The 60,948-nt window shown below is 38.4% G+C and overlaps 1 protein-coding gene across 1 annotated transcript; it reads right to left on the bottom strand.

Moving 5' to 3' along the window:
- Window positions 1-3,020: 3,020 nt before the first annotated feature.
- Window positions 3,021-58,371, bottom strand: SEC63 (SEC63 homolog, protein translocation regulator). The gene is made up of 21 exons (XM_054280065.1): window positions 58,236-58,371; window positions 44,722-44,821; window positions 43,809-43,923; window positions 40,195-40,307; window positions 37,407-37,468; window positions 33,075-33,133; window positions 32,327-32,377; window positions 29,731-29,839; window positions 27,186-27,280; window positions 24,432-24,564; window positions 23,169-23,261; window positions 18,359-18,513; window positions 16,517-16,664; window positions 14,678-14,760; window positions 13,009-13,068; window positions 12,626-12,784; window positions 11,588-11,746; window positions 10,673-10,774; window positions 6,720-6,818; window positions 5,752-5,856; window positions 3,021-5,180 (listed from the first exon to the last, which is right to left on the bottom strand). The coding sequence occupies exons 1-21, from the start codon at window positions 58,357-58,359 to the stop codon at window positions 5,037-5,039; spliced, it is 2,268 nt and encodes a 755-aa protein (XP_054136040.1). The 5' UTR covers window positions 58,360-58,371; the 3' UTR covers window positions 3,021-5,036.
- Between the last annotated feature and the right edge of the window lie 2,577 nt (window positions 58,372-60,948).

Raw genomic sequence — 60,948 nt, 5'->3', positions numbered from 1 at the left:
CTTGGATGTGGAAGGCAAAGTCTCACTGCCACTGCTATCACATTTCCCAGCTGCAGGAAGCATCACCCTGGCACGTTGGTGAGTATGGCTCATTCTGATCCCTGCTCACGTGTGGGTGTGTTTCCATCAGAGGAGGCAGAGTGAGTTGATGGAGCTCAGGGTGTAAGGGCTACAAGAGATGCTGTGTCTGTGGCATACACATTAACAACTCCAGTGAAGGAGAGCCATGCCTAAAAACCAGGACAGTCTTTCACAGCAAAGGCAGCATTGCATTTTCAGCTACCTTAAGTTAAAGGTGGCCTCATCCCAGCCTGGGCTTTGGAGCACCTACACTAACACACCCCAGCAAAGCCAAAAGCAGTGCCTGGCTGATCCTCACTGGCCCATGAGGGGCCAGGAATGCCCCAGAGGAACTGGGGCTCTTCCAGCCCAGGGACTACCCTGCAGGAGGTACCTACAAGATGTCCAGCTCTTCCAGGGTCTCTCCCCTGAATGCCTCCATGCCATGAAGCATCTATCTATGTTGCTTTCATAAAAAGGAAAGTACTCACTCCTTACTTTAAAGTACGGGTGGATGAATTAAAAACAGTTGCTCAAGGTGGTCCATGCAGCTTCCTTTGTGCTGTTAAATTCCACCCATACAATGTAAATGTAATGTCTTCCCTGTTTAATGATTAGAGCATGTATAGGGAAGGCTTACACACAGTGAAAGGTTGAAAATTATTCAGTGCTTCCTGATTCAGCACACATTAGAAATCAAATTCTAGGTAGAGTGTATGCAATTTGGCTTTAAAATATTATTGTTAGCTTTACAATCCATTGTGCTAATTAGATTTATTAATAGGTTTCATTACCAGTGATAGTTCTGTTATTGAACTGAATGAAAAATATAAACAATTTTGGCACAAGATTATTTCTACCAACTCAATAATGTCTGCTGGCTCAAACTGCATCTTGAAACAAAAGATCATCCCATGAAAGAAATTAGGTGCAACCATGAATATCAACAGATGTATTGTGAACAAATTTGATATCACAGCTAGAGTTCAATAGTGAACATGAGCCACCCAGTTCCCTCTTCTCTGCATTCCAAACAAGCTCCTGCTTTTATCCAGCACCTGGGTGCTCTGCCAAGCCCTCAACAAACCCTAAGAAAAGAGATTTTAAAGATGCTGCCAGGGGCATTCTTACATGTTTCCCTGCACATCACTGAAAACTTGAGCGATCACAGCATGCTGTGGGTGCCCACAAGGCACCCCAGGTACCGCAAAATTCAGCTCCTCAGGGTAGGGGCGCCCCCATGGTGGAACCACCTCCTGTACCTCCCTTTGCAGGGCTTCAAACACAGCTGAAGTGCAGATACCTTCACAACGATCATCTTCTGCACACACTTTAACAAAAACTAACACAAAGCAATGTTTAAAGCTCAAAATGGACTCATTAACACCCCAATTACCACTAAGAAAGGAAGCTCTGCCTTCCTCATTGTTTTTATTTTAAAATAAATTCAAGAATACACTAATCCCAATATTAAAATGGGTCACCTTCATCAGGTTTTAAGTGCTCAGCAAGGGGGTTGGGGGAAAACAAATCACAGAAAAACATATAGAAATCAGTAGTTTCTTGAAAAGAAAAAAAATAGCTCCAAGAAACTTCTACCTAAGCCCTCTTCCCCTCCAGAAAGGGGGAGCACAAAACTAAACCTACAGCTCTAATACAATAGTACCCGCCGGAAAAATCCGAGGGTTTCCTGAAGAAATCCATGGCCCTGCCTCCCCCTGCTGAGCGCGGCCGGGAACTGCGCCCGCTCCTTGAGAAAAGCGCCTTCTCCTCCACTACAGGTCAGTGGTTCTCCCACTCACGGGCACTTGCCAGTCATTAAACTACTTGATTCAATATTAATCGAGCATTGTCAACGCTTGGTGGGAGGAGGAGGCAGAAGTTTAAATCACATCACACAAAACACCCAAGAGAAAACATCACTTTTATGACTCCTTTCTTTTAGCTACACTTACCTACTTCAACAAGCAGCACCCAGCAGCCTAAATCCAACTCACGGTGGTGCCCTCTGCACTAACTGCAGTCACAGCAGCCTGCACACATCCTTGAGATGGAGCAGGGCCAGTTGCACGGCATCACTCTCTTCCTGTCCCAGCCAAGTCCCATTTTTAGCCCTAGAAGTGCCACAAGCCCTGAAGGTATTTGCAGCACCTCTGATCGAGAGCACAGTCAGGCTCTGCACAGTTGCCTCCTCTGGCCTAGAACAAGGGGCTACACAAAACAGCACGACAGCAATAGGGCAGAAACAAACCTGTTCAGGCTAAAAAAACAGTAGCTGCTTCCCAGTTATGCTTCAGTCACCATTGCCCAAGGAGTGCAGCAGGAAAGCAGATTTTATTTCCTGAACTTTTTTTTTCTTCAGTTACTAGCCCAGAGTTTCAGAACACTTACATAGAAAATTGACTAGATTGATTCCTAAACCCTACCAAAAGGGGAGATATATACAACAGTGAATGCAAAATGCTGCTTGTTCCTGTAGTTTTACCCATTCTGGTAACTGCTGTGCAGGAAAGAGCTGATCAATGCTTGAATGACAACTCATATTGTTAATAAAAATAGTTATTAATAGACACACCACACAACAGAAGACCAACAACTCAATAATGCTGGGCAGCTGCAGTCGGGTGGTTTTGATTGTGTGAAGCTCTTCAATACCTCCTTGGTCTCCTTCTGTCTCTTTCTTGGGAGATGTGGTAAAACCATGCACAACTACATAGCTGGTACTTCCATGAGGAAAAGCATCAGCGTGCCTTTCTCACGTTATCAAGACTTCCAACACCATCACAATTTTTCTCCTTACATTTTTGACTAAATTACCTTGACTACACAAGAGACACCCCTTTGAAGTATTAGATTTAGCCTTTATTGGCTCAACAGAATTTTCCCCAGTTGGTAGACTTAAAGGGTTATCCCAGCTGTCACCTTCAATCTTCAAGAAACCAGTTCAGTATTCAGACCACAGACATGATTCTTTCTTTTTTTCTTTCTTTTAAAAATCATTTTAATGCATTCACATCTATATACCTTGACCGTTAGTAGCAAAATTTAGGGATCAGTGGTCAGAGCGCAGCCCAACCCATCCAGAATGCTCTTATTATCAACTCTACCTCCCAACTCACCCCTCTCCTACCTTTAACAACTGCAGACTTCCACTAGGAGTTGTTCAGTCATCTTAGCATCCATCTTGCCTATTTGCTTGAGGAAGAGTCATTAGACTCTTTCCTGTCTTTTCTCTCACCAGTGCACTATTTGGCTCAAAAGCCTATGGACTACACAACTAGAGCTTTTGTGTTGCTATTTCTCTGCAGTATTTTGCAAGTTAGAACTGGAGTTACAAGCCCTTTAATTTAAACCTAGCCTTCATTCTTGAGTTTGAACATCTGACACTGCTTATGGTTTACAAGTTAACAATGTGCACTTCAGAAGTACTTTGAAAAATACCATAATCTCATTAGAACATCTTCAAATTTTATTTGCATCTATTGTAATTACAAAGAATATAACAATATAAATTTTCATTTGAAGTGACAACCCTTTCTAACAAACAAGGTCGCAAATTAGTGTGCACCTATTCTGACTTTGGGCAATTTTTATAGGATGGAAATTTTCCTGCATGAGAATTTGTCACATTTTACAGCATTGTATTTTCATAGTTCAATACACAGGAACAGAAATACATCTATTCCTACTTGCAGAACACTCTTAAGTATTTCTGAAGTATAGAAATGCAACATTTAATTTGTTTTATTCAGAGGAAGAAAAGGAGGAATCCACTCACGGCTTTTATCAAGTCTCATAGAATACACTAATAGCCCTGATGCTCTCCTCCCTGAATTTATTCTCTAATTAGGTTTGATTTTTTTTTTTCTTTAAAAGGTGTAGAAACAAAATCACTATCTTGTTTACAACCTTGCAGAAGACTAGGGTAGGAAAAAAAAAACCAAAACAACAAACCAACAACCTCAGACAAAGATGCACACTATTACAAATGCAAACAGCCATCAAATTATCCAGTTTATTGATGGGAATTCAAAACTGATACAAAACATGCCCTCTCTGCATGTTGTATTTTACCCTTAAAATGTTTCTGACGGTGTCAGGAAGATTGAGAATTACGAATATACTTCGGCTTTCAGCATGTACCTTTTATAAAGGTATTACACAAAAGCCACTAGCTTACATAACATGTGGTCCCAAAATTACTTACAGACATTCTGTTTATCAAAAGACTCAGATCTCCTGTTGATCTGATGAAATAAGGGCTTAAAAATGTTTTAAGCCATTAATAAGTATCCTATGGCAGAGTCAAGAAAGTTTATGATTTCCATTATAATCTCGGGCATAAAAAGGCAACAGTCCTAAAAAAAGCAGCCCTCTGGAATATATGGAATGTGGCAATGGATATGATGCCAATTTGTAATGATCAAGTTAAGTAAAACAGATTCTTAAAGCTATGAATGATGTGAGCAGTATCACAGCAAAATAGTTAATGAATACCACAGAACCAATCAAGTTTGAAAGTTGAGCAAATGTTGCTTCAATCAACAGATATTTGTAATGTCAAATATACCAAAACATTTTCTAAAATAAATTCCTAATGCAGAAAAATTGATTGAAAGTTTGCTCCTAGCTAACAGTACCTTTTATTTAAATTGGACCCTAAACTGATCAGACAATACATAGCCCACACTTTTGGACATTTATAATAAAAAAGCTTTTATTTTCAATTGAAACAAATGCACCATCCTGCACTTTGAAGGCTATGAGCCATAAGCATATTCCAAGGTGTATCAATGGCAACAGATTTGTTTCACCTCCACTGAGAAGTTACATAATGCACTCTTAATTGGTAAAGAAAATTTAAACTCAGCCTTCTCAAAGCTTCTGTACTGTGTTTCTTGGTTAATTGTACAAGTTCCACAGCCAGACCAAGAGCTTGCACTGTGCGCAGATATTGTAGTCAATCAACAGTATGTTTAATCGTCATCTTCCTCTTCTTCCTCTTCCTCCTCAAAACTGTCTTCAAAGCCCTCACTGTCTTCCTGGTCCTCATCACCTTCTATTGCTGTATCCCATTGTGGGTGATTTTCTGGCACTGGTTTTGCTTCGTGAACTTCCAGCTGTAATTGGATGAGGAAAGAGAAGAGAGGGGAAAAAAGGTTACAGACAATAAGCAGCAATTTGGGAAAACAAACAAATTCACACAACAAAACAAACAAGCAACCCACAAAAGAACAGTTAAAAAAACCTAACTAAATAACAAAACAAATCCCATGCCACTCCCCAAACCAAAACCAAGAACTGCTTCCAGAAGTAAGGCATGCCAGATTTTTCCCATTAACTGAATGAATCTAGGACTAAGGAAGGGCAGGGAAATGGCATGGCAAACCTCAAGGTATAAAAAGCCACAGCCAACCACACTGCAGAAACTGAATAAACATTAGAAAAACATGAATTAAAGCACACATGCATGGGAAAGTATCTCAAATTTTAGTCCCATTTAATCCATCATAAAATTACCACTGCACATTAGGCAGAAACCATTTCTAAGTCCATCCTTCCCACTTGTTTTAAAATTAGGACAGGTTGAATTCTTATCAACAGGACTTCTAATCCTGTTAATTATGGTTTTAATGACCATAAGAAGTAGCTTTCAATGTAACACAAGCATATAACAGAGTCAAACATCACCTTCAATGGTTTAATCTGGTCCAATCCCATATATGAATCCGATCTTAAATAAACTGTGTACTGATAGTTTCCAGGCTTGCCTGGTGCTGGGAACTTCAGCTCTACCTACAAAAGAGATTGCATACCATAAAGTTCTTACTGCTTTCAAATGACACATTGAAACAAGTACCTGAGTCCTCCAATGAACAATGAACACTACTACAGAAAAATAGAAAGTTTTAGTTTCTTACTACGGACACTTCTTTGAATATCTGTATGTAATAAAACACCTGCAAAAAAGAACAGCAATACCCAAACACAATACCCGCCATGAAAGCTGAAAAATCATTGAGTCACTCAATCAATGACTTTTTTTTCTGAATTAGGCCAAGTAACTACATTAAGTACACAATTTCACCCTGCTGTATGCTAAGCCTCAAAAACCCAAACAGGTTAAAATATTTAGTCTGCTGAAAGTTTTATCTTAACTCTCCTGTTATTTGAAATTGAATGTAACATCTAATTTGGAAGAACAAACACATTAGGTCTTCATTTTTCAGACAAGTGGCACGAAGAACACTGCCAAAGGTTACAGGTTCAGCAAAGTTTATATGAGCCAAAGCTAATTAATTTGTCACAGTCTCTGCTGTACAGAAAGAGAACACTTAATGTTTCTAATAATTTGAATAAATTTAGGAATTTCACTGCGTAAGAATACTGTTTTTCATGATCTTTTGATATCAAGAAAAAAATAAACCCAACATATTCCAGAAGAAACTTCAAAGTTGTTCTTAAATTACTTTTTCTTTCTCCACTATCAATTTTCATAGTTAAAAGGCACTTTTCTCTTTTTATCAAGAGAGTGAAATTTGTTTTCCATCTTAAGAGATAAGTATTAAAAAAATTAAAATCTACATGTATTTGCATACCAGAGACACTTCAACAGAGTTTTGTAATATCCCAGAAAGAAAACTCTCCAAGTACTTTACCTCTTCTTTATCTTTTAGTGTACAAACGTGGTATGGCATACATATCAACATCTGCTCCTTCCGATCTGCAATATACAGCCACCACCATTCTTGTTTTTCCTTTCATAAAGGGGTAAAAAACAACAGTAAAAAACCACAAGCATTAAAGAAGTCATAGAACAAGATGCCCCTACACTTTTTAACAGTCAATTAGGATTCACTGGTCTTTGTAATACAGACAGAAAGTTTGTGTCTGGTGGCTTTTTTAAACTCTTGGATGTGCATGAATAAAATACATGGTGTACACTGCACACTGAAAGCAAACAGGTTATGACAAGTAACTGCTGGGTCTCCAAAGGCTTCATTCCATGTATTCAACTTCAGCCACCACGTGGGACATGGAACCACCCCCAAGAATTGTGTCCACTGAGGATTCACAAGCAACTTCATGCAATATAAAACAACATTAGGTCCTTCAAGAGAAATCCAACCTGGATAAAAAGCTGAGCAAGATTTAAAGCAAGGAAAGTGTAAAAACAGATAAAGAACTCTTTGCAGGAAAGTCTTTTGTCAGGCAAGTGTGCTCTGTCCCACTGTTTCCCCCTCCAAAAAGTGAAATGACATTTGAACACACTGAGATTTCACTTCAAGGAAATGACTCAGTACCAATCAACTGACTGGTACTGATGTATATTTGTAAAGGATGCCCAATAACTGCTCCCTATCACATACAGGCAACTTCTGAATTCCACACTTGGGAAGCAAATGCTGTTAATATGTAGAATTTGAAGAATTTTTGTCTCTACCAGAGTAGTTAAAAGTTCAGTAGTTTTAGATTTTTTTAACACTTCAGAAGCCAGGTTTTGGTGAGCTGAGATTTAAATCATGCATGGTGAAAAATTACAAAAGCCAAATTAACTCTTTTTTCTTTTCAAGTGACTAATTGTCATACTAAATATCACAATCTCACTGAAAAATTCAACCATTTACAACAGCAAGACACTCACACCAACAACTAAAAACACCGATTAGCACTCCTGAGTCCCAGAACAGAGAAATGTAAAATTAACTCAACATGCTAAATACCCATTTTGAAGTGTATAAAAGCAAAAGCATCACACTGAAGCATCAGCATTCCCTCATGTTCTTGGAACAGGCACAGAGAATAGGACAAAAACCTATTTGTATGCTATTTAATGCCAGAATGTGTAGAATTCTAAATCCTTCTTACAACTATTCCAAGTGATTTTCTTTAGGAAAAACCACCCCATGCGATTACAAGGCATAAGTTATTTTATCTGTAAGTTTCAACAGTAAATATATTGTCAATCTTCTTGACAGCTGTAGCAAAGAAGACTCTTAGGCAGTCAAAGTGTTTATTTCCTAGCCAAGAGGCCTCTAAGAATAGAAAGATGAACAGTATAAATAGCACAGATGAACAAGAGCTACAGAAGCAAGATCTATTACAGAAATGGCTAATCCATTTTGGGCCTATGAGGACTGTGACCATAACAAAAAGGACCTGCAGTTGTATCAATATTATTTCTGATTTTACCAAAACATTGTGCTGACTTACTATACATTGCTCTTCAAAAAAAAAAAATTTCTTGCCATTAAGAGTGATGGAAAGAGACAAAGATCAAAATCATCAAATGGCTTTTCACAAAACCTAGTAACAAGAACAGCCAAGTGGGGGAAAAATACCAGTGCAAATGACAACTGTTGATGTAAAGTTCAAAGGACTCTATATTTTTTGGAAATTACAGGAGTGTTCCTGACCCTGAAATGCCATCACTGTTTTACAGAAAGGACAATTGTGCAGGACTGTGATTTTCCTCTTGCTTATTGGGTGGAATTTAATGTTTATGCCTGTGAGAATCTGGCAAACTAACAGGCAAGTGGGCAAAACGCCCTTTAACAGATGGGTGCAAGGTTTGGCATGCCAGGGAACCAGTATGTTCATGAAATTGGAACACCAAGGCCAGTTTCTACCTAAAAAATGTCAAAACTACAATCTGTGCAGTTTCTGGACCTATGGATGCAGGAGCAGAAGATAATTCTTTAGGAACCTGCATAGATTAAAGACACATCTCTGGCAGAGTAATCAACTGTCCCAGAACTTGGATGAAACAGCATTAAGGCTGCCTCCTGAGAACAAGTATTATTATGCTCAGCTACTACTCAAACATCTTTAAAATCTGGAACACAGCATTTTATCTCTAATTTTTTATCTCTGAACTGGCCATGACCACAGTACAAATAATACTCTAAATAACAGATGAGGAAAAAAACCAAACCAGACTATGGTGGTTTTTGTTCTTCCGATGTTGCAGATCAACTCTATCTGAACCTGCTCCCACTGCAGCTACAGCACAAAGTACAGCTGCATTCAACTTTCATGAAATCAGTGAAGAGAAGTTGGAAAATTTACAACTGCAGTACCATGAGAGGATATGTGTGTATCTTTTAAGTTAAGCATTCAGATGAGCCCTAGATTTCTTTTCAGCAGCAAGCTGTATTTAGGTTTTTTATCACAAAACCCATATGTAACTCAGTTACACACAGCTGAAGCTTATGCAGCTCTCTACAGAGTAAGTATAAGCAAAGTCTCTGAAAGGACCCTCACTTCAGTAAAAGAGAAATACAAATATTCAGCATCCCTGAGGTACTGGGCATGGCACTTACTGTCTGTGAGCTTCAACTGATGACCAAAGCCAGCTGCCTTCACAGCAAGGAGGTATTAAGACTCTGCAGCACATTTGACATACCTAAGGCAGCCAGAAGAGCAGAATGCCAGCACACCTTTTTACACTATGCTGGTGTACTGGTGGAAGCTGTACTGAGAGATGGGAGTGCACCCAACTGTCAGGAAAATACAGCTTCAAGTTCAGCCATTACAAAACTAGATGTCAGCTAAGGCCTTCAGGATGACAATTTATTTCCCTTTTTGGAGATAGCACAACAACAGAGAAGAGATCCTAGATTAGTTCCTTAGTCAGGCTGCAAGGAAGGAAAGGAGCTGATTAGCCATTTCTTGAAGCACTGGCCAAGAAAGAAAATGTGGCCAAATACTACTCCCTCCTGGTTCCAATCAGGTCACCCCAAGGACCTAACTTATCTGCTCAGAACACAAACCCTCCATTTGGAAAAATCTCCTCTTTTTCAAGGTTCCACTGCTGTTAAGGGCTTCTCAGACAAATGAGTGGCTGGCTGTTAGTGCAAGTAACAACTGATATATCAGGTAATACTTTCAACACCAAAGGCTGCTGTAAACACCTCAGCCTATATTGAGTCAAATATAAAAAAGTCTCAAATATATAATTTCCTCTGACACTCATCCAGAGCAGAACTTGTACTTTTGAACTCTATAGAAAAGACTGTTCCACAGTTGGCTTCTGCCACTTCCACACTACACTGTGGTGAAAAGAGACAGCTTTGCCAAGCAACCCCATCTTCCATAGCTGCACACTGTGCTGCCATCACATTGCTGCACTGAGACTTGAAGTCAATGAGTAATCCAAAACTACCTGCTGATCCAAATGATCCCCAAACTCTCCAGTGATTACATAGGAGGGGTCAGGACCTCTCCCAGCCACAGGCACTTGCAATTAGATGGTCACACCTCACAGCAGCCATTTGAGAAAAATATATTTCATGGCTGCACTGGCACTGTGCCAGGGCTAACCCAAGACAGATGAAGAGTTAAAAACATCCACATATTTCACCTTAAGTTTTACAGGTTTGCAAGTCTCTGGGAACTGAGTAGAAAGAATATCGAAGAAAAAGGTTTTAGAAAAGTATCTGAAAGTGTTTAATTTTTAAGTTAAGACTTTGTAAAATTAATACTATTTTTTCCCAGACAATAAGGTTTTTCAACAGCCCAATATTTACAGTAAAAAAATATAAATGGATCAATTAATTTATATTATTATTCATTTTCATGTTTCACAGCTGTAATGTTTTTTATTACTGACCTCAGGAAAAAAAAGACTGTAAACAGGATGTGTTATCTTTGACTTCGTTTCAAGAAGGGCTCGCTCCTTTCTCTGTATACTTTGCTGTAATTCTTGCCACTCCTGTCAAAGATAAGGTTAAAGAATTACTGTGCACTAACCATCTTTTGCATTAAAAAGACAGAAAATGGTCCATGAAAATGGTACATGTGACTAGTTCTCGTGCAATACTAAACATTATAAAGAGAAAAAGCAGATCTGCGGGGTTTGCACACATTCTTCAAAATTCAGTTCTACAACACTACCTCTAAACACTCTCTACCTCAGCCATAGGAGTCTTGATTACAAGTTTGATGATTCCTTTCCTATCAGAAGCCTAATCTCACCCTGCACAGGTCATTCAGCTGTCACTCAAGTCTTTTATTGTAAGACTTGTGGTGCAGAAATCATCTGCCACCATCATGTTTCACTCTCTGTTACACTATTAAGTTTCGGACAGATAACCTGACAGTTACTAGCGTTTAGTAAGCACCTGTACAAGTTTGCTCAACAACTGCATGCTCAGTATGTACTGTGCAGCATGCAACAGCCACTGCCTGTAAAGAACACATTTCAAAGAAGAGACTAAGTCACAAATCTGCAGCAGACAGTAATCAAATTAAGCTGAAAGAAATATTTTTTCTCCTGAAGTTTAGCCATTTTCTCACGTCATTTCTAAATTTTCTGACCACGCTGAAAAGACTCTCTGCTACTCAGTCTGGAACAAACTTGCAATGACAAAGCTCTTACACCAGAATGAGGTCTGAAAACCTCGGGAGAACCAGTATTACTCCTTCATCCTAGTGTTGACTAGCCTGAGGGGATGCTAGAGGATTAAAATGCATTTTCTCTCAACCCCAGAGGCAACATTACCCTTCAAGAAAAAGTAAGGCTTACAGCTTCATCATCTTTGTTTTGCTTCTCGTCTTGTTCTCTGTCAGAGTCTCTGTCACTTCCATCATCTTTTTCACTTTGAGAGTCTCTGTTTGTTTCTTCTTCTTCAGATTCACTTCCTTTATCAGAGACCTCCTCCTCCTCTTCCTTCACGACAACTTCCTAATGGGAAAGAAAAACAAGCACCCAACACCTCTAACTTAGTTTGTCTGCATTACTGTAGTACACAGAATTCACAGTGCCTGCCTTACGCTTGGGCTGCACGAGCTATGCGCTTCTTGTGTCAGAGTTATGTCTACAGTGAACATTAATCCTTTCCACCTCATCCACTAAGAGGAGGACAGAAGGCATTTTCCTTCTCCATATGGCTCTCCCAACAGGAATAGGAAAAACCAATATTTGATTTCCAGACTGGATGTCCCATCTCTGCAAGTGCCCAAGGCCAGACTGGGTGGGGCCCTGGGCAAACTCATCTAGTGAGTGGCACCCCTGCCCACGGCGAGGGGTTGGAGCTAAAGGCTCTTTAAGGCAAATGATCTTTCAACCCAAACCATTCTGTGACTCCGAGACTGCATTTCATAAAGCCTTAAGAAAATTTACAGACAACTTAAAAAAGTACCTACAACATACCCCAAGAGGTGGGGAAAACACCATGCAGCGGGAGCATAAAGTTACTAAAGCTACTTAATTTGCCAGAACAAAGTCTCATTTCAGTTTTCATCTTTAAAGAAAAAGTAGAAGTTACAGAACAATTCACCTCCAAGAAGGCAGCATAACAAGAACAAAGAGTAAGAAGAGACTATGGAGCCACATTTTTAAAATATTTGAGCAGAACTTTCAGTGGCCACTGTAAACATTACCATGGTGGTTCCCTGATGACTTCACTAGTAACTGTTAAATGCAGAGAAAACAAATGCTATTTTAGAAGACACACTTCACAAAAGCATAAACTGAAATGGAAGAGACAGATACAAAACCCTCCATCAGATTACAAGTGACAAACTGAATAAAATTATAAATATCATTGAATCCATGAGCTACCCCATTAGCTTGTTTTTGCTTCTGCTGTTTCTGTGGTGGCAATGAAGGTGGCACAGGTTTCTTTTTCAATGGCTTCTTTTTCTTTGATTTTGAAGCTTTCTTGGTTCCTTTATTCTTTTGTTGCCATCCTTTGCTCTTAGATTTGCTGGCATCTCCTTGCTGCAGGAAAGCAGTATTAAAATATTTATTCTGTTCATAAAATTTCAGTCATTCAACTGTACTTTAAGCGTTTTAAGCTGAGAACCAAAATTACAATGCACAGCTCGAAGGACACTTCAGTAGGCATTTCTGGAAAAAATGCTTGAGAAGTGCACAATTAGCAATTCAAGATCTGAAAGAAAGTTCTCTTTAATTAGCAAAAGGAATATTCACTCTTCACTTACCCCATCTTCTGCTGGTTGCTCTTCTGCTGCACATATAGACTGTTCCTTTTCAAACACTTCCTGGTTAGAGAAAAATGTGAAAACTACTAATGCCTCTCTGTACCAAGAACAAATTATTATTTCATATTTGAACTTAAACTAAATCACCTTAATCAGGTCTGAATATTTTACTCATGGCAAATTCTTTTATCAGTGACAGACACAACAGGGGATTAACAGATCAAAATTAAATACTAGTTCAAACATTTGGTCTCAGATTTTTCCATCACTTGTATTATAAAGAAATTTAATAGCAACATGTCACCTTGTTCCAAAGAATCTACTTGTTTTATAAAGCACAGAAATCCTAGATCACAAAAGCAAGCAGTAGTAAAATGCTAATTCTGCTCCAGTTGTCAGAGCATTAAAAACTTCAACAGCTGCTCTGCTACTCAGGGACACAGAACAACAAATCAAACCAGAAATGTGAAATGTTAAGACACAACACAATGTCAGTATACTGTAGACTGAGACACCTCTCTGTAAATGGATTTAATGGTGTTTCTTTCTTCAAAATATAATATATGCCATTAAAAAAAACCCACCCAAACAAAATAGTCACAAGGAGCTGTTGTATATAAAGATGGCAAATAGGAAATACCACCACAAAAAACATGCATCATACAAAAGGCTAGCTCCTCTTTTACAGTCATGTGTTTCTACACCAGACTGCCTAGTGGAGGTCACACAGGAAGCATCTTAAATTAATCTCCTATATGCTGTTAGAAATTTTCGTTTCTAAGCACAGTTCAATATCCTCATAATCTTCAGTTTCCTTTGCCATTTCCTTTTTGCAATTCCAGCATAGTGATACAGTGCTTTTACTTTCTACCTACTGCACCCATAGCATAAGCACATGGATCTCATATATACAGATTTTCTGCTGAACTGGCTTCAATAGTCTGATCTCACCTGCAATACTCAGGCTTGTGTAACTTAGAGGTATAACTCAGACCTTCTGTTTACTTAGACAACTACATCATTTGTACAGATGCAAAAATTGACATTGTAGTCTTTGATGTGTCAAAGCTTGTTTAGGTTCTGTGTATTAAACTTTTTTGTTCAAAGAAAGCCATTAATGCATTTTAAGCTTGAAAATAGGCACAAGTCACAAGTTTAACTGCTAGGGTATAGTATTGTTTTGATTATGCCACACTGTTCACGTGACACTGGTGTACCCCCTTTATATTAAGTTACACATATTCTGCATTCTGCTGGACTGCATTTCTTTCTAAAACACCCAAGAAATGTAACCCAAGATTTGTAACATTATGAGCCCACATAAAGCAAAATCAAACACTGTCCTGAGGACTTAAGTGAATATTTTATTTTAGTTCAAGAACCAAGTTTCTGAATGCCTCTTTTCCTGTTGTTTACAAACCTCAGAGCAGTATCACTGGCTGTATTCTTTTACCGTTCCCTAGACAACTGCAATGGGTCAGACTGAACTTTGATTTTATTCCAGGAAAACTTTCTTATTCAGAAACAAGACCATAAGGACGGATTAAGAGCGCAAGTTCTCAATTTCAAATCTTAACCTCACAGTTATGTTTACAAAACAACCAGAAATGCCTTTTTACTAGTGCACACCCACAGCTACCATGAAAGGACAAGTATTCTTAATACTTACTGCCATGGTTTGCCTTGTTAGTGTGACCAGAACAGTGACAAGAGAGCCTACTGTGATGTTGTTGCTGTCTTCATCATCCAAAACTAGAGCAAAAAGAAAAACAATACATCTATTAGACTTCCTTAAAGACTTTTTCTCCATTAAACATTGCTTCTGCTACTTCTAAATGTAAGCATTCAAATTCCAGAATTTTTAACAAAAAATATCTTAAAAGTATTATTTAATAAGTCTCTTACAGCTTCAACTATTCTATCAGAATGAGAGCTGGTAATTCAGCAACCTATAAAACTGCAACAATGAGTTTGAAATTTTAATTGCATGAAAGTTGGAAAATTCAAAGTTATGGCTGCTGTGGGAACCATAACCCTGTAATACTGTGCATTATATATTAAAGCATAAAACTTCAGAAACATGAAATATCACACATGACCAGAGGGACCCTGTTATATTTGTTCTGGGAATCATAATTTTCATTTTCCTGACTTTCATATTATTAACAACTCAATTTCAATGCCACATTAACTATCATGCATTTAATTATTTTTTAAGGAGAAGGCAAAGGAAAATAAAGGAACAGCAATGATTAGTTTAACTGAAACATTAAACAAACCCCACAGGGGAGCCACTGAGGAGTTTATACCTCCAACCTATAAAATGGAGAATGTCTCAGGTAGGAGAGGAATAGAGTTTTATTCCAATGTAGACATTTTATTTATTCCCCTCTAGTCCCTCCCTGTGAAAGCAGTTTTACTATTCAGTTGTCTCAGATATATATTTCATATAATGGCAATACTGAGCTAAACAGAAAAGCATCTGCACAGTTTAATCCTTCACACCACACTTGAGTGCAGCTGTGTGACAAATGAAAACTACAGGCAGGAAAACATTGGTCAAAATATGGGGAGGTACTTCAAGATTGAATATTAAGCAGATTAACAAGACTGTATACAAACCTAAGCTACTATAACATACCATTTTCTGTTTGTTTGTTAAAAAAATAAACAACACAAATAACATTCAGAAACACCAAAATAAGCAGACATTTGCTTCCTTAACAGATACCTCTTCTAACATTTGCTTCTCAGAGAGGACTACACATAAGCCAAATTACAGTCAGGCTCCCCAAACAAAGCATATCACATTTTGAATGCAATCATTGCTATCACAATGAAAATATAAACCAGAGACAAGAATTAGAACAGACTTTCAAATATCACACATTTACTAGCACTGATCTTCTACAAAGAAAAGGAGACTGCAGAACCCATTCAGTTCCCACCGCAAAGTCTGTCTAACAGGAATTGCTTACAATATCCCAAATCTTCAGAGAGGAGAACATTATACATTCACTGAAATAGTGCACACAAAACGTAGCTAAGCATAGCTTGGACAAATTCTGCCAGATATAAAAACCAGGATTATCACAAAGGAACCCCAGAGGAACCTCACAAATGCTGAGGAAAGGAACCTGTTTGCTGAGGAAAGCTGAGCATAAATTCTGGAATAACTGTAACTGTTTAAGATAGCTAATAAAAGTGGTATTTCAACCAAAATTCCACATCGCTCATGAAATATTAAAACTGAAAGACAAAATTTCAGCTAAGCTCCTGTATGAGAAACTACTGCTGGCTTGGGAATACATGGAATGTTTCAATGTATTTTATCTCCTCAGACTGTAACTCCCATGTACAAGAACCCATACTCCAAAGAAGTATGTAATTTCCAGGTCACATCGATAGCAGTGAGTTGTGTTTCAGCATACTCCAAAAGCTTACTGCCAGCAGACTATCAAAATGTCAGAAGATTGACATACACAGAACAAAGGGACCTCCCACTCACCCTGTGGTTTTATATCCATAGTGACATATGGAAAGCTGCCAAGGACAGCCATAACTTCTTCATATTTCTTATCTTCTAGAAAGTGCAGTAAATTGCGACGATCTGAGCCTTTCAAACTCACCAAATCCTGAATACTTTTGATTTTATACTGAAAAAAAGAAGAAAGGAAGTCCCATGGTAGTACAGAACACAGCCCACAAATCAGCTCTTCATAATACACGACTGTCCCCACATTACTAATACATGCACACCATTACATTTGTTCTTATAAAAAACCCTACACTTTGGAAACTAGCAAGCATATGTTTCAAGAAACAATAAACCCAAGAGGTTGCACTCAAACCTACTAAACAGAATTGCTTTGAACACTGGTGTGTTCCTCAGTATGTCACCCCTTAGAAATGGTCCATTATAGTTTCTTATAAAATTGTTGCTTCATCCAGGTTTTTCAGATACTTGAGCTAAGAAATCTCACTAATAGGGGTTTTTATTTAGGTAGAATACCTCAGTGCTTTCAGATTTACATTAGCAGAATCAACCAAATACAAGTTTAGGGGTTTTTTTGTACTGAACTGCCAACAAATCTAAACCCACTCCTTCTAAGATTTGCAGAGCAGAGCTAAAAGGCTAAAACAAACACAAATTATTACCTCACCATTATAAATGCATGTACTTTACTAAAAACAATTTCATGCATCCAGGTAGACGGATCATACTGCCAATCTAGAGCAGTGTATTTTTGAAGAACTCAACGCATGTGATCCTGTGAAACTAGCCTAAAAAACTGGGATTTCCCCCCTCTTTCACAGCAAACAGAGGTGGGATTATAACATAGTCAAATTATTTGTTTTTCACTTAGCTACAATGCACATGTCAAAAAATACATCTATAATTGCTTATTTCCTCATCTGTTCCCTGTAGTTTAAGACTGGATTTAAAAAGTAAGTCTTTAATGATACCTGTAAGAGAATCTTTTACTTCATCCAAAGGATATGACTACTTGAATATTTCATGAACAAGCATCTTCAGAGAGGTTTAAAAAAATGCAATACCTAAGAATTCTTAGTCTTGACACTAACACAGAAGCATTTAAACACCCCCTAAGGCTGTAGTTAAAGTGAAACAAAAATTCCATCAGATAAAAAGAATATTTTCAAGATTAATCCAAATTAACCACAGTGATAAAACTATCAGAAAAGTCAAGATTCTATTAGAAGAAAGGGGCTGTTTCTAACTGTTACTGGCATTACCAGAAGATACACTAGACTCAAGCAGGTTGAAATGCAGAGACAATTGGTGAAACAGAGTGAAGAAACACACGCAGATATTGAGACAAGACTATTCTTTTTCATCCCTAAATTCTACTTACCCAACTACATTATGTAGCAAAAGCTTTATAAGACACACTTTTTCACATAAAGGGTCACAAAACCTGAAATGCCTCCCACAGTAAATTATTTTTTTTTCTTTTATGAACTCCTCTGTGTAAGCTTCCAAATATATTTTCTACCAAAGTACATTAAGAACAATGTAAAGTCAAACAAGCCCCCTCCCCCACAGAAAAAAACGTCCCAGTAGGATATTCCAGACACATTCTGGAAGAGCATTAAATAGATATTAACAGATCTCTGATCCTAATTCCCACCTCCTAATTGAGATGGACTTTTGAAAAACCAAAAGCAGACAGAACATCAAGGAAGGATTGTATTGAGTTCCTTAAAAATAAATTCTATTTTTACTCTCTTAGTTAATTCATGGCCTTGCTTCCTTAGCCACAAATAGGTAAAAGAAGTAGCATATAGCATCTTAAGAGGTTACCAAGTATCATTTGTATTTTTATACCTTTTTATGATTGGAAACTCTTCTCAGATTGTCCTCTTCAATGTGAGGCAGCTGTAAAAGGGGAGACTTGAACTGCTGAAGTCCCTGGACTGTCATCTGGGAAAGCTTCATACAATTTTCCAAAGATCCCAAAGATGGAGCACGGAACTCCCTTTCTTGGGGAGAATGAAACAAACAACAAAATTTTTAATTTTTTTTCTTCTTATACTTTTCTAATGTATACTTGTATTACAGAAAACCTTACTTCCAGTCCTCCAAGCAAAAGAAAGAGACATCTTAAAATGTTCAGTATAATTAACTAGGCAGACTTTTTACTCTCACTCCAGCCACACAGAACAGCAGACATTTTCCTCCCTCTATTTAGGATGTCACAGCTGAACAGTAACATTGTCTGAGGGAACAACTGCACAATGTATCTATGTAATTACTACAGACAAAAATTTCACCAATTCAGTTTTAAAAAATGCAGCATCAAAACAAACTTATTTTATATTTGTATGTTTTATGTATGTGTGTGTATAACATGTTTAGTGTATCATTTATTATAATTTATCATGAAATATTAATCTTTTACAATACATTATTTATAATATTTCCATCTTGAGAAACAAGAATATAGGTAGCAGCCTATCACATGCAAGAAGAAAACTATATTTATAATTTAAGCTAAGCAGAGTGTATTTTATTATGTTAGAAGGCAGTAAGGAGAGCTGTAAAAACATCAAATGCATGACTTTTTTATAAACAAACTTATTGGTTAAAAGGGGTGTCTATTTGACTTTTCTTATAGAAATTACCTATAATTTTTTTCATATTTTAATGTACAAAAAGACCTACACTCATAATTAAAATTATAATAAAGTAGACAAGGAGAAATAAGTCTTAACCAGAACAGAGCAAAAGAAAACAAAAAAAACAAAACAACCCACTTAGCAATTATTAATACTAAACACATCTGCAAAGAAATGAAAAAGCAAAGCAGACACAAACTGCAATATAACTTTGTATGACAACCATTCATTCATAAGTAAAACTTCTCATAAACCCTGTTTAGAGAACTCATTTCAGATCACTTCTTATCTTGCTGCAGATTTCCAAGCAGCTATGAGGGCATAGTAACTGCACATGGTAGATCACTGCTCCCTCTGCTTCAGCTGCCCCTCTGCTCTTCAAATTGTCTTTCTTCACTAATTATACCTAGCTACAAATTACACCAAGCTATAAATATCATCAGCTGTCAAATCAAATTACATGGAAGGACGTGTGACAATTATATGCAATGCAAAGAGAAATATAACATAAAAATGGAACTACCTGGCTACACACAGAGGTAGCTAAGAAAGATGTAACTCTGACCTTTAAAAAGAAATAGTAATGGAAAGATTAATGTCCCAACCAAGTAACACTACATTTACTTTCCATCTTACTCAGCTTCCACTTCCCCTGTAATTTTTTTGGCTGCTGCTGCTAAGGAAAGTCACAGGATTTTTTTTTTTTAAGTTAAAAAAACACACTGCAAACCAAGTCAATAAAAGAATCCTAAATAATCTCTGACAAACTGTCTTTTGCAGGAAATTCACCTAGAGCTTTGAGACTACAGAGCACTAGTCAGAGTAGAAAATATTCTCTTTTTTAAAGGATTGACTCATCATTCATATGACAGTAGAAAAATATTTTAAAGTTGGAAAGTATGATCTTGGTTTCCTGAGAAGAACACAGGTCTTTATGTTCCCCGAGAGTGGACTTGAGGACACCATAGCTTTTAACATCCCCCAAATGCTCCTACCATAAAATTAATGCCATTGCTGTACCTGACAGCTTCTGATTGTTAAATTGCACAGTGCAAGATGACCTTTAATGTAAGGTTATTGAATTGACCAAAAATAATGAATCATAGAACAATTTGCATTAACCTCAAATATCATCTAGTTCCAACCCTCTGCCTTGGGTAGGGACACTTTCCACTAGACCAAGTTGCTCAAAGTCTCATCCCAACTAGCCCTGAACACTTCCAAGGATGGGGCATCCAAAGCTTCTCTGCCTCCCCACCCTCACAAGCAGTGTTTCTTATCCAAAACCACCCTCTTTCTGTTTCAACCCACCATATGACATTGAAGTAGTCAATCCCAAATGCAAATGCATATTTTAGTTGCTTGGCAAGGACTGGCATACAACTGGGTTAAGCCACAACCTCTTCATTACACTGCACCTTCCAACCTGAATTAAGGAATGTGCTTTGACTGGACAGCTGAACACATGCCTAACTTCTGCAGACACTGGAGCACATCCCATGTTTTTGGCAGCAAACACCTCACTTGGCAAGGCAGCTATCTACTAATCATAGTTAAGGATGATCTCAAGGAAGCCATGAAAATAATTTACACCTGCTGGTTCTCAGGTATCAGCTAAATAGCCACAGAACAATGGATGCAAGCAATGGATGCCACAAAGCAAAGTGCCAAGATCGAGAAGATTCCAATCAAGGTCTTTCTCCAAAAGACCTGATTACAAGGTAGGCATAAATTGCTGCAGACATTTTTGAGCTCCTAACAGTAACAAAAACATTTCAGAATATTTGAAAGACAGGAATGCAGCACAAAATGAGACTTCAAATGCCACTATCAATTCAGGTTTCACAAAGTATGATTCGTCTCCAAAATATTTCTTTAGATAGTATTAACACATGTCATTGCCTTTTTACATTCATAGAGCCAGGACTGCTGAAAATCTATGACTAATTGGAGCATGTGATCCTTTTATGTACTGTGTCAAGTTAGATCTAAGTGAAAATTAGAACTAGCCCCAAAACCAACTGCAGTTAAGTTTTAAGTCACTTAAAATTATGGTGACAAATATAAACTCAAGCAAAGCAGTTTCTTAAAAAATTCAGTAATACCTAAGTTCAATTTTATTCATCTTAAAAAAACACAACACAAAACCAAACCAATGCCACCTTTACATTCTCCAGTTGTTTCCCAGGGCAACACAGTTCTCTCTACAGGCACAGTCATCAAAAACAGGGTCAATGCATTAGATTTGCTAAATAAATAGTAAGTTGTAAAAGCAGTGACTTCACTTTAGACCAAAGACTGTTGGGTACCACCTTCTCTTTAACACCATGTGCTGAGAGCACTGGCATGGAAGCACGAGGAAATGTTTGATTGTTTGGCACAAATTTCTGGCTACCACCACTTTCAAACTTTGGAAATAATTTTAAGAAAAGCTGTTAGAGAAACACCAGACAAGTCCTCAACTATACCTATGATACATACCTACTTTTTTCCTAAATCTAGGGAAATAATTTCTACTGTACATAATGATAGATATAAATTCTCTTCAGCTTTCACAAACTGATTGAGGCCGGAAGAGATAATGATAATCCCTGGAAATTAGTGGGAGAGGTTGTTCAGATTTGGTTTATAAATAACCATTTCACGTGCTAATAGAAAATTAGTTTACACCACTGTATTATAAAATACTGTCTACTTTTATTTTAATTTAAGTTAGAATCTAAAGTTCTGGGAAATTGAAAGCAACTTATTAAGAACAATGCATCTATAAATATTTATTTTACTGTCAAATTAAGAAAGTATCTCTGTGTATATTCAGAACTACAGGAAAAGAATACAGCTACCTGAAGGTCATTTAGGTTGCAAAGTATATAATGCACTCTGTTCAGTATCTTATTTCAGCTTTTACAAGAAGAACTATAAGTGTTTCTCATTTTTCAAAGACTTCCAGTTCTGTTGCATAAAAAAAGCTTCTGCCTGTGTTATTTTGGTTTCATTTTGCACAAGAGAAAACAACTATTTGTGAGTTGACTAATATATACATAGGCCATCTAAAAATGTGTATTTCAGAGCTTTGAAGTACTTTACAGTACCACAGAGGTTCAGGTATTTTTTATCAAACACTATCCAAATTTAAAGAAAAAATAATCTAAGCTGGCACACAACATCCTTATTTGCTCACATCCCCTTTGTTATGGAGCACAATTTTCAGCACCACTTGCAATAGTTCTGGGAAATATCTTTCCCAAAACCATTCTTACTAGGAGGCTATCAATGCTCACTAAAGGAGTTTTTGGTCTAGTGAAGATCAACCAGTAATTATTGTTTGATAGCAAAAAAGCAGTGACCAGTTTGACATTAAAAAATGCCTTGATTATGTTTGGTGCAAAAAAGTAATGATATCCAAGTCTTTGCTTCCTTACACTGCAAGGAAACATCTACTGAGAGTAACTGCCTGTTTACAGTGGAAAAAAATGCTTAAATATTACATTTCAATTAAATTATAATTTCTATGGCAAGACATACAGCTAAGCACCTGCCCCTACAACTTCAGAATAAAACTACATAGCAGGCTAAAGAACATAGAATTGTGATATGGAGAAATATGAGCAAAATACAAAGAAATAATGGCAAAGAAATGATCTAAAAAACAAGAGGCACTCATAACAGGAGAGAAAAAATTGTAGAAGTGCAAATGGAAAGAACACAAGTCTTACACTAAATGCTTTGCTACTGAAAATGAACCACATCTCCAAGAAAAGGTTTTCAATTGCAGTTAAGGAGAAACTTTAATTGCAAAAATTACAGGCAGGACACAGATTCAGGATTTCAGAGCAGGGCTTGGCAGCAGCATTTAAATCCTCAAAATAGAGAACTCTCTCATTACAAAAAGAGCAGCAGTGCATTTAGGCATTTCTAAATATCACAGGTTAAGTCTCCCACAAGAACCAAAGACTTCATGAAGTATCACAGTGAAGAAACATATTTACTGGTTTTAATTATTCGGTTTCTTTTCTTACCTTCCCTGCTTCGAGCCATTATTATTAGTTGGCAGATCACATTAATCATTTCTTGAAGTAGTGCAGGACTCTTCTTAAGGATAAACTGCTGATCTGCAAGATACAACTGGCTGCAACTATGCTGTACTACTTTTAGGATAAACAATCAGTTTACATGAACTGGACCATTTAAGGGCATGGTCTTCACTGCCATTCCTTCTTGTATTACGAAAAAATGCCACTTTATTCTCACTGACATATTTTAAAAAACTAGGAAAATGAAAGTGCTAAGAGGAAACAAATTTTGTATACCAGCTCCCACACCAAATGAAACAGAATTTATTAGATCCATCTAAAAAGAAGTAACAGGATGACATAGACAATTTACCAGTCATATTAAAAATCACATTATTTAGGTAATCACAGGTTAAAACCACGATTTTTAATTTTAAGTGAAACACCAGTTTTGCAAAAAACATTATTTGCAATGTATCAACTTTTTTTGAATGCAGTTCTGTGAAATTCTAAGTACAAACAGTAACTAAGGAAAAGAAAGATGATACATTTTTCACAACTTTTTTAAATTGATTATTTTTCTTCTAAAAGGAACTGAAAATTTGAAGCAAAGCATTTTCCCTGGTTTGTTGCTTTGTGTTTGTTTTTTTTTAATTTTCATTAAAATGTAGAACATCTGAACTTTGCCAGTCAGCCTAGAACTATGGCTTTCATGGATGAAACTTAAGAAATGCATTTAGAAACACTTTGGTTTCAATATTTAAAAGTATTAAAAATTCCAAAACACACACCAAAGCTCATAGGTAACTGATATTTAAAGTTCTAATCTTGTCATCTTTACTTCATATAGTGGGCTAAAAAACTTTAAAAATAAATACACATGGAAATGCTATAGAGAGCAAGATTATGCTGATCTTGGATTTCTTTGCTCTGAAAAGCAAATATACTTCATGTTTAACTTTTTATTCTATTACAAAAATCAAAAAACAATTTCTCTAAGCTATATTTGCAGCCAAAAGCTTTTAAGAGTAAAATATCAGTATTGCAAGGCTGTCAGGAGAGTGAGGAAATGCTAAGTAAATGCTCAAAAGGCTCGTTAAAGTTGAAAAACTAAGCAGCTTGCATAGAGACTATTGAGCAGAGATCCACTCAACTCTTTAGAGGACAAGAATCAAAAGTACTGCAGCATTCAGCAATGCTTGCATCACAATAATAATGCAGCACCTTGCTCTGTTTCCAGTAAGATCCGATCAGGGGAGAAGCCATTACCTTCTTCAAGGACCTCAGGAACTTGCATCCGGGCAAGATGGGTCAACAGCAGAACTCTGGCTTTCAGACTGTAAGGGTAGGTGAGAGGAGGCTCATTCTTCTTTAAGTTTATGCCACCAATTTCTCTGATTAGCTAAAATAAAACAGGTAAACAGCTATTTTATTGCAAGATACAATAGCAATAAAATACAGCAAATACAGGAGAAGAGTTCACAAGGGGAAAAAAAGCATGCTCACAAAAGCAAGAGTTTAAGTAACTTTTCCTTGGAAATTTCTGTAGAGATGAACATTAGCCATTTTTATTCAAAACCCAGCTCAAAGTTTAAAAGTGTCTTTATAAATCTTTTTTCAGTGTGCAAAGGGGTGGTTGCAAAGATTTGCATGCAATAAACTTGTTTTATGTAGTATTAAGTAAATTTGTATTGACAGATAAATATTTCTAATATCTGATTTTATGGCCAAGGTTTACTAGATTCCACCATATTTCTAAGGCATTGAATTTAATATGCACCAGCAACAGCATCACCTTGAGACCTTTCCCCCATCTAAGACACAGCAAACTTCCCCAGGAATAATTTCAGGTAAAACAGAGAGGAGGTTTACAAGCCTGAAATCCCTGGTAGGCTGAAGATCAAGTACTTTAACTTCTTTATAAACCACACCATCTTGAAAAAAGCACAGTGTTCTTTCCTCAGGATGACCTTTCCTGTTCCCCACAGGACCAAGACCCTCAGCGCAAACAGGTCTGAGTAACAGTAGCTCAGATAAAGTAGCATTAGTACACGGCCCAGAAGCTTCACTTTTTAAGCTCAAAAATTCCAAAATCTCCAGACAAAAAGAGAACTTTGGGTATCAACAGCTAAGCTACACCAACCAGTCTTTCCCCACACTTGAAAAAAGTCTTTGACCAGTCTTTCCCCACACTTGAAAAAAAGATCTGACTCTGTGCTTATAAGAAACTTGTAAGAAGCTTCTTATGAGCACATCCTGGTGTAACCCTGGATCAAGAGCAGTAAAACTTAGAAAAGAGAATTTTGTGAAAAATGGGAACAATGATCATGGCCCCAAAAGCAGGATACACTAGCAGAAATTATTAGCAATACCCTTCTGTGTTGATGCTTCAGTGAATTGTTCTGCCATAAAGCCAGAAAAAAACACAGATGACACTGAGTACTGGATCTTTAGAAAGGGAACAAAATGTCATAAAATGCAAAGTCATGCACTTGCATGCTAACAAGAACAGCAGCTCGAAGATGGGAACCTGTTAGCTGGAAAACAAAGATGGGGAAATTCTGAAAACTTACTGATCCCCCTCTAGTTGTACTAAACCACCATATAAAACAGATGTGGAAAAGATTATGCTGAAAGTCATTCCCTGCAGAAATACAGGAACAGTAGTGCCACCAACTAAGCACTGTTAAGACTTAACATAGAATGCTGTGCACAATTCTAAGCAGATAAAAAATAATGTAAAATTCAGAAATCTATTAGCTGGGAACAGTACCCTGTTCAGTACACAGCAGGAGAAGCAAAATGAGCCTTTTGGGAAAAAAAAAGGAATGAAAGACAGCAGTTTTTCTAGTTTAGCAAAACAAAGACAAAAAGATGACCAATGGGCTATTGCTTGTGTCTACAGATGCATAAGGATATACACAACAAGAATAGTTCAGACTCCAGAATAGTGATGATAAAAACCAAGGATACAAATTGGTCACAAACAAGACTCCTAATCACTAGAACAGCAAGTTCTGGAACAGCTTCTCAGCAGGATATGGTTACAGAAGGCTTGACTGCTTTTTAAATAATGAATGATTAAATGTAAAAGGCCTTGCAGAATGCCAGTGCTGGCAACAGCACGGGTGAAGAACCACTGATCAAGGTCTTTTCCAGCCTTTTGCTCTCATTGCTGAAAACCCCACTTCACTGCAATTCCATCTTCTACTCAAAGTCCAAAACATGATAATGAATTTGTAAAAGAGACAAAGACAATTAAGTAAAAGAAAATAGACTGACTTTTACATTTAGGTCACATTTAAAACATGAAAACTCAACTGTGTGCAAGCAAAGATTAAATCTGTGAGACTATTTCCCCCTCTTTTTGCCGACTCAAAACATTTTCATTGAAGCATTTTGTATACTATGTTTTAAACTTCTTAAATCAAAGCGTTAGTTTCTGATAATAAGACTTTCTAATACTCTGCTGGTAAAAATTATTTGCCACAGTATGCATTTATGGCATCTCTGATGTCACTGGAAATACTGAATGGAAATGAATATAAAAGGCTATCAGAGGGGAACAGATATTCACGGAGGAATCTCCATGACATTTAAAGACATTACTAATTCAGACATCAGATAATAATTTTATTTTACTGGCAACACACTCAACCAGATTTGTGTTAACAATTTCGAAGAACATCAAATGGTGATCGCCTCTTTATGTCAATTCTCAAAATTTTTAAGGATAACACTCTAATTTCCTATTTACTTTACCTCTCCCTAAAAGTCCAATACAGCAGCCTATATACTAAACTAATGCAATTTAAAATAAGCATTAGCATCATTAATGCTACCTTTTCTTTTAAAAAAGTTTAAATCAAGTCTAGCTTCTAACTCCTATTTCTGAAGGAATACAGTTGCCTCACTACAAAGTTAATGCCTGAAGAACTTGAATTCTGTCAGCTGGTCCCCCAAAAGCATCACCTCCCTCTTCCCTTGAAGGGGTCAGTTAAAACACCTCTGGACATGACTGACCTGAGGTATCTGGATGTTGTCTGCTGGTCTGCTCGTCGCATCTTTGTTGTACTGAGGATCAAATTCAGATGCCCCTGCTAAAACCATGATAAGCCCTGAAAAGATAATTGGAGTCAGACAAAGAAAATGTCAACATCCTAAGCTACCAACTGATTTCTTCAGAACCTTCAGCCATAAAACTTATTTCTGTTCCTCCCCCAACAACCATGAATATCCATGTCCTCTACTTAATGGATCAGTTACTACTCCCACAGGGCAAGGAGGCAGGAATCAATGCCTGGCACAAAACAAAAGAGATGATTCAAGGCTCAGTTTTGCATGGTATGAAGTCCAGCATTTGACACTTAATGTCTTGAAAAGAACATAATTAGACTTCATTAGTTCTAGCGGACATCACTGCACAGCAGTTTGACTACTTCTGCATGCTCACAGAACCATTCCTCTCAGCAGCCCACGTGCCTGCAGCAGTACCACAATGTGTATGGAAGAGGGAGGCAGGAAGGATAAAATTTCAGCTCCATTTTCTGCTCAGTCAGCATTGAAAATTCACCAAAAAATTATTGTAATTATGAGAAAAGCAGTCCAATAAATAATCCTACAAACAAATTGCACAAAGATGATGGACTGCTCTATTCTTAATGTGATTAGGAAAAGTCCATGTTACCACAAAACATTCTGTAGTGTAATTAAAATGAAAGCCCTAGACAATTGGATATTTTAGTCCCATTGTGAGCTTCCTGCTCACAAACACACCAGACCCCTCAGACACAGACAACTAGAGAGAGCTCACACAATCATTTGCTCCAGTTAAAATAACTTTTTCAGTAGTAGTTACTCAAGCTTCCTTCCTATATTTTGAGCAAGTGCTCTTATGAGCAAGTCAAATTTATTTTTGCCTACCTGCAGTGCCCAGTGAATTCAGACTAGTAACAATGAGTCAAGTTCCCTGAGCATCAATTTTCATTTCCATGCTCAATTATCTATTCACTTTCTCAGCACAGCATATTGAAGACTTTCAGATGACTATAAATATCTTCCCATTATTTAAAATCAACAACTGCAAATCTCCAAGAAAGGAGATTCTGAAAGTTTGTTTGTCCTGAAGCTTGAAAAAATACCTTAAAACAAGGCAAGTCATGCAGATTTATCTCATCATTTTCCTAGCCTGGTTTGATTACATTTGCTGGCACTGATATACCACACTACAGTGGAATTCACAACCAAGCAAAAGCCTTACCTGGTCGCTGTGTGGTTTGCCTAAGCCACCTCAGCTGCACCCCAGTTTTCATTCAGACTGCACAACACATCTCAGTAGAAAAAACTGACCTGCCTCTGATCCTGGAACTACCTAAAAGTGTCAAGTCCTTAAATAAGGCCACTTAAACCTAGAGTTCACTTTTTAACCAATCTTTGGGAGGGACAAGGCAAGCCTCAAAGCTGAGTTCTGAGTGAGATTCAATATGAAACAAATTACTGTTAAAACAAGTCTGAAAAACGAAAGTGATCTCCCTAAACTTCTGAAGTCTCACCTACTCTCTCTTTTCTCACCTAGCTGGAGATAAGAAAAAGCATAAGACAAAATAGATATAAAACAGTCTGAACTAATTTCACACACAAACCCATGTGTCCTGTGAATAAAAGGGTAACATCTTTCCATACTCTTATTCCCTACACCATTTGGATGATCTGCAAAGCATTTCTGCTCTGTAGGACAAGAATGGATTAAGAGCAGATTTCAGCAATTTTCCAGCAAATTTAAAGCAAAAAACAGTGCAATTGAAAGGAGTAAGAAAATATATATTTATGAACCCTTTTTTAGAAGATTTTGGGGGTTCCTCTATTCTGTTTTTCAATTGCTCTGAGCATGCCATCTGGTTAAATTCAATCTAGAACTAAGTAGTACTGTGCCAATTCTTCAGGCTCATTCCAGCCCCCAAACTGTAAGATACAATTTTGCAGTAACAAAGTGCACCTACAGTTTTCCCCCAAAAAATGGTGGGGGGGAGTCCTTTAAAATCTGGGAATAGACAAAAAAAGGAAGTATACTGAAAGCTACAAACAAGTAACAACATAAAATTGATAGCAATTTTTAAACAGAAATTTAGCTGTCTATTCTAACATCTAAAAACAAGAAATACTGTTGCATTCTTTATGCATACAAAAATTTTACGAAGCTCCTAAAAATTCCAAAGCCTGTTTTTTCACACTAACAGAAGAAAACACACAGAGGTTGGTTCCTACTGGCCACTGAGGGCTACAGGCAGGTCAGCATGTTTTTCCCAATATACAATACCCCTTTTTCTTTCTTTTTTTTTTTTCATGTATAGATAGACATAAATATAGATCTATGCAATTCCCTCTCCCAGACATTCACTTTTTACAGAGTATTCTTCACCTGCAACAGAATTAAGTTTTAAAAACACTCTAAAGGAACCAGAAGCATTACTTTAAGCTAATTAAGGCCTATAAAATAGAAGTATTTTAATGTCAGCAGACTGACACTACCAGAGGAACATATCTACAGTTGAAGATGCCTTTCACTTACGTTTCATGTCCATGTTCCGGGTTTTATAGACAAAGTATGTATATATTTGAGTTGTCCGAATGAGAATCTGATCCCCGCTGTATCGTATTGATCGGTACCACCAGGAACCCTGAAATATTCAACAGGAACAGACTGATGTCAGCTACAAGGAAGCATCAAAACAGCCATACTGCATGACCTCGTGTCTGTCAACAACCAGGTAACTCAGCCCAACTTATATCACGTATGTTGAGCTGAACTGAATTTCAAAAAGGAGAGGGGAATAAAAATATATTTGCTGACACAAACTTTAAAAGCACACTGATAAATTCATCTGAGAAAATCAAATGTTAAACATTTTTAAATGACCTGTAGCCTAGAGACATTTTCCCCAGCACAACATCTGCACACATATACACTGCTTGGTTTATTTCTGGTGTTGTTTTAATAAATCCACTAAACAGAAAATTCACTCAATTTACCACTTGCTATATACGATGTGGTAACTCCTTACAGTGCAACTCAGCATTCAAATCTAGTTTAGGCAGGCCAAGACCAAACCCATAACAAAGAGATTTCTTTCACTATGAGAAAATTTGCAAAACTGTGATTTAAGTCACCTGACCACAAAATGCTTTTCAGAAGAGGAATCTGGAGGTGGCATGGGGCCCTCACTGTAAATTTTCAGAATTAAGCCATACACCTTCAGGCTGACAGAAGAAGATAAAGACTCTGATAATTCCCTAATTAGCATTACACCAGTGATTCAAATTACAGAACTCACTCTACAGTGGTTGTACTCTCTAATATATTTTCAGAAAAATGGTGTGCTGGGTTATAAACTGCAATCTGTTCATTAAACTCCTCCCTGTAAGCAAAGCTCATTTAACACAAGAACACATTGAAAATACTCCTCTATCTACTGTGAAATTTATTATCAGTGAAGAGCAACAAGCAGTAAAGTAGTTAAATGATGCTTACTACTATTAGTTTCATAATAGTGAATTCCCCCACTATGGAAAGAATTCTGCAATCTACTTTATTATTTGGGAAATACTCAAAGAGTGGCTCCAACAAATTTTTTAATAAATTAGGTTTGATTCATCTGTGAATAGATGAATGCTGGCACAGTATATTACACAGCTTTCTACAATGTTTTTCTGCATAAAAAATTAATTATAATCTCACAGCTATTAAATATTTGTACAAGTACAGGTATTGGAAGAAAAATGCACCTAGGCAGTCCAAATCTACATGAAAAAGGCTGCCCTAACTGTTTCTGCAGATACAGCTCCTGTCTCTTGCCTCATGTACAGGACATTATTTAGGTCAGAGGAAGTCTGGAAAGACCTACTTATCATTATTGTCCTTTTTCATTAATCTGGATTCAAAGGGTGGAAGTAGCCTTACTTTATTTTAGATGCCCATCAAACATAGGATGACTACACTGCAGTTAAGTTTGCCTTTTTTATTGATTCATGAAAGAGAAACAGGCCCATTAAAGGCATGAACTATCTTGTATGTCTACTTTCAAATGAAATAATAAAATAACATGCTCCATAAAAATGACTATTCCTCTTCACTACTTATAAAAGAAATTTACAGTGACAAGTCTGAACATACAAGACTACATCTGGTATGGGGCAAGAAGAGGCAGAAAATTTTTTCTGTGCTCAGAATATTTGTCTGCACCAACAGCAAGGTTATTTTCCTTTCACTTGAGCTATGATAAACCTGGTGTAAGTCACTAAAAGTATCTGTATACAAAAAAGAATCAAATGAATCCTAAAAGGAAAGGCATGAAAAAATTTTGCATCCTTGATTTTAGACTTTTTATTCAATCATTTGTTGAAATCAGCACATTTAATCTCCTAAACTAAATTTCCAATTGCACAGAAAGACTCAAAGGGAAGAAATAATGTCTCTCTCGAGTCTCTGCACACACTGATGCAAGCAGCTGCTAAGACCTCAGGACACTTTTTCAAATTAAAATCTTCTTTTCGAGAACACGAGGGCCTTTTGGTGTCAGTTTTCTAAGTCTTGCTTCATGCCACACCCCAAATGCACAATCACTGGGTAAAGAAAATTGTTTAAAAGCAATACTTTAGGGCAAACCCAAGCCCTGAAATAACACTCACCTACCAATTGATTCCTCACACAATGCAATGTCAAGGGCAGACATCTCATGGTGTACAGAACATCAATAAAAACTGAAGTTATTTAAACAAAGGCAGGCAGGAAAAACCAAATCAACCACCTGCTCCACTTGCAGTAATCATTCTAGAACCACCAGCTAGAGACATCTCAGTCTTTACTGTAACACCACTGAATACCCTCTTGAGCTCATCACCTCAATAATTTTCTTGAGAAAGAAGCTACAAGAAAATTACATAACTTAATAATTCTTGTGAAAGCCAATATTTTCCCTGGAGTCTCCTCTCTATCATGGCATTGCATTTTTCTGGAAACCCTACAGCAGCTACACTTTTTTCACAATAAAACACCACCTTTTACAAAACAGCTCACTTGCACTGTCTGTGAAAGGTAAGAATGAGAACTCTAAGACAGCCTGTTTTACAACTTGGTTACAGAGAACAGAATATCAGATACTACTTACCACAACAACTGGAAGAATAACCATAAATGCTAATCCATATACAAACAACACCTACAGAAAAAATACAAAACATACTGTATTAGATACTGTGCCTACTTAATACCACTCTTATTTAATCTTTATTTTAAAATAGTCAAGTACTACTACAAGCTTATTGCATAATAGTGCAATTATTTCTGAAGAGCAACTTACAAGTAATATAACTAGGTATGGCTTAAATAAGGAGTGTCAGTTTAATGTGATTCACATATGAATCAGTTTAAATGATTCACACACTGTCACAGGTCAGTTTCTTTAATAAATAAAAAGTTGGCAGCAAGACTATGATGCAGTGGACAGATGATCAAAAGAAGTGGTTAAGGAAAACACCTTGCAGCAACAAATACAACAAAAAGAACATTTAGATCCTAGTAAATCACTAGTAAATCAAATGGAACTAGAGAAATCCAGCACGCTGCTCTAACTGTGCTTCCTTGCAAGAGTGAACTCACACTTTGTAGCAAAGATGACCACAGTAGAACCTCTTTGTCATTGGAATGAGATCCCTCCAAACATACTCATACTTCACTCTCAAAGGTTAGATTTAAGCTACTCTAACACTCACAACTCCTGAAATTTGCCTCGAAGATGCGCACTTGGACCAAAGTATTAATGTGTTTCGACTGAAAATGTGCAGTATTAAGCTTTTTTTTTTTCAAAAACACTTGAAAGTACACCTTAAAATCTTGAGCTAAGTAAGCTGACTCACCAGAATTGAATTTTTCTGATCCACAATCCAAGCTGGCAAAGCTATACCGAAGCTTGTAGCTGTAGGATGAAAGAAAACAAGTTCACTATAAAATACTGAGAAACATTTTTGAAGTCACATTATGTCTAACAAAAAAAAACAAAAACCACCAACCCACAAAAAACCCACTCATGTTTATTACTTCAATAAGCAAAATTTTAACAAATACAGCAAAATCAAGCAACAAATTAGAAATATGCCAAGTATGCACTAACAAGACTTAAATCCAACACCTGAAATACCAAGTATTTTAGCTTAACATATTGCAGTGAAATAGATAGGCAAGATTTATTTATACATATATAAAAAATTGGAAGATTTGTGAGTTTTGCATTGCAGAGTTTTCAGCAGTTTAAATACATATAGTTAAGTAAGTCAATGAACTGCAAGAAAATGGTCTGAGCTAATTACTTCTATGGGTAGTTCTACTGGCTTGTCCCTCTAAGAAAATGTTCTAAACTGTAAACACAAACCCTCTGTCAGCTGAAATTTATGTGATTGGTAAGACAGTGTAGGGGGATACAGCATGGGTAAATGAAGGTGGTATAGAATGTAATCTTATTCCCTAAAGAGTTGCAGCTGAGCCAATTATTAAAGATTAGGAGCAGGCCAGATGTTAACAGGCCACAGCTGTAGCCAATCAGCAGGGTGTTATAAAGAGTGGATTGGTTGGTTGAGAGGAGCTGGAGTCAGTTGCTGCTGCAAGGACAAGGAAGAGTCAGTGCCTGGAGGAGCTGCCTACAAAAAGCATCACGGAGGTACAAAACTAGCAATATGGGACCCTTGCAATGTAATGACAATAGAACTCTTGCACTATAACGACAAAAAATGGTGACCTCGATGTGATTTGGGAAAGGGACTCAAATACTAAACTATATGACCCTGTGGATTCAGGGAAAAGGACTTGAATACTAAACTACTGGTAAAATATATCAATTGCAGCTACTAATGTTTGTTAAATATGAGTATAAAAGATTTTCAAGATAAATACTTTGTAAACTGAGAAAAGCTGCAAAATGGAACCAACATTCAAATATATATATATTTGTACTGTAATATGTTGTCTGAACATCTGTATAACTATTGGTTCTGAATTAAATATATGAATATGTCATAATATTAATTTATTTGAATATGTACTTCTAGAAATGCTGCAACTCTGTAATTAAAAGAAAAAGGGGGAATTGTAGGGAGATACAGTATGGGTAAATGAAGGTGGTATAGAATGTAATCTTATCCCCGAAGGAGTTGCAGCTGAGCCAATTACTAAAGATTAGGAGCAGGCCTGATGTTAACAGGCCGCAGCTGCAGCCAATCAGCAGAGTGTTATAAAAGAGTGGATTGGTTGGCTGAGGGGAACTGGAGTCAGTTGCTGCTGTGAGGACAAGGAAGAGTCAGTGCCTGGAGGAGCTGCCTACAAAAAAACATCAAGGAGGTGTGAAACTCTAGCAATATGGGACCCTTGCAATGTAGTGACAATAGAACTCTTGCACTATAATGACAACAAGAAAGAAAGAGGAATGCTCATCAATTCAAAAGAACTTGGGCTAAAGAAAACAGAAGATATGATTCTCTAACGTCTCCAGTATACAGATCTGAATAGAGAGTAGCACAAAAAAGCTTTTCAGACACAGGTGGTAATAAATTAAATTCTGCAAACATTATCTATCCCAATTCTAAGAGTTCCATGAAACCAGTGGGGGAAAGAAAAGAAAGTAGGACTTTATAGACTTCTAGAACCTGCTTAAAAGAAAAACATGTTTTCTTTAGTACTAGCAGTTATCCATGAGGAGCAATGCCTCGAATAAGGATGGGCTAGGATCTCTATGCAGTTAGGCACTACTGATGCCATCTCCAACAGACTGTGACAGCCATCACTTCAGATAAAGAGTTGTTACCCACAAGCCTAATGTGACCTCTCTAAGCTAAAAATTACTATTCCTTGAGTCTTCAATCAAACATCTGACAAGCCTGACCATACCTCAGCCTTTGGAGTTCAACCAGATGACACCCACTGAATTTACCACATTAAGTTACAGGAAATGCCTTGCCCTGGAGAAGGAAGATCTCCAGACTCTAATCTGTTAATGATTATGGATTTTTAGAAAAATCTACTAAAAATCTGTCTTTTACTGATGGAGTCAATTTCTGTTTACTACAATATTTTTGACCTTTAGGATTGTAGCCTTAAACTGTGCCAGGAACAGAAGCAGTTCAGTAAAAAGTTCTTTCTCTTCTGGTCTGAGAGTCTCCTTGCCCTCCACTCATGCCCACTGAGCTGAAGCACCAGCAAAGACCAGGGGGAAATAGGCTTTAATCATAAAGCACTTTTAGTAGACTGTCTTTGTACTCTTCAGATCTCCCTCACCTGCTTGTAAACACTCTTTGAGTGATTTTGCATTTACTTTTAGTAAAGCAGCAAGTCATGCAAACACAAAAAGCCCTTGTTTGCCTGCCTCTGGCCTCACACTGCCTCAACTGGATAGAGAGGAATGCTCTCCCTGGGATGTACCACATTGAACTTGGTTGGGCATGTCTAACCTCAGATGTGCTTCATCTCAGCCCAGAAAATCCCTCCATGAGGGACTGTATCCATCCTTTGTCTGTACAGAATGAGAAGACTAGAGTACATAGCTTGGGTACATGTTTTACACCACAGATGTAAATAAAAATAGAGAAGAAGAATTTAAGTAAATTAGAAAGTGTCTCACATTTTAATGTGGAACAAGGTTAGAGAATAAAGAGAGAAAAGTTCAGGGACTTCTCCCACTCTTCAGATGTCTCAAACAATAAACGAGAGGTCTAGAAATAAAGCAGAGAATTCTACTTCCACTGAAGCCTGAGGTAGAGTTTTCAGAAGAGCAGGAGGCTTAATGCTCACAGTACGAGCTGCTACCCTGCCAAAAAATCATTTCATTTTGCCCTCTGGGAATCCAAAGTCTCTTAGGTTTGTGAATACAATCACTAAGCCAACCAAGGATGTTTGTGCCTTCTCAAGTTTTGGCAGAGTTTTCTTTTGACGTCACAGCTTCAGGTCCATTTCAGGACACTGACACAACTGCCTAACTTCAAATCCTATGCCTTGTCAACACTAAGGGAGTAGCTTACGGATGTGAAAAACAATTTAGCATCCACAAAGGTCCTAGCAAAGCTATTAAAATTTATAGTACCATTTTGCTGATATTGTGACAGCATTTCTGAAGAAAGACTTTATCTGTATTTTGTAGCAAGAGGGATAGAGACCTCTTACTTGCCAAACAAAGGAAGTACTAGAAGCTGGGAGCTGATAGAAATCTGTTATGCTATAAAACACAGTGATTAAAGAAGGCAATCCACCTCCTTAGTCCATCAGAAATGCCTTTGTCAGACTGTGATATAGTTGGTAAAGATGTCTTTTTGAAGGAAGAGGAAGATTTTTATTTCTTTGAAACACCAGTTCAAGGGCTAGGGTTGGCTTTTTTAACTTATAAATTAATATCCTATGTTGGGTGAATATAATTCAGAAGAAGAATTTACAGCACAGATGACAGAGTACCCTCATAGCATCCTGTAACTTCAGAATTAAGTTACAAATTCCATTTATTATTTCCAATCTGGCCATAACTCATTCTACACAGATATGTTGAATAACTTGCCTTAACAAATGGCAGATTTCCATTTTGCCTGCAATGAGTATCAGCTAGAAATAGGCAACATGTTTCCTTAGTAGGCCACTTAAGCAATCAAGGTGTTTTACAAGCAATTCACACAACTGCAAATAGGGAAAAACTATTAAATTTCAGTCTTAAATCTATTTTGTTTGGATGACCTACTGTAAAACTTTAACACACCATCACCAGGATTATTTTCATGTAGAAACCTGCCCAGAAACAATAACCCCATGTACATCCTTTTAAAGTGTGTTTACTTCAAGTTGTTAATTTTTCAATACACATCTCTAGTATTTATGATTAAATACCAAGAAATGTTTAAAATCAACATGTTTCTGATAAGCAGTATTCTATTTTTTGCTTATACCTCTGTTAATATTGACAAGTCTCCCTAGATACTTTACTGAAGCTGACTAAAACAATTCTTCTCTTTTTACCATAATAAAAAGTTCAAGAAGTATAAAGCAAACTTTCTTGCCTTTCCCTGCCACCACCCCCAGAGCCAATTTCACAAATAATTGGTCAGATGTGTTGCTTTAATCACAGGAGAAAGTTTTTATATAAAGCTCTAACTGCTTCTTGACTGATCATATATTACACATCTCGATGTGATTACAGAACCTCTGTCATTCAGAATTGTTACCTTGTGGTCCATCTGGATTGCCAAATTCTTCCCAGTTTTTTCGTGACTCTTCATCAGTTAAGCTAGTTACAAGAAGAGATATTAAGTTAATACAGAAGACATTTCTCTAAACCATTAACAAACAGAAACTTTAAAATGTGGCAGTCACAGTATCCTTTAGAGGTGGTTTGGAAAGCTACAAAGCTTCTGGTATTTTTTTTTTGTATGAAATCTAATAGGAAACAACACTGCTGTATTCCTCCTTGATACACAAGCAAATTCTTTAAGAACTCTGACAGGAAATCAGACACAGAAGATGCCCATGCAGGAGATGGCACAATCACATCTCCCTTTCATGCCAGTGAGTGCATACCCATCAGCAAACAATATTTCTTGATGCCACATTACAGCACAGAAAATTCTGAAAGAAAGAGGTTGAAATTCATCTTATTTTTTGGAAGGAGGGTAAATAAAAAAGATTGATCAGAAGTAGTCCATATGGGCCTTTATCTTATTCTAGACCTTTAGCCTTTGACAGCCTGTGTTTCATTGTTGTTGGGTTTTTTCCCTGGAACTACCAAGTTTTATAATTTACTACTCTCTCATTAAATAAGACACCACCTGCTAAATGTTACTGTTTCTGTGTCTGTTCAGTAATGACAGTTTTTTTGGCAATTGTGACAGTTTTTTGGCAATTGACAGAATCCCTGTTACTAGAAGGAAGAACACTGCTTTATAAAACAGAGTAACTGGCTTTCACTGGATGAAAGATTTTATCTCATATTACAAAGCCAGTGAAGAAGTCAGGCCTCCCTCCCTGATCACTTCTAAGTCTCCCATTTGTTGCCAAGCAGACTCACCAAATGAGCAGCTTTTATAGTCTTTCAAGACATCATGGCTAAGGAACTTCCCCATCATTTACTTCACAATATACCTCTGCACAGCCCATGCACCAGTGTTTGAAGTATCAAACTGTAGCACCAGGTGTTTGAGGACTGGCTTGCAAAGCAAATAATTTACGTGTTTCAGGAGTTCAAAAAGGCACACCAGAATTTCCAACTGAAGAGAGTTTCAAAGTGATACAGATGTGTTTAAGCAAAAAGTATCATTTCCAAACTGCTCAAGTGAGCATGGTGTTGGTTCTCCTTCCCACCTCTTCCCAAACAGGACTCTCCATTGTTGGAGAGTTTTGTTCAGACATGGCTTATAGAAAAAGGCCATGATCATATACAGCTGGTTAAAAAGTAAAAGGCAGCTGTAAGCAGCAAGTTCTCAGGCTTTTTCCTCAAAAACAATAAACACTGTGTCCTTGGCTAAGTGATGGGAAAAAACATGGTGGAAAACATGGAGTCCTTGAAGGGTGCTCAATAACAAGTCAACAGCAGGGTGAGGAAAACAAGTATTAGCCTCAACAAGAAACCACATGTATTAACAACAAAGGAGGGGTTGGCATATAATCTGTAACCAATGATGAGCTCGGGTTTTGCAATATGTATGAGCTTAATTAACACTACTATAAAAGTGTGTAAGCTGGATCAATAAATTGGAGATCGATGATCATCGCTAGGATGGGCAAGTCTCCCTTCACTTTCTTCACTCCATCAGTAAGGTTAACCACACACACACAACCGACTTCAAAGCAGAAATCATCACTTGCTAGGCTCCCTGATGATGTGACTGACCCAATAAACCCCAGTAACTGAAGAAGTCTCAGAGGAAATGGGCAAGAGTGACATGTTGTGACCACAGTGACTCAGCACAGCTGCTGCAGACTCCACCTCAGCACAAAGGGGGCATGAAGGTGGCCTTTGTTTTACATAAAAAAACCTATAAAAACCTATCAACAGATGAAGGGATCAACTAGTGGCATAAACATTTCTCTTTGAGTGCATAAAAAGCTATGAATGTCTCAAGTTTGAGACATCAGCATGGGGGGAGTAAATACCTGGCTCAGTCCATCAGAGTATAAAAACCAGACAACTTGAATTCTGTAGAGAACAATGGGCTCCAGCTGGCTTCAAGCCACACATGCCTTCCCATCAGCATCCTGACAGTGAGTGCATTAGAGACACCAGTAACGGGAATCCCACTGGTATTGTGATTGAACTGTGTATTGAAATGCCTGTATTTTGATTTCCTTTATACCAAATTCTTATATTAGACATCTCTCAGGTACTAAATAAATAAAAATGCTGTAAGAGATAAGAACAAAAAGTACTCTAGAGGAAAAGCAGATTCAAGGAGTCAGCTTTTAAGAACTATACAGGAATTATCAAACAGTGACCAAGTAAAAAATCAGGACTGCATGGCAAGCATAACTGGAAAGGGATAGGGGCAAGCTGAGAGAAAACAGATTCAGAATGAAAACATCCTTTTCACTGGATGGAACAGTTAAAGTACTGTGTTTCTTTGGCTTTACCAGCAGGTGAAATGAACAGTAAATATATTTTCTAAGCATCACTTCAAAACTGCTGTAAAAGAGTCAGTTAGTTAAAAACAACACCACCCATTTTGCTCTTTGTCATCTTGAGGATTTAATACGTGTTCTACTGAAAACACTTTTCCTAGCTGACATGAAAGTTAACACAAAGAACTAACACCTTACAGTATTCCGACAGGTTCAAAACAAATTATCCTTCCTATCTCGTACAAAGCAAATACTCAATGCAGGAAGACACGTTTTGACTTCTGTTACATATCTGAACACATTTCCTCCTGCCTGCTTGCACCCTCCTTGTTCTTACTGTAAAGGCTGTTCTGCCCATAATATTATGATTCCCTTTTTTTCATAGGCAAAAAAGAAACTTACGCTGCATAGGCCTTAGCAATCCTCATGAACATAACTTCATCTCCTCCTTTATCTGGATGGTATTTTAGGGATAGTGCACGGTACTGTTTCTTTATTTCTGATATACTTGCTCCCTACAAAAGGAAAGGTTTGCATTTATTAATAAAAATTCATTCTTTATATATAATCCTAATATAAATTGCATAGTATTTTTCTGAACCATTCACTGAAGAATTATATTGTAACACAGGATCATGAAACTATGTTTCATTAAAACATTATTATTTTTCTGATAAAATTCTTACAACCATTACGTTCTCAAATGAAGACAGAAGTTCAGAGTCTAACTAAAACACACTCAGATGACTCAATACTGGGTTTTATCCAGATTATTTTGCTTGTCTATCCATGGGAAAAACAAAAAAGGAAGGATTTCATATCTGTTTGGTGAATCTTAAACATATTCACGAATACAAGGAACTATCATTTGCAATATTCTTCTATTTAAGCATAGTTCACAGATCAAGTATGATGGCTCACTTGCAGCTTGCATGCAGAAATAAATCTGTCAGTCACCAGGAAAAGCAGATTTCCCTGCCACTTAAAAAGACCTTTGACTAGAATTATCCTACCCATAAATTATTTCAAACTTCTTGAACAAAGGGAATACATTACCTATACCTGAGAAAGATTGATTTTTGTTCTACTCCAGCATGTTGTCAAATGCCACCAACACAATCCCTTGTGCATTAACTTCCAGCTTGGACTGTGAACTTCACTACTCAAGACAACCCAACAAAACTTTATAGTAAGTTCAGCTTAAGTTTTTCTATATGTTATCTGCTAAGTTTTGCACAACAATTACCACAAGACTTTGCAGTATTTTGTCCCAGGGAAGCCTAGCATGCTTAACTGCATAATAAACACACAAGAATTTATTCACAGATGATGGTACTGTTTCAATAAATTTAAACCAGAAATTAAACTACCCTGAGGCCTCACTTGCTGTTACTTTATCTCACTTTATACAGTCTGCCATATTCTAACACTATTTTTCAACAGCATGCCTGATTTAATGCACAGGATGAATTTACTCCATTATAAATTAGACTTCAACTAAAACCTGATATTTCAAGACTAGAGAAAGAATGCCAGATAGGGAGAAGAAGCTAAAAAGTAGGGGAAGAAGAACAAAGGGACGGAAAAAAACCCCAAGCTGTTTGAGATGTGTTTTCATGGCTCATATGAATGCTGTCTGTTAGAAAAAAAGCTAATTTTTTTCTTTCTGACACAGAAGGTGCACAAAATCCCAGAAAAGTTGACAAGTTTTTCATCTACAATAAATTCTTACTCCTCATTTTCAAAAGCTAGGCTACAGAGGTTAGGCCTGACTTACAGAAAAGCTTAGTAGCTTTGGACAGCTGGTGTCAGTCTGCTTGGAACACAGAGTGTGCCTGTATATAATCCCTTTTGAGATTCATCTTTATGCCTTGGATCCCAGCTTTGAAACTGCAGTACAGATACTCATTAAATAAAAAAAATAATATTTGAGCACCTTATGTGTTAGTGAATTCCAGTGGCATGCTTTAAAAAGAGCTATTCTATGTTCAAAACCCAGTGCTGATATTGCATATAAAATCTGGTGTAAGTACATTATCTGGACTTTGTTGGTGCTGTGGTTCTTCTCAGGAAATAAAAGCCTCTTGTTATAAATTTATATGCTAACATAAAAAATAATCTTGACTAGAGTATGAATGCAAAGAAGTGAATTACTGTGCATCAAAACTTTGAAGTGCTTCCATCTGCAATCATTTTAATTTTTTTAAAGTTTAGGGGGAGAGGGTTGTGGTGTTTTAGGGTTTTTTTTAATAACAATAACAGTTCCATTATCTAACTACACTTCAGCATCTGTATCACTTCATCAGCAGGACCAGCTACAACTCTCAGAGTTCCACTTGAATGGTAACAGAAGAAATCTGTTCATTTTTCACGTAGTCCGAACTGAAAATCTTTCAAGAGATTTAATAGAAATTGCTTGGCAGCAAGAAACAGGCTCAGATTTTGAACTCTTTTCTTGAGCCCCACTTCAACTATCTATCTTCACAACCATCTTTTCATCCCCCTCTTAAAATCTTTGGCTCTCATTCAGCTTGTCCTTATGAGAACATGCTCCATCCCTCAGTTCTTAAGGCATTCCAGAATTGGTTTCTTTGCCTGGGTAAGTTGCACATGTCTTGAGCACGTGTACAAATTTTTATCAACAAACACAAAGCTATAATTCACTACTTGCATTCCTTTCTTTCCCTCCTGGGTTGTTTCTTGTAGAAATTTCAGAAGGATAACAAAGGAAAATACTCTGATGACCTAATCCCTAGCCTGATTTCTTTAATCAAAGTTAACCCAATTATATGAACATTTAAACTGCATGGGTTCAACAGATACCATTTAACAGTAAAAACTTGCATTGCTCCTTCCTGTGCATCAGTGGGAGAACTCAAGTCAGCAGCAGTGAGTTGAGCAGTGGCTGAATTGCAGTAACTTGGCTCCAGACAAGACAGGCAGGTGTTCTACCTGTCTAGCTAGAAATAGGCTACAACTTCTCACCTGCTATAAATGGCTTTCTTAGCACAAGGTGCTGCTTTTCTCTGCTGACAAGTCAACATCATTTAAAGGCAAGAGATATATTTGCTAAAGTTCACATACATATTAAGCTCTCACACCAACAATATGCATCACATTTAATCAAAACAGGTACATTCAAAGCTCATTCACGTTCTTGTGCTGAGCTGATCTACAGTGTATTTCTTCAGACTTCAGAGTGAAACATACCTCAGACTCCAGAACTGGAAAGATTACTCTACTGTTATTCAAAAGAGGAGCCTTGGATCAGGAAATAATTAACATAAGCAGACAATCTGCTCAAGGTATTGTGGTTAAGATGAAAAGTTTAAAAGAAGTTCAGAAAGTCTATCCTTGGGATATGTAATTTTTGCATCCATTTTGAATCAGTCCTTCAGTATAAACAAAGCACTGCATCTATTTTCTAGATAGACACTATATCTTTTTTTTTATCCCAGTTCAATAAACCTATTGGCTGGGATCACTGTTTAGAATTTGTTGTTTGCATTCACAGATACAACCAAAATTCAAGCTAGCCTGCACTACATCAAAATGTGCATCACCAACACCCTTCAGTGAAACCTCCCATTTACAAATATTGCTCTGTACAGAAACTGTAAATCAAATGAATTCACATTCTTGTTTATACAGTTACTTCAGCATCCCTAAAAGTTCCTATTCAGAAGATTTACACAGGGCATACAAAACAGATTTTTTTTGTTGTTTTCCTGTACACAGAGAGGAAAACAACATCAGAATAGGATTTTAAAACACCCACCTCACTACATTTTGAAGGCACTAGATATAAAAGTTATAAATTGGTACAGATATAGGCAAAAAACACATAACAACTGACTATAGCATGCAGCAGTAACTTTCACATGCCAAAAAAGAACAAAACCACTAGACAGATTCACTAAACTTCCTCTGTTAGAAAAAACAAGTCCAAGATTAACATCTACACACAGCATATACAGTTACAGTAGTACAGACTAGTGAAAGATGTTATTACTTACAGGATCCAAATGTAACACCTCATAAGGGTTGTATTCTTGATACTCTCTGTCTGTTTTGGAAACTTTGTATGCAAGGAACAAAAATAATGCCCAGCCAGCAAGGAGGACTATTTTCCTGTTTGGAAGAAAAAGAATTTTTTAAATACACAAATCCACTAGCTCTAGCACCATTCTAATAACACTGAAAGCCATCTTGTATCACTCTTCAAGAAATAGTATAGTATTAAAACAGCAAGAAACACTAAAGCAGGTGTTAGTATTTCAGTTTTAATACCACTTTTTCTCCTAGCTTTTAACAAGGACAATCCACTACCACAAAGTCTGCATTTTTTAACTGTCTTTCCTCAGCAGGTATACACTATTATTTCTGATTTTTAAAGGATGTCTAGGATCTAGATAAAATCAGTGTGTTAAAAGAAACAAAAAAACAAAACACAAAAAGCTGACACAGGTGCATAACAGACAGCAAAACATTTTGAGGATGGGCATAACAAGGAACTGATAAAGGGTTCACCTTCAAACATACAAAGTTATTATTCTTTTATATTTGAGTATATATGTTCACATACTAAATATTTAAATCAGAAGATTGGACTAGCACTACTAATTTCAATGAGGGAGAATAATTTTTTTGAACAAATAAAAGCATTGTTTACTTTTTTCTACAGCTGAGGCTCACTGGTCTCATTCCTCAGGTATTTTATACAGGACAAAAAGTATGCACCTAGATTTCAAACCCTACTAGACAATAATGATTACCTATTAAATATTCAAATATTGCAGATTGCAAATGTCTCTTTAGTGATGCAAAAGTAACTGCAAAATCCCTGCTTTGATTACAAACCAGTGTATTTCTATATAAAATAAGGTAAGAATTGCTTAATGGGAAGCCATGCAAATGAAACGTACGTACTTCACTGTAGGAATGATGTTCTGCTGTGGCTTCAGCAGTCGCAAGCGGTACCACAAACACCTTCCATACACATTCCTTATATTCTTTAATCGGATTTGCTCTGTAAAAATGGAGAGATTGTGATTAACCAAGCTGGCAACACACAGAACAGCAAACATGCCCACCTCACCCCAAACAGGCAGTACAAGGTCATTTGGAGGACTAACATAAGGTCCAACATTACCAGAGGAAAGAATGCTTTCTATCCATTAAGTGATGCTGTACATGCATAAACATAAGAAATTGGTCAGATTACTCTCTCTACCTAAAAGAAAACTGTTCCATTTCCTATATGCCGCATAGTAACCATCACATGTGAACCCAACCTTTGCCTAACATGCACCTGTAAACTTTGCTTCTGCCACTCAACACCAAAAGTTTCCCTTTTCAGTATGTCAGCTATGGCATGCAAGAAAAACAAACAGAATGCAACCCACAGGAAAACTGGTGTTTGTATACAAATAAAGAGTACAGCAGGAACAACAGCAAGTTGCGGATAAATCAGATCTTTTTTGCTTCGCCTTTGTCTGACAAAAGGAGCTTCCTTTTTACACAAGTGAATTTACCATGCCACTGCCCTGCAATATCATGCAAGACCCTGATCACACTGCAGTGAACACCTCACACATTCCTCAAAGTAAAGTTCTGCAGTGAAATATGAATTGTACTTTCTCTGGATCTTAGCTCTGGAATCCATATTCTGTCAGGGAAAAAAGTTCAGAGTTTTAAAAGCAGACAATTAGAATTCTCTTGTTTCTTCTCAGTCCAGATCATGGCTTCCCATTACAGTGTAAGAGCACTTCAGACAACATGCTTTGATATGGGATTACAGGGAGACAGGTGTGTGTGGGGTGGGAGCAAATGCTTCTCCTCCAGTCAAAACCACTTCTTGTTCGATGGGTAAAATCCTTCACAATAGTGAATCTCTCCTACAGTTTTAGGAATAGGTATTAAAGAGCCTTGCAAAGCAAAGGCATAATGCACCCATGGGGCTTTTGAGTTCATCTCACTAACACTACCCCATGCATCAAGGTACTGTTAAAGCACCCCCCTCACAAGAGGATGGAGACTGCCACTTCATTCCTGTAAATAATCTGGAAAAGCATCCCATGCTTGCTTTATTTCCCTCCATATTGTTCTCAATGCATACAAAGTTCCTGCGATTCACAAGCAGATTTTCCCCAACACAATTCTTATTCACAAGGGTTCTCACAAGTGCATACTGTAGTAACTTAAAAAATGTATGTGAATGTCCAGCCAAAACTACATCTTAACACACTTTTCAAGTTCAAGAAATATAACCAGTACTGATACAAAAGAAAACCTGAGTGCCATCTCTTTCGTGACTTTATCAGAGGTCTTACAGAAGTTTAGCTAGATTACATAGGTCAGTCTTTCCTTGTTGACTGCTGCAGTCACTTCTTTTGTATTCTGGGCATCAAAACAGGTACAAGTAGAGAGTGTTAAACAGCTGACTTCTGATCAGAACTTATGCAAACCTTTTGAATATCCAGTTCTTTAAGCCTGAGGCATTTGCTTCTTCTGCATGGGTAACACAGACCACACAGTTCTTGGGTAAAACAGAACACAAACAGGTTGGAAAGGGTGGAGAAGACCTCAGGAGATCACCTAATAAAACCCTGCTGCTCAAGAGGAGAGTCAAAAAAGCTGCTGCTCAAGGTCTGGCTGTAGGCATTTGGAGGGGCTTCAAAGACAGAGCTCACTGTGCCTCTGAACAACATATTGTACAGTCTGAGCATCTCATGTGGCAAAAATTTCAAAAATTTCTCATATCTGTCTCAACCTCTGCTCTGATTTACTAATCACACAATGGGTGAGGACAGGACATACAGACACAGAAGAAAGCTAATTCAGCCATGCCTGGCTTAAGTTTGGATTTGAAGTTCACCTGTCTTACATACCTGTTTCCAAAGAAACAGGAGAATACACCCAATCTTCAGGAATGTTTGACAATTGATCCCTACCTAAACCTAATAATTTTGTTCCAGGTTCTGGAGGTTCTAAAAAGTGCTTTAAAAAACTACAAAGCAAAACAAAACAAAAAAAAACCCAAAAACCTAAGAGGAGGTTATTTTCCATCCTTCTAAGAAAAAAGAGAAGATTGCACATTTATTGTTATTGGACACAGGCAATTCTAGAAGAGAGAGAACAGAAAAGAGGTACAGCTGGCAATTATACTGAGAAGTTTTAATCCCCAGAATCTTGTTTCAGCTGCAACAAACAAAGGTCAGTTTCAGGAAAAAAATACCACAAATAAGACTACTGGCACCAGTATTTATATCTAAAGCATATAAAAGTTTCAAAGTATCAGTCAATTTTTATGACAGCCAAAAGCAAGCAAAAAGCTAATATCAGAATCAACGGAAGCCACCAGTCTTCCATTATTCTGCCCCAAACTGCAGGAAAGGACAGAAATACGTCCTAGCCTCCTGTGCTCTTTCTACCTCCAGGCTACTACAAAAAGCAGAGTCACATAGTCCAGAATACAGTTCCAGTGGACTCTGTCAGGAAAAGAAATAGGAGGAGGTGCACATGAAATATTCTGCCCACCAGTTGCAGACAATTCATCCAAAGGAGAATGGTTTTGAAAGAAAATTACTTCTTTCAGCAAGGAACACAGAGCGACAGAGTTCTGCAGCCCTAGGAAATGCCAAGATCACTTTAAAGCCAGACTTTCACAAAACTCATTTGTAGTGTGTCATCCTCTCTCTACACCTGAATGGAAAACTTGTACCTGTGGAAAGTAGCAAGAGGTGCAAGCAATACACACAGCATGCAAGTCTTGAGTAAAGGTTACAGCACAGGGACGCCACGGCTCTAAGCATTACATCTGTTCTGTTAAAACTGAGGGCAACAGGCTCAGTCAAAACACCCCAGAGCTTCCAGGTTTCCTGGATTTTACTCAGGGTTCCACAGTTTTAATCCTCTAAACTGTACACTTAAGTAGGCTTGTATTTACTTTCCACAATTACACGTATACATATATATATATATATGTGTGTGTGTGTATGTATGTATGTATGTGTGTATATATATATGTATATATATATATATATATATATATATGTGTGTATATATGCAAAATCTGAACTCCTGGGCTTCTTTCTACTTCAACAATAACAGAAATCAAATAATTGTATCAACAACTTATTTAATGAGTCTTGAACTGAGGCTCTCTGTAAAAATTTACTTTCTTAAGCACTTAACCATTTCTCAGATAACAGATGAAGTAGGAAAAGGCTACCCTACTTTTTCACTAGGCCATCGACGCTTAACTCTGTTGACAGTTTCCTTGATAATTATTACTGAAAAAGAATCCACATGGATATAGTATTTTATCTGAGATAATTTTAAAAGTCACAGGGTGAGGAAAAAAACCCACAGACTTACTTTCAAAAATGACACTGACAAACATTTATATGTTGTAAAAGAAGTAACCCATCTTTGCCAGCAACCAAGAGGCAGGATTGAAACTCACAGCAAACTCATAGTCAGCAGCTCCTCTGAAGTACTGAGCAATTTCAACTTTATTATAATAGGATTGACTTCTACAGTAAAACTCCAAATTAAGAGGCATGAAGCAAATTAAATTGATTTTAAAGTGTTCTAAAACGCTGTAGCTTAAATGCAAAAGCCTTCAAATAAGCACTAGTGTTCCCACTCAGTGAAGACTTAAACCATCTGATAGATGCTTTCTAACCTTAATGTCTATCATTATAAGAATTGTCCTCATGACCCTCATTATTTATCTATAAAGAGGTCATGTCCAGGTTAGCCTCTTAACTAAAACATTTATAGCTGAATAATCTCACCCTAGTTGTTTTCAAAGAGATTTTTCTCTCTAGTAAATATTCACAGAAATAAGCCAAAAAAATTATGTGTTTTGAGTAACATTTTAAGTATTAAAACCCAAGCAGTTCATTAACTACAAAGAGACCTACGAAATACTTAACAGCAAAGCTGCTTTTTTCCAGAGCATGTTTTGCAGCAACTAGATAAAGCTTAAAAGGAACAAAAAGTAACCTAACTTTTCATTCCCACAATTCCACACATATTTGCTGACCAAAAGATAGCATTTGTTACTAATAGCTTTAAAAAACGGCAGCATAAGACAATTCAGTATCCTGAAGTTAACCTCTTTTCAGAGTTTACTTACCCAAGCTTTGTATTTACAGTCAGCTGGGCACAGTTCCACATTACACTACTGGTAATCAAGCCACTTCCAAACCTTGTCCTTCCTATTAGTGTACTGTCTCATTTGCACTGACAAAACACTCAGTGGAACTAACTATAACAACATTTAAGCTCCATCGCCTAATTTATCAGATTTATAGTAGGACTGGAGCTATAGCTGCATTGCAAAACTTTAACAGAATCTGAGAGGAATCAGGAAACTGGACATTTTACCATGGAACAACACCCACATGAGTCAAGGTTATCAATTTCAGACAAAGCCAACAACAATGCCGGGCTCCAAGATTACACACTCTTAACTATTAACTGAATTTTATCAGTTTGGTGTGGGGAGGAAACCAGAACACATTCAATCCAAAATAAATGCAAACAAAAGTCACTAAACACATCATCAGTCATTAAAAATGCTTGTAGTCAGTACTGTTCTGATGCACACCCTGAAGAAACTCTAATAAAGGACAGAATTAGTGGACACAAGGATAAGTACCATACATCCATCCAGCATCAGTAGAGTCTTTGGTAAAGTCCTCTCAAGGAAGTAAACATACAGAACAGATCCTGCTGACACTGTCTGTCGTTTCCAAAAGGCTTTAGAAAGGTTCCCTTTACAAGTCTTTTGGAACAACCATCTAACTACTGCAAAAATAAATATGTGACTAGAAGACAGAGTGAATTACCAATTCTCCCAGCAGAAGAAATCGCCAGGAGCTCTGCAGGAAACTGTGCTGGAACTACAACACATTTCATTAATAAGTAATCAGACTAAAAGGGTGAGCAGTAAAATAAAGCTTCTGGATAATATGAACTTATTCTGGGTAACAAGGACAAGGGCATCCTGAAGAATTGTAAAGATCAAGCAAGTGCACTTCTGAATGGCACATGCAATCAAGAGTATGAAAACAAAGTCCAGTGGGGGCTAGTCTAATTCTATGGATACAAGGATGAGCTCAAGGCTGACCATTACCTCTCAGAATGCAATCTTGGTGTTGTGAGAAACTGTTCTATGTAAAACTCAGCTGAAAAATAAAAATCAGAGCATGTGTTTAGAGCATTCCTGTGCGAAAAGGAAGGGATTATTACTCCAGCACATAAGCTGGAGGTATGTCCAACCTTGAGGCTGTACATACCTCAAATGTGATGCACAGCCCTAGCCCCACCTCCTAAAGAGGTTCAACCAGAAAACATTCAATTAAGGTGAACAAGGGCCATCAAATGTATAAGGAGATTTATGGCCAAAATACAATCTACAAATCTTCTAGCTGAGAGAGTAAAGTGCAAGGAGAGGTAATGGAAGGGTGTAAAAAACCTAAGTGACAGCCAGAACTGAACTTTTGCTTCCTCTTCCAGTAGAGCAAATAAGGATTGTTAAGCAACATCAGAAGCAGCTGCAAAACAAAGGTGATTATTTGTGGTGTGGGCAGCAGATACAATGACCTCCCTCACACAGGATGGTACAGATGCTATAACAAAAGTTACTGAACTCAAAACCACTGGAAACACAGAGAATATGCAAAGGAAACACCATTTATGCTTGTCCTGTTATTCCTTCCTTAAGGCACTCACTTCTGTGATACTACATAAAAAACCTCACCTGATCTGAGCCACTATGTCCATGCTTTTGCTTCCAAAGAAAAAAAGGTATTTGAAACTTTATTGGCAGGGCACAATGCTTACAAATATCCTAGTTTCAAACAGTTCATCCAGCCAATCATGATAAAGGAATCTTCTGAATTTAAAATGCCTGTAAGCAATATCCTGCAAAAGAGAAATACTAGGTGAAAATCTGAAAACACCTCTTAAATCTTCTTAATTGTATACTTATTTAAAAACTGGTGCAGACACTAATCTTTTTGCTCAGGAAAGAAATTAGGTAACTGTTTTGTGCTCTTGTACCTGTACCCTGCTCTTGATATTTCCAGCCAGCACAACCCTCCTCACCATGAAACTGAGATACATGTCAGGTCCTGGCTAGTAACTGAGGGAAAGGCCTATAAACCCCTATAAACAATGGGAGAAAGCAGCATCACAGGGGGCAAGGATGCAGCATCAGCCCCAGTCAAGACTCGCTCAAATTGCTGCAGATCTGAACCCTTCCTCACAGGCATGAATTTGAAACGCAAATTTAAAAAAAAATCACAACCAACAAACAAAAAACAACAAACCCAAACTATGGAATCACTACTGATTCCATTTCCTGTCATTTACCTTGCTTCTCTCTCAAATTTCCTGCTCCTTCTCCAGGAACAGCTTAGCTGCCCATGAAACCATAACTGAATCTAATTCTCTAATGCATAGCCTGTATAACCTGGTAGTTTAGTGTCATCTCTGTGAGTAGTCAAGACAACCTTGCAGCAACTATTAAATTAACAAAGTGTGCAATAAAACCTTCAGTACACTGTTTTCATAAGCTTTCATAACATAGGATGATTTTTTTTAAATATAAAGTACTTTATTTTTATGTACATGTAATGAAAGATAAAGTTCTTGTTAGAGTTTGATCCTTAACTGGCCACAAAAAAGCTTTTCAGCATTTTGTATTCTGGACAGTCTTGAAGCTACTCAATTAATCTCTAACACAGGGCTATTAATTTTATTTTACTGCTAGGAAGCTATAGTGGTTATAGTAAGATTATAATACTTTTTAAAAATTCCATGTAAAGACAGGCTTTTTTTTCCAAACAACAGAGAAATTTGGATAACTCTGTGCAAATGCTTTGTTTTGAAAAATATTTTTAGAGGAAATTGCTAGACATTACTAGTGGCATCTCATGATGTTTGCCCCTTCTTCAAATGTTTCTCAAAAAAACCCTACTGCTTCAAAATAGCAAAATAGCGGGAAAAAATTAACAAAACAAAGTAAAATATCACCATTACATTATATTCTGCCTTGAAACAGTCTCCTAATAAATTTTTCGGAACTTGAAATGGTTTATGTCAACCATGGCATACTCAATCTCTCAAAAAGCTCCGTTTGTAGGTAGTAACAGTCCTTAGATGCATAACTGAGTTTCACTGACTCTCCTCCCACTTCCTGACACGATGATAAAAGGTTATTTTAACAGGAAAGGATAAGCACACATATGGACACAAAATGCTTATATTCACAGATATCAATTTTTCACACCCATTCTTATCCACCACATTAGCAATGAGCATGGCATCCTGTGGTTTTATCCTGTCCTTTTATCCTGTCCTTTACCAGCATCCTGTACTTTATCCTGCGTAACCAAATGCCAAAATGCTGTGAAATACTTTGGAGTAAGGTTAATGAGATTTCAGTGAGCTGTGGGCAAAGACAGGCATCACAGTTAACCCACTCCAACCAATCTTATCTCACACCAGAGGATTAGGAGCATCACAGAAGAATTCTACCCAGAGTGGGAGCAGCAGCAATGCAGCTTCCTCTCCCTCAGCTGCTGTGAGGTACAAGTGCTCATTAGTCCATTACAGATAAATCTGAAGAAGTGCTGCCTGCACTCTCTGCACTGGCTTGAGTCACATCCAAGTTGCACACTCACTGCTGTCCTCAGCCAAATAAACTTCACAGCCTCAGTTTCCCTACCTGCACTTAAAGCAGGGTATTAATGTGAGACTCTCTGAGGTCAGCCTCAACTGACACAGATGAAAAAAACACCAAAAAATTACAGAGAAACCTTCACTATTGACACTACAGAGATATCCAGTATAGCAGGCACATATACCGAGAAGTATGGTTCCTGAGAACTAAGCAAAAAAACTAAGCAAACCTTTACAGAACAACTTTCTCAGGACTTCTGACCAAGGTTTTAAATGTCAGTGACAACTTCTATCTACAGAACTACCCAAAAAGCCCTACTGCTTCAAAATAGCAATACAGTAAAAAATAAAAGAAATAATATTAAGTATCAACATGGTATTATACTCTCCCTTTTAACAGTCACCAAGTAAGCTGTCATTTTTAAATATTCCTGTATATTTGTCCACCCTCAATACCAAAATGGCTGCAATATTTTTAGGGTTCTCTAACTGCCTATGCTACTTGCTATAGGTATGGCAACTTCAAAGATTAGCAGGAAATTGCCTTCTTTAACCAGATTTTTAAAAGTTTTTCTTGGTATTAGCCCAGTGTTCTTCAAGAAAACTTTAGCTATATCTCACACAGAAACACCTGAGAGGGGAGAGTGCGAAGGAAAAATGTTAGTAGTGAGCAACAGGACAACATACAGCCAGGCTGGGAAGTAGCAACAAAAACAAAAAACACAAACAAACAAAAGCCAAACAAATATTTTTTTTAAATTTTGAAACACCATAAACTTAGGGTTTCTATTATAATGAAAGTTAACGAAATAGCTTTTATCTATTTCATAACAATACTTTTTCTAGATACAAAAATGCAGCCCTTCATCTGGTTTTCTTCCCTTCCCAACGGTAGGTTTTTATGTTCTTAAACTTCAGGAAGGAAGATCTACATTCCAAACAGAACAGTTCCTACAGCCTCTTTTCTCTCAGAGAAGAGACTGCAATCTTTTTCTAGCATTATCCTTGCATTCACTACTGTTATTCTTAGGGGTTTGCAAAATGTTTTCAACATCTTGTTTTGTTCAAGTTACTATAAAAAACTCAGGATAGATACTTCTATTCTTTCCATCAGCTTTGTAACAAATTATCAATACCCAATGCCCTAAAACAGGAGAATTTATTTAATGAAGACCAAAAGAAACTAAAAAAGATGAACTAGCAAGCTTCCAGGTACATGTACTTCGCTACAAAGCACATCACAATCTCTGACCACCTGGTTCAGCACAGCTTTATCATTATACTCCTCAATCCAGCAGCACAGGTATAAGTCAAAAAGTACACAAAGTTCAGCAAACATATCAGCATTGTGCAACAACTGCCATATTATCCAACTAAATTAATTCACCCCTTGCTCCCCATTTCCTTTCTAGATGCTGACATTTAAGCTTACACAAGCTTACACTGAAACCTCAAAGCAAGTCCAACAGCAGGAAAGTACTTTGATGGACACTCCTCCACCCCAAACTGCTGAGGGGAAAAAAAAAAGAAACTTTTTCATCAACTTTCACAATTAACATTTAGAAAAACAACTTGGAAATTCCCATTGCAGAAAATACCTTTTTAGCTAAGAATGAATCTGCACCAGAATAACTTTTTAGCAATCACATTCTTTGTTCCAAGAGCAGTCCTTGCAATGGTTTTCCTCACAGTAATTAGGCTAAATTAATACCAGTATTTGCCCAAAACAAAGGTAACCCAGAAAAAGTATGACTTTTTTAGTAATAAAACATATATACACACATGTTTTAAAGAAACAAGTCAAGGATAAACAATATAGCCTGAAGCCATATTCACCATCACCTGAAGCCATCACCAACACTGAAAGAATCAGTCTGCTTTCCCTCAGTCACATCCTGTACCATCCCAGCTACACACAGCCTTACACAGACATGAATACACATTAAAAATAAGACAGAAGAAAGAAAAAAGGGACAACAATCAATTTTAGCTAAAATTACATTCTTCCACTCCCATACATTGGTGCTCTATTTGGCACAAGGGATGGGGAGAAATACAAGACTTAACTCTGTCAGAGCACTGCTGCCTCGATGCTATTATGAAACTTCAGTCCAAAACACAAAGCTGAATAATTAACCTTCCACAAAGGCTTTATTAGCTCTGGAGTGAACACCAAGGAGGCAAAGTCATTTGGACAAATCCAGTTTACAAAGTCAATTTACCTGCTTGTTTGGTTTATCAAAGCTGAGGTAATGACATTATGGGACAGTTCACAGGGTGTCTAGCACACCAGAGCAAAACCCTCCCAGCTACTAGCATCAATCCCTACCACAGGCTGCAGCAACACTTCATATGGACTCCATCAGAATGCCTGGAAAAAGCAGGCTTAGACACTCAGGAAAAAAAGCAGCTCAATTTTTCTCAGTACTTTAGAGACATAAGTTACATCATGCTGTTCTTCCAGACAGTAGTATCGAAAAGGCTTTCCAAGAGTTTATTATAAGAACTAAAAGCAAAAGGTTAATGGCTTGCCAAAAAACTATTCTACTACAAATTTGACATTAGGTAACACATTTTGATTTTCCTTGAAGTAGTAAAGCAATATAGATCCAGTCTTACTTTCCAAGCTTCACTATAGCAAAAACAAACACAGAGTTTTGGGGGGGGTTATTTATTCCATGAGCATTTACTACAAAACTACAGCACAGAACAAATCCTAAAATGTTACAGGCCATCAGCAATTCCCAGATTTCTGCTGTACTTCTCCCTCCACTGGCACTCTGTAGTGTATCACATACCAGCAATCCATGGCAGCACATTTGCAGATGGAGGCAGCAGGGACCAGTGGTGTGACCTTCCTGCAGTGAGCATTTCACCCTTGCGAAACGCTAGCTCTCCTCTGCTCTTACAACACAACGTGGCTGAAGCTCCTCTTCCAACACAGTTTTTACCAAAAAAGGAATCTGCTCTGTGTCTTTTGGATGCTCTGGTTTGCATTGCAAAGGGGTCCTGAAGTGAGGAGGACAAGCATTGACTTGCTTCAAAAGCCCCCCATGATCTGGTCTTCTTCACTGGTGCAGCTGGAGCTGAAGGAGCTCACCAGTACAAGCTCCCCAATCCACCAGGGGTGACAAAGGCTGGGCTCTCTAGCACAGGTAGGGCAAAACACAGCCCCAGAACAAAAATGTTACTTGGTTCCACACACAGAGGGCAGAGGTCTTAGCAGAACTTGTTCTCTTTGGCCCAATACTGTGCCTCAGTACTGGAAACTCCACCCTAAACTAGCATCAAAATAACATCTCACATCAACATCCAGATATTTCTGCCCATCAAAGGAAGCAGGATGCACTAGTGTTGGAAGATTTCTCTTCTGAAGACACAGGCCTTCCCTTTGCTTCTGAAATAAGTAGTTTTGCTGGTTTTTTTTAAACTAGTGAATTACACTGAAAACAAGAAGCAGTGGCTAAACAATTAGTATTTTCCACCATCACAAGGTTTTAATTTATTCCTGAAATCTTGTTCAAATGCTGGAACAGGCATGGTTGAATACATACAAAAAGCTGTGAGAAAAATACTCAGAGGATTTTGCTGGAAATTACTTGCCTAAGAACCATATACTTAAACAACTTAAACACCACAATGTTCTGCTACTTAGCAGATTTACTTCATAAGAACTTACTTAGCAGATCAACATTAGTCCCAAATGATGATCTGTATGACACCTCAACTCTTTGTTTAAACAGAGCCTGAAGAACAGAACTCAATCAAGAGACTGCAGGCATGCCATTAATGCATATGCTAAAAACTGGACTACATTCACATTTCAAAATCCATTAAGACAATTATGAGGCAGAAATCATTCTTCCATCTCCCTTCATTTCCACTGGTGATTTTCACTTAGTTGACTCATTTCTTTGCACCAACAGCATAATAAAATCTACCTTTTACTTTGGAAAGTATAGTTTGACACAGCTTTGGAAGAATCTAGCACTGAATGCAGAATAATATGCAGCAGGCCCTCTATATACTGGACAATACTGGCTAGACAGAAAGAAATTAGTAATAAATTTAATGGCAGGCCTATTTGGAAACTTGGTGAAATCCATACAGCCATATTCCAAAGTCAGGTTTCATTTTCTGACATTCTGTAAGGATAGCTGACAATCACCTATGTAAGGCGGGTAAAGTGCTTCAAGTTTGACAGCATTTCTACAGCTTTTCTTGCTTCTGTCAGCCCCCTGAAACTGATGCTAACATCACAGAGTGTCCCTGCTGGCCATAGCATTCTGCACAGTATCTCCGGCAAGTCACAATCATTTTCCCAAGAAGCAGCTTTTAAGAACTATGGAGGAAGGAAAGCATCATTCAGGAGAAAAAAGGGATTTTCTCCCCCACTGCCTCCCACCCTTCACCAGAACAAAAATAAAAATCTTGGTGTTTGGAAAAAGGTTACAGAAGTAGCATTTTCTCTCTGACTCCCTGCTCCTAAAGAACAACCCAAAGATTACAAAACACTTTCAACAACAGTAACGCCTCCCTCTTGCAACAGTCAGGATGCAGAAAGAGGAGGCAGAGAAAACTTTCCTTTCAGAAGAGAGAACCAACTCCTCAGGGGCACAACAGGTAGTGAGTACCTGGAGGACAGAGACCAACCCTCCAAAGAGGTTCCCTCCAAAGAGGTTCTCCAGCCAGGGCCCTGCCAGAGGTCACCGGCACGTCTGGCAGCAGCCAAGACTGTGAACAGCTGTCATTTGGCACCAAAACAACATTTGTTCTACCCTACTCCTCACTAGAAGGTACAGGAATAAGATTCCATTGCTAGGTATTTCTTCTACATATAAAACTAAGTTAAGCAGAACCTGGCAAGCCCTTTAAAACGGCATCAAAGCCACTAAGTAACCACCAGATATTGAATGTAAAAAGATGCAAAGAACAAAAGGGATTCTGCTCAGATGGCAAAGCAGAACTGTTCTTAAGAGGTCAGTAGGTTTCTGCAAAGGGAACCAGTATCAAGCATCCCTGTTTTACTAAGCACTTACCACCCTGCCTTTAAACACAATTCCTACAGCCTTTTTAATCCCAGAACTGCTGTTAAAAATGTGTTCCTGTACAGCCTATATAACAAAACGCCTTCTCCTTCCAAGAATAGAGGGATGCAGGAAAGACATCTTTGGAAATGAGATTCGGAACTAGTCAAAGAAACTTTATAACACTGTTCAGGGACACAAAGCAACATCCCGAAGGGTGAAACAGAAATTTAGCCCTTCGGACATTTAACTGTGATTTGCAATGGGAAAAAACAAATCCCCATTTTCGCACCCGCTGTGACCTTATGGCACATAAAAGCTGAACCCGTAACTTTTCCTCTTCGTCCCCAACTCAATAGCTTGCTCTTTCCCCACGACCAAAATTTAGGTCATCGCTGAAACACTCCGGGAAGCCAAGGGAAAACGCGAGCCCCAGACAAAGCGCGGAGCCCGGCGCAGCGATGACTCTGCAGGAGCCGCGGCGCGGAGCCGGGCGCGCTCGCTCGGGGGGCGGCGGCCCCGGGACCCTTCCTCCGGCCCAGGTACCGCTAAATGGCCGCCGCCGAGCGCAGCGCGGCCCCGCCGCCCCTCCAGCCCCTCCAGGCGGCCCCGGGGGCGCGGGCAGGGCCGGACGGGAGCCCCGAGCGCGGCGGGCCCGGCCCGGCCCCGCTGTGTGGCGGCGCAGGAGCCGGCCGTGCCCGCGGTTGGGCCGCTCACCGGCGTGCTGGTCCCGCGGCCACAGGTAGTAGGTGGCGGGGATGACGATGAGCCCCACGAAGCTGGTGAGGAAGTAGAAGAACGTGTTGCCGCTGTCGTCGTACTGGAACTGCTGCCCCGCCATGGCCGCGCCGGCCGCCCGCCCGTCCCCGCCGCCGCTGCCGCCGGCGGCCCCCGGTACCGCCGCCCCGGGATCCCGCGAGATCGCAGGCTCGGCCGGCCGCCCGCCCCTCGGCAGGCCGCGCAAGGAGACGTGTCACTACTCAGCCACCATAGCCCGAGTGGCGTCACCGGCGGGCCCGCCCACAGCCCCGCCCGGCCGCCGATTGGCCCGGGCCAAGGCGCCGCCCCCTGGTCACGGAATCCCGGGATCCGGGATCCGCGGGATCGGAGCGCGGGCCGCGCCGGTGTGGGGCGGCTGTGGCTGTCGGGGCTGATTTCCCTGCTAAAGCACGGTTGTCTCAGAGAACGTGCCACAGAGTCACGGGTTCGTTACGGCTAAAAGAAATTTCTGGATCTTGTCCAAACCCCCCTTGCAAGGAGTCGGTGACAGCACTTAAGCGGGTGACGCAGGAACGCGCCCGAGCGGGGTTGGAGTGTCTCCAGAGAGGGAGAGTTCGCGACCCGCCCGGGCAGCCTGTCCCAGTGCTCTGCGACCCTCCCATGTAAAGTTATTCCTCATGCTGAGGTGGAATTTCTCGTGTTTTAGTTTGTGGCTATCCTCACCCTGTCACTGTGCACCACCGAAAAGAGTCCGGCACCATGCTCTTGACAAATGCCCTTGGCTAATTTATACGCATTGGTGAGATTCACTCTCAGTCTTCTCCAGACTGAACAGGGCTCCCTCAGTCTCTCCTTGTGAGAGACGCTCCAGACCCCTCATCATCTCTGCTCTGTGTCTCTCTGGTACTGAGAAACCCAAAACTGGACACAGCGCTCCAGATGTGGCCTCACTAGGGATGGGTGGAGAGGCAGGATCGCCTCCCCTGAGCTGGGCCACACTCTTCCCAATGCACCCCTGGGTATCACTGCCCCCCTCCTGGCCACAAGGGTGCTGCCAGCCCATGGTCAGCTTGTCATCCACCAGCAGTTTCAGGTCCTTCTCCACAGAGCTGTTCTCTGGCACGTCTGTCCCAGCCTGCACTGGCACCTGAGGTTATTCCTTCCCAGGTGCAGTATCCTACACTTGTCCTTGTTGGACCTCATTAGGTTTCTGTACACCTAATTCTCCAGCCTCTCAAGGTCCTGAATCCATTCAGCTGGATAGGATTGCATCCATGTGGTCTTGATGCATCTCCAGTGAGGGAGGCTCCATGACCTCTCTGGGGAACCTGTTCCAGTGCTCAGTCACCCACACCATAAAGATGTTCTGACTCACGTTTGTGTGGAACTTCCTGTGCTTCAGTCTCTGCCTGTTGCCTCTTGTTCTGTTCTCACCAGGAAGAGCCTGGGAACAGGAAAGTATTTCAGACATAACAGAGTTCTCAGAATTTGGAGGGTGGACCCTCAGCAAACATGTGAGAGCAAAAATTTAAAATATGTCTAATTCCGAATTTGGCTGCAGGCATGATCATGCTCTGCAGGGGGATGTGACCCTAAAGGTGTGAAATCAAAAGGCAAGTACTGTGATGATCCTATTCACACCATCAATGGCAACTTACCTCTTTGAGGGAGAAAAGATTGCTAATCATGCTCATCTTTGGGAATGTACTCACCTCTACAGATTCACGGTCCAGTGTACAGCCACTCATAACTGCAATCCTATAAAAATCTCACATCTTGAGTTCTTATAAGTTCAGACTGTTGGAAACCATGAAAACAGAAAAATGGTGATGGCATCCCATGCAAGAGAAGCATTAGGCATACCTTAGAAAGAAATTCTGTCCTAACATTAACAAAGATTGAGAGAAAGGTAACACAATTCTGCAACCAATGAATTGAGCACCAAATGTCCTGGTGCCACGATGTGGTAGTCTGTGAATGGACAAAATCTCTAGTTTTTCTTGGAAATTATTTTGTCTTGATTAGTTTTTTTAATAAAATATTCTCGTTTTTTCATTTATATGCTCTGTAATTGCTTCTGGTTCCTTGTAGGAACCAGAACCTTGTAGATCCTTGTAGGGTTCATAGACAAAGTGTAAGATATTTCCTTCTGTCTTTTGCTGTATACCCTGAGTATTGTACACTCCCTGCAGTGATGGCAGCTCTTGCAGCAGACGTTTTGGAAGATCCCTGAATGTATTAAAGCTCATCCCCCTCTGGGTTTCCAGTCCTTAATGTTTTACAGCGAGGCAGTGAAAAGCTGCTGTGCGCAGTAAAGAAGACATGACAGGTAAAAACCTACACATGTAATCAGAGCAGTTTTGTAAGCAGAGGAAATGCTCTTCCTCCAGCTGTGTTCATTTGCTGAGTTTGCTACTTCAGGCAGATAAAGGGACAGAGCTTTCACGGACGATTATTCACGATTCACGTTCCTGCAGGTTTTGTGAAAGCAGCCTCTTAGATGAGGAAGCTTTGTGAGGGCACCAGCTTGAAGGACGAGCGGTGGGTGAGCCAGGATCTTACAAGGCACTGTAAAATCCACACAAGAAGCAGCATAAGTAAGCAGAAAATCTCTGGTCAATGTATTCAGCAGATCACAGGAGTCAGACCAGGAGGAAAGCAGGCACTGCTCCTGTTGCAGACCATCAGATAGGTTCTCAATGCCATTGTT

The sequence above is a fragment of the Melozone crissalis genome, unplaced genomic scaffold, assembly GCF_028551555.1.
Source record: "Melozone crissalis strain CALT ecotype California unplaced genomic scaffold, PUWL_Pcris_2 ptg000027l_1, whole genome shotgun sequence".
NCBI lineage: Eukaryota > Metazoa > Chordata > Aves > Passeriformes > Passerellidae > Melozone > Melozone crissalis.
This window is presented reverse-complemented; position numbering and strand designations above follow the sequence as displayed.

Bases quoted from the DNA above. Each gene is read 5' to 3' on its own strand.
- SEC63 (XM_054280065.1), bottom strand. From the start codon at position 58,359: ATGGCGGGGCAGCAGTTCCAGTACGACGACAGCGGCAACACGTTCTTC. The intron at 32,378-33,074 runs GTGAGTCAGCTT...TTTTTTCTGTAG, and splicing joins ATCAGAAAAATTCAATTCTG to GTGTTGTTTGTATATGGATT. The intron at 16,665-18,358 runs GTATAAAAATAC...TCTTTTTTTCAG, and splicing joins GAGTTTCCAATCATAAAAAG to TATAAAATCAAAAGTATTCA.